The sequence below is a fragment of the Mesoplodon densirostris genome, chromosome 4 (genome assembly GCF_025265405.1).
Source record: "Mesoplodon densirostris isolate mMesDen1 chromosome 4, mMesDen1 primary haplotype, whole genome shotgun sequence".
NCBI lineage: Eukaryota > Metazoa > Chordata > Mammalia > Artiodactyla > Ziphiidae > Mesoplodon > Mesoplodon densirostris.
This window is the reverse complement of record NC_082664.1, coordinates 64,121,512-64,193,600: the sequence shown is the minus strand read 5'-3', so window position 1 is coordinate 64,193,600 and position 72,089 is coordinate 64,121,512. Positions and strand designations below refer to the sequence as shown.

The 72,089-nt window shown below is 42.7% G+C and overlaps 1 protein-coding gene and 1 pseudogene across 1 annotated transcript; both read right to left on the bottom strand.

Moving 5' to 3' along the window:
* Window positions 1-27,920: 27,920 nt before the first annotated feature.
* On the bottom strand, window positions 27,921-30,773 carry NKX2-1 (NK2 homeobox 1). The gene is made up of 3 exons (XM_060098162.1): window positions 30,697-30,773; window positions 29,603-29,988; window positions 27,921-28,648 (listed from the first exon to the last, which is right to left on the bottom strand). The coding sequence occupies exons 1-3, from the start codon at window positions 30,771-30,773 to the stop codon at window positions 27,921-27,923; spliced, it is 1,191 nt and encodes a 396-aa protein (XP_059954145.1).
* Window positions 30,774-47,885: 17,112 nt separating this feature from the next.
* LOC132488077 (phosphorylase b kinase regulatory subunit beta-like) lies at window positions 47,886-48,510 on the bottom strand (annotated as a pseudogene).
* Between the last annotated feature and the right edge of the window lie 23,579 nt (window positions 48,511-72,089).

Genomic DNA, 72,089 nt, shown 5'->3' with positions numbered 1-72,089 from the left:
GACTGAGAACAGCACTTCCTTAGAAGCCTGGCCCAAGTTGGGAAAAAAAGGTTAACCACACACCTGGATAAGAATCTGAGCAGATAAAGAAACTATACTCCAATAAAAAATAATTTAAAAAAAAGAATCTGAGCAGAAAGAGAGGTTGTGCGAGTGTGTGTGTGTGTGTGTGTGTGTGTCACATGGTCCTAATTCTCCTCCATCTCCATTCTCATAATAGCCTGTGGGAATGACTCCTGATCTGCTCTGCAGCCCTCACATTTGCCAGGAAGACTGCTAGCAAGTCATGGTGAAAACTCAGACCCGGTCCTAAACTGAGGCAGCTGTACTTCCCAGCTGGTTCCCTCACCGTCCCAGGGCTGCCCCCATCCAGCCATCGCTGCTACCCTAGCACATAGGCCACAGAAGGGTTCTCTTTCTCCACTAGGCCATCAGAAATCACCCCAGATGCCACTGAACTATGTTAAGCCAAGCCTGAAGAGATAGAATAGCAGGCGGATGTGTCACACACAGAACTCACCTCAGCGCCTGTTGAAATACCTGCCTCTCAATCATAAAGTAAATTGATACAACCTCTTTTGTTGTATCAATAATATGACAGTATCATTCAAAAACTGTAACTGTGTTTTTACCTAGCAATTTCACTTCAAGCAATTAATTCTACAAATACATTTATAAAAGTACACAAAATACATGTTTGTTGCAGTATTATTTGAAAAAGCAAAAAGTCTTAAAAACTCTAAATATTAATCAATATGGGGATCATTATATCCATACTATCTTATTATCTGATACCCTGTGCAGCTGCTAGAAGAATGAAATAGACCCATGTGTAAGGCAATATGTAGCCAAAATATATTGCTAAGTGAATAAAAATAAGTTTCAAATAGTAAGTATATGTGTGATGTTATTTGAGATTTAAAAGAGGATGCACTTGCTTATGAATAAAAATGTCTGTTAAAATATATGAGAGGGAGTTCCCTAGTGGTCCAGTGGTTAGGAATCAGCGCTTTCACTCCTGGGGCCGGGTTCAATCCCTGGTTGCGGAACTAAGATCCCACAAGACGCCAGCGTGGCCAAAAAAATTTATATATATATATGGGATTGAGGGGCTAGGGGAAAAGAAAGGAAGGTTTTTTAACTTTATATCCTGTTTGTATTGCTTTTATAATTAAAAAGTTCACTCACAGCCAATCTATTATTTCTTAGGTTTCTATGGTGTATAGATTATATGGTGTTTAGTGATTATTTTTGACATTTTGGTTATAGTGAATAACCACCACTTTAAAGATCCTCCAAAAGAGTTCCTTATGGCTGAGGGAAGAGCTATGGTTGATCTTGTGGATCACAAATGCTACTGCAACTTTATGGACATACACTCAAAACCCAACTCATGCAGAGAGGTTAATAAAATTTCCTGTGATTATAAAAATCAGTGTGTTGAGCCTTCAGACTGTTGATGAGGTTATCCATAATTTTAATATCACTCTTGACCACCCCCAAACTTACACTTGACACTTACCTGCACACATCTTTCAAGGAATGCATTTTAGTATTTATATTGTATTTGCAGCAAGATTTCCCACGAAGTAGACTTTTAAAATTATGAAAAAAATTGTATCACATTTTACAAGATCAGGGAGAAGTGAAGAAGAAAAGATGCTCCCATATTATGCAAGTGTCCTGTTGCTAAAGAATAGATTGCTCAGGGCAGACTTAAACCAAGTGGTAGATTCTGATTTTAGGTTTTCGAATCCTGATCAGCTGAGCCACTCAGTCAGTTAATGTGTCTGATTCTGAAGAAAGAAAACCTGAGACAAGAAGCAAGGAAAAGAGAAAATGTCAAAGCAAGAAAAAAAATTGGCAATACAATTGGCAGTAGACCGAAGTATAGGTTCCCTTGAGGCAAGGCTTTAATCCAGAAGTTTGAAAGTAGCAAAATTTCATTTGGAACATCAATTTCAGAGTCACCTACCTTTTCCAAGATTTCCTGTTGCTAAAATGATATCTTTGGTTACTAATCTAACCAAGCTTTCCAGTGTCAAAAGTTTTAGCAATGCCTTTCTCTCTGCAACACAGAAAAAAAAAGTTGTGGGGTATACAACATTAATTTTAATGCCTTATATGATTCCTTTTCTCTCTGGAATAGTATTCTGTGTTTGCAAATGTAGAGAAACCTACATTCTCTTGGTACTAAGATGGTAGGTCTAGACTAGAAGCTAATAGACAAACATACCAAGCAAATAGACAATTTATCTTGCTGTAATTATAACCGGGTCTTGTTTATGGAAGTAATCCAAGCCTGAAATTCATAAACAATCTTAAGAGATCTTCAGAACCAAAGCATACTTTTGAGGTTAGCCCCAAAACTTTTGAGAACTTCCATTTTACGACTGAATGATAAAGCACAATAACGCTTGAGATAAGGAAAAGAGAGGTTAAAAGACCAGCAATTGAGGAAGAAATAACAGAAATTAAGAGAAAAATAAAGAAAGCAGTATATGTATGAATAATTGTACCTTTATTTGCCTAATTCACTTATTACCAAGCAATTAATCCTCAATTGCAAAAATGAGTGTAACTGTTTAAGAAATGTTTGCTTCCACAAAGTAAATAGGTTCTAAGCATGTTTGGTAATTTTAAACATATGTTGTTGTATTTTGTGTTTTTAAGGCACTGGCCTCCAATATTTAGATCCAGGAATCTAGAACTGAATTATCTTGTCAACTAATATTAAGTCCAAATGCACATTGCCCCAATTTTTGAAATGATACGGGTGAAAGTATATTTTTGAACTCAATTAGCCGGATAACTTGCACATAAATATCCAACCAAAGTCCACAGAGTTGGGAATGCCTCTCCAAATTCGTTTTGGTATACAGTGTTTTCTCCTTTGAACCACTAATCACGTTTATTATGTGCAGTTTCTATAATACAAGTCTATTTGCCCCAAAGTCTTAGCATCATAGAACCCTCTCATCAGACTATTGGTTAGATTCCCTAGTGTGAATCACTTATCCAGTTGCTTGCCTGATTATTCATATGTTTTTGAGATTTGTGAAATGTGGCAGATAAACAGGTTTATGCTGTGTGCAGCTTGGAGGGCAGCCAATGTCTGTCTGACTATACAGTGTATTGACTCTCCTGCCTCAAATCTCTCTCCCATACAGAAAAGCTGTATTTTAAGACTAAAATCAGTGTAACATGCAATCCAGTAATGTCACTGCAGAAAACAGCAGGTGCTCATCCACTCATTTGTGGTGATTCTTGCAGTGAAGAAAGTTAATCAATGATTCACCCAATGGACAAAGAAACGTCACAGTGAATATTTGAAAAAGTCAAACGCGGGAAAGGAATAGTCTCATCTAAAAATGTGCTCTTATTTTCGAAAAGAAAACCTTCCACAAGAAAATCAGGAATTTTGTTGAAGTGCTCTGATTGTACCTGCAGTAAGCAATAGCATGTTCCCTTCTCCCTGCTTTTCCTGTTTTATTGCTTTTGTGTTGTACTTCTAAAATAAATATCAATAAATCATTGCAGTTAGATACTCTAATATAGAGAGAAATGTACTTGACACCCTACAGTCATTACAATTGGAGGGGACTCTGATTAGGATGCTTTACTTAATTAAGTGATATCGTCTAAAGAGAGTTCTTCCCTCCATTTTCTGTTTAACAGTCTTATAAAACACCAACACAGGAAATTCATTCTGTTGTTTGCTTTCCTTATTGTAAATGGTTTCTTCTCATTCATAGTTTACAGAAGATGTTGCGTTAATGAAATGGCTAATAAGCCAAAGACTGTGGTTCAGCTCTACACACAGCCTTTTTCAAATCAGCCCAAACCACACTAGACTTGAGAACATTTTCTCTCTCTGCCCTAGAAATGTATTTTAAAATTTATTTTTACAACATCTGTAACCTAAAATTAAGATGATCCAAAGGAAAATTTTTTTCTGAGAAATCGTGCTTCATCTAGTTTATGTATGGTTCAGCAGAGACCTTAAAAATCTGTTTCTTTGGAAAAATAGAGAAAATGGGCAGAGAATAAGCAATCCTTATGCATAAGATGCTATTTGTGAGGCACTTTAATTTTACTGAAAGAAGTCATTAAATTTGGATTGCCAATACAAATATGATTATATATGTTTTCTAAATAAAATGTTATTATGTTGCAACTGAACTCATCCATTTATTGTTTGTTTACCTAATGCTCAAACACATGTTTTATTCATAGATGTCTGGGAGAAAAAAATTTTGCTTGATAATCACACCAAGCATATTTAACAAAAGCGATTCTCCTTTTATTAGTGAACAAGTTTAAGCAGAATGATTTCATTTTTTTTTTCCATTTGGTTAATTCAGACTTGCAGAATCCTCGGTATACAGCTTTTGTTTCTCCCCATGCTGCCTTTTATGCCTTTAATGTATGCATGCCTATCCACTGATGGGAAAATATCATTTCCTGCAAGTCTTCCTTTTTCCTTCTTGACTATCCTCTCAGTTGATTTCTGGTTTTGGTTAGTTAGTTTTCACTAGTTAGTTCTGTCAAATCATGTATATGACAGACAAACTGAAGCCAAGTAAATAGTTCACTATCCTGTTGGAGATTTTAAACTCTCTTTCATTAAAGTGAATTTGAGCTCTAAATATATTTACTCATTCCTTTGAAGATAAATATTTTTATTTTAAAATAAATTAAAAATTGATAGAAAGTCAAGAAAGGGAAGATTTATTAATATCTATGGAATTGTTTTCATTAAAAAATAAAACATTTTAACAAATGTTTTTGCATTTAGCAACTTTCCATTAAAAAGCAACATAAGAGTAAACACTCTCTTAAATGAACTCAATCAGTTTACAGTAGATTTTTTTTGCCTTAACACAACATGCAGCTAAAATCATTTAATGATCTTAAATTTTTAAATTCATTTGAGTCTCAAAATATAAATATGAATATTAATGAAGCATATGTAAGGGGCTTTTAATTAACTGCTAACCTATCAAAAGAACTTTAAACCATTGCTAGGAACGTGAAATTCCTGGCTTGGTCATTTTTCAAGCAAAATAATAATAGCAGTAATAATAATCCATAACTGATAAATGAGTTAATTAATGTTATATGACTCTAAGGTTTTTGTTTTTGTTTTTAATTGCATAAAACTAGTCCTTCATAAAACCAGTCCAGCATAAAACAACTACCTGAAAACATTCTGAAGTTACATAGGTTTTCTTAACTCCCAAATTAAATCAGCTCTACCATAGAAAACCATAGAAAAACAGTAAATGTGCCCCGTGGACATGTTACCCAAAATGAACTCCAGAAGTTGCTTGCAATTGCTTTTATTTTTTTAAAGAATGTTCTTTATTAAAGATTAACTTTATATTAGTTCTAAAGTTCATTAGATATTAGTTATTTTCTAATCTGTAATGTAGATAATTTTTATAACCAAAAGCTTAGTTAGCCTACTTTCTATTAAACGAACTTCTTTATAGATTTTCTTTAAGCTCTTCATTTAAAAAGGTGTCTTTGTCCTGAAACTAAACATATGACATTCCTGTCCCCTAGGAAAATGTTTAAAGAATTGAATAACAGCAAGTAAAGAGATTTTATTCCATTCTCCTGCATTTGTTTACTTCTTTAAAAATAATTTTTAAAAATAAAGAACGTGGCTTTTTTCTTAAGACTTCAAGATGAATGAGAATTGCATCTAATGAAGTACCACTGAAGTTAGAGTAGCTGCTGAATCATTATCTGGCAGAAGAATGTGAGTCCCATTTTACGTGAACCAATTATTTTTATCAAATGACTTTTCTATTTAAATTGTTTTCTTTAAAATATAGTGATGTTAGAGATACGCAGAGTTATTTTAATATGAATTTTAGAGCATTATTACTCTAATTCCTATAAACCAAACTAACTGCAACACAGCCCACTTCAGGCTGTTATTTATTGAAACTGCTTTTCATGGAGCAGTGAACATTTGTAGCAACTGCTCCAATCCTGACAGGCAAATGGATCAGATTTTTAAAATGTTACAAATATTACTATGCATTTAATAGGCTCTATAGTCAGAAAAAAAATTTACATCCTAACAGTCTTTTCTGTACTTGTAAGATGAGCATTCTAAAGTATTTGCCATTAAAGCTATTTGTCTCCGTAAAGCAATAGAAAGAGTAAATTTCCTAGAGAGAACCCAGCTAAGAGACACCCTCCTGCAATGAAGTAGATCAAATCTGTGACAAGAAGAGTACAAAGAAAAAAGTTTGGTTCTGAAGAGAAGATAGTTCTTTGAAACTATTATTTTTTTCTTTCTACAGAAATATACAATGAGTGCTCAACAAAGAAAATATTCAGCAGAAAGCTTTTTTGGGGAGCAGAGAGAGAAAAAAACATCTTGTGTGATATGATAGGAGAAAACATAGAGATTAAAACAAAACAAACAAACAAAACCCAAAAATGGTCAAAAGCAGGCTGTATTTGTTTTCTTCTAAAGCACGTCTCTTTTCCGCAAGAGATGACTGCAGTCTGAAGAGTAAATTACTGCCGTCAGCGAGTTGTACTTTATAAATATAGGAGACCGGATCATCTACTCGTTTGGAAGACAATTCTCTTATTAATAGCACCAGTTTCAGAGCTATTTTTGCCTCTAAAAAAGGCACCTGCTAGACATTCACAAATTAACTTTTATAAGGGAGAAAAACTTATAAGCTATTGTCAAGATGTATATATTTCTGATTCAAGTTAAACATTTTTAACAAGCCATCTTATGAATCTGTTTTGAAGCACCTCAGTGGCCCAGAGGGAGCTCTACCTTTAATGTGAGAAGACAACAAAGCATCTGTCTCACTCACACACACACACACACACACACACACACACACACACACAATAACATTAGAAAATAAAATCAAATATAGGATGCAGGGGGCAAAGAAAAGGAAAACAAATGTTGTTTATAATGAACAAACTATGAACTTCATGAAAATATGGCAAAAGCCCTATTTTTGCCCTCGTAGAACAATTCCTGATGTATAATAAATGAAACTAAAGTAAAACTTCTGAGTAGAACCAAGCATTGAATAAACTGTAGAAATATAATAGTGTTAAGTATTGTGTATTCTTTTAAGACATATATGATATAAATGTTAATGCAATTAACTTAGTTCAGTATCCTGTTAATGATGTAGTACTTCATTATTTGCAATTAATCACTTAAAACATAATGGCTCAACAGTCCAGGAAAAGCCCGGTTATCTTTCAAAAGTACAGTAATCATACATAAATCATATAAAAACTCAAATTCATGCTTTAAGTTTTATTTTCAAAATTTGATATTTTTTTTCTCATGTTCAAACACATATAAAATTAAAACCAAAAAAATGTAACTAAGATTATCCCCCTAAAACATATAGAAAAACATGTGGGGATTTTCAAAATCTTACTTTCATAACAATGACCTAAAAATAATTATTGAAAAAAGCAACTGAAATACATCATATATTTTAATGACTCAAATATTTATTTCTAGTCCTTTTTGCATCAAGGCTGTGGGAAATTCGTATTATGAAGATCAGATGGTGCACTGATGTGAGAAATGTTGCAAAGCATCCTGTTGATTGGTTCTAATTAACTGCAATGCTCTTGTGTTCTCAGTTTTAGCCAGCACACACTACACAATGCCTTTTATTTTGCTTTGAATGGATTTTTACTTAAAAACAGCTGATCTCAATATCAAAAGCATTTTGGCTTTTTTTATCTCTTAAAATTTTCTTGCAATATTTTCTTTTCAATTTTAAAAGATAAATTTGAAAATATTTCTAAAGCATAAAGTATAATCAGTTAAATTAACAGCACTCGTGTGGTCTTTCACATGTATTTTGCATGTTCTATAGTACATGATTACATTCTCAAACCACATTTCAATTCCTCTTTAAAAGTTATACATCTGAGTGATGGTTTAAGCAGGAAATTCTGAAAAGCAATTTAGAGCATGCTGCTAATTTTTTTTTTTCGTAATCAGTCTACTAAATAGAACAGAACTAAAACGTGGGATCACAAGGAATGGGAAGGATTCCAGAATTTAAAGTATTAAATAAAATTCTTTACACTCACCTTTCTCTGATGACTTAAACTCAAGCAGCCCTGACAGAGAGAAGTCATGAATTTTCATCAACTTCACACATGTCATACATTTAAAAACATTTTGATTTGCCCCGGGACCCCTGCACGTCTCTGAAGCACAGAAACAGTGCTGTGCTGTTTTGTAGGTACAAACCCTATGAACTCCCAGAGCTCTGGAAGATATATTACTAATGTAAACAGGCCCTTAAGTGAAAAAAAAGAGCAATAACAGAAAGTTTCCAAGGAAATGAGGAATTTAAAATAAGGAATGCAGGGGATACGGGTTCGTGTCCCGGTCTGGGAGGATCCCATGTGCCGCGGAGCGGCTGGGCCCGTGAGCCATGGTCGCTGAGCCTGCGCGTCCGGAGCCTGTGCTCCACAACGGGAGAGGCCACAACAGTGAGAGGCCCGCATACCGCAAAAAAAAAAAAAAATTAAAAAAAAAAATTAATAAAATAAAATAAAATAAGGAAAGTATTATTAGAAGCAGTACATTTTCTATAATTTTAAGGGCCACAATTTTATCCATACATTAGTTTTCTGACAATATACAATTATCTGACCCGAGAAACAAATCATTTTGGAAAGGAAAGTCCACAACCTAAAAATTAGAGCTAAATTATCAACTTAACCTAGTAGACGCTGAAAGTGATTAAATAGTCATCCTTTTGTTCATATGAGGATAAAAAGTGACTCATTGGAGCAGAAAGGCCACAGTTTCAAAACGGCTACCAATATCCCGCTACTTCCAGGAGGAAGGCTAATTGTGTTAAAAGTAGTGCAATAAAAACAGAATTTTGGGGGTTCCCTGGTGGCGCAGTGGTTGAGAGTCCGCCTGCCGATGCAGGAGACACGGGTTCTTGCCCCAGTCCGGGAGGATCCCACGTGCCACGGAGCGGCTGGGCCCATGAGCCATGGCCGCTGAGCCTGCGTGTCCGGAGCCTGTGCTCCGCAACGGGAGAGGCCACAACAGTGAGAGGCACGCATACCGCACAAAAAACAAACAAACAAACAAAAAAACAGAATTTTGCCCTAAATAACACATCTGGAATTATCTTCCAAACATTTCTGTCTCTCTTAAAATTGTGAAAAAACATTCAGATGAAGTAAGAAATAAACATTAGGAGAGGTTAGTAAGTGCAAACAGAGTCACAAGTCATAGAACAATATAAATAAAGTGGCATTACAAACAACTTATGCTGTGCCCCTCACTTTATGACTAAGAAAACTGAGACCCAAAGAGGTAAAGTGACACCCCCAACGTCTTACAAAGACTAGGAGGTAAAGCTAAACTAGAGACACAATTGGTAGCACAATTTCTACAACCCCACCCAGTCTTCCAACACAGTAACAGAAATGGCAGCTCAGATGGATGCCAATCACACAACTAAGTAAAACAATGAGCAACATATCCTTGACCCTAAAAGGTATACACAGGGCATACAAAATTAACCAACGACCTTTACCCAGTGTCAATAGTCATTTTTCTTTAAAAGATGCCTCTTTGGAAGCTATCTTTATGCCTTTATTCTTGCCAGGGTTTGAGGATTTGTATCTATTTAGTGAAAGGTAGTTCTCTTTAGCACTCATACCAAGCAGGCAGGTAAAAACAACCACCATATATTCTCACTGTCGCCAATTTGTCCCCACTTCCAATCCATTGTCCAGTCTGCTGACAACATGGTCTTTCTAAAATGCACATCTGATTATGTTTGAATTTTTTCTATGGCTTTCCATGTGCTACAAGATAAATCTACAGTTCTTAGTCTGGCCTTCAAGGGTCTTCAAAACATTTAGCCAGTACCACCCCTTCAGTTTCACTCCTAACCCTCTCTTTACACTTTCTGCTTCGAGACTACAAACTGAGTATGACTCCCTAAACACAGTATGCTCCTCACTGCCTCCAGACCTTTGCACATGCTGCTTCCTCCACCTGGAATGCCTGACAAACTCTGCTCTTCCTTCAAAAGTCAGGGCATTATTTTTTCTCCTCCTGCCAAATATACACGCTTCTTCCCGTGGGATACTGCTGCATTTTGCACAGAGCTCACATTACTCCACTCATTGCATTGAACTCTGCCTATATACATGACTGTTTCCCCAAACACATTGTTTCTGAGGTCAGAGGCACTGCTTTTTCTCCATGCCTAGTACTTTGCCTGGTGTAAGCACTCAGTGAATGTTTACTGACTGAATGAAAAAAATCAATAAACAGACCACCATATTTTTTTCCTTATCACAAAATCTTTAAGTCTTAGGGTGATATCCCCTAGTTCTTCTATATAATGTCTAAACTGGATGTACACTGACAACAGGATATTTGTGTCAACCTCTGTTTTTGGTTTCTACCAACTGTTTGCTCTAAGCACAATTTTATAATCACCCTCTCACCGTAGAAAGTTGACTTTGGCATGAAGGTGGTGATGAAATTCCAACTCCTATCTAACTGGGAATCAAGAGGAGAATGCTTGGGTAAAGAGTGGGTCACCATTATTCCAGACATGGTATTGAACAGTTGGTAAAGAACGGTTCCTTTTGTGACTCTGTTTCTCATTAGAAACACAAGTTGAAGGATAACCTGTAACCCACTAAAAATGTAAATGATTGTTTGGATATGAACTGGAAGTAATATCAGTATCTTCATGCCAAGTGAGTGCTTTAAAAGAGGATTTTTAGTCTGAAACAAATGGAATTTAGATTTAAGGGTCAGCTTATTTGGGGTTCTATTATGGTTTAACTCCTTCCAGTTTTCCTCATCTTGCTGAGAAAATGCTGCCGACATGCAAGTGTCTTCTAGGACAGCTCAGCTGAAGCGGGGGATGTCCTTGGTACATAAACACACATTTTCCTCTTGAAATAATACCCTCACAGTCATTGATGAAAGGCTCCATACTCAAAATAGAGAAGAATTTGCCAGTACAGTCTTCCCTTAACATGTATATCATCTTGAGCAGGCCCCAAATCAATGAAGAGAAGCTCTAGTAGCTGCTCGGGCCAATAAAAGTCACAGGGCCTCCCAACTCTGAAGCTACTTCCAATCTTTTGATTATCCCTCCCCGAATGACATCACTCCAAGGTTCCACTTTGCCCCAAAGCTACAGTCCCTACACAAATGTGAGGGGTGCTCACTAAAGAAAGAAGTGGGGAATACAGCAATAGTAGCCATGGCACCTGCATCACGGATTCCTCTTGGCCATCAACGACCTTCCATAGAGCAGCCCTCTGCAGCATTATTATTAAAAATCAACACGATTTCTAGTAGGTGAGACCACACTGGCACTTTCCTATCCCCACCCTTTAACGAATGATAGGATTTGTGACCTCCTGGTCCCCTCACCACTTCAGAAGATGGCTACCCTTTAGAATTTTAAAGGTCTTGAATGGTGGGTGTGCCATAGAAAGTTTAAATCTGGAATGTAAAAAAGAGATTAACTCTGTGGATTTTCCAAGTCATTAATTTTTAGGGTTCATTTTGTGCTACATCTAAGCTTTGGGGGGTTTTGTTTATTTTAAACATTACAGCATTACCTAAAACAGTTTTCATTTGAATAGGCAGAGAAATGTGAGTCAGAGATTCCTCTCTTGTTAACTGACATAGAATGGGGACACTTTTCTGTCATTCTGAGTCAAACCCACATAGAACTTTAACAATTTTTTGTTCACATTTTTGAAAAGAAAAATGTTAATAATACTCCTTTATCTTTACATTTTCATATATCAGAAAAAATTACAGTCAGGGAAATAGTGAGTTTCATAAATTTATTCATTCAGCAAACTTACTGAACAACTATTATGCGCCAGTCACTACACAGGTATTGACTAACAGCAGATATACAAAAGGAACATAAAACAATATGGTTGTTTACAGCTCTAAATTTAAGAATGTAAAATGTGACTACTATCAAATCACAGAGGCTTGAAATCTCCTTTTGTCCACTTGATATCTGTTTTCTTGAGAGAAAAACTTCTCTGGCAGGAAGGGTTAGTCAAGATGGAAAATGTTCATCAGCATAAATTCCAACTTTTAACTTAAAAAGCAAGAAAAAATATATCTACGTCTTCAACTTGGGTGGGACCAGTTGAAAGTTCCTCATAAACTTATAAAAGACATAGTCTTTGGTTTTCTTGAGGGTCTGAAATGAATCCATTACATTAAAATGGCTCTTAGTAGCAAGAGCAAGTAATGATTTGCATTATAAGCTAATAAAATGGGGGATTAGGCATATCGGTACAATAAGATCTTTTTTATTCACTTTTATAGAGATTCTCTCCCTATTCCTGCTTAAATGAACTTGGAAGATTGTTCACCATTCAGTATAGTTTAAATTATAAGGCTGGTCTGTCATCTGGTTTTTAAATATTTTTCCCCTTTGGTAATGTAGATGAGTAATGTCTATCTCCACTCTTTAAGAATACGCTAATGTAATGATAGTCTAATTTTGAAAAAAATTAGTTTTTTAAATATCTTACATCTCGAGACCACCTGACATATTAGAAATATAATATTCTTCCAAAAATACACTTTTCTAGCCATCCTGAACACTCATACTTCAATGAATTGTACTTTTCTTTCCTGTTCAAAAAGTGCTATAAGTCCTCTCACACAAACAAATCCCCTGGAGAAGACTTCATTATGAAGTCAGTTTACTTCTCATGGTACCCACTGGCAAAAGTGATGGCTTTATCCTCAGTCATGATAGTTCATTCCAGATCCCAGAGCCACTTCCAGTGTAAGAGTATGAGAAAATGGCCTATCCTGCCTACAAAGGGAACTTAGAAAGTCTTGTTTCACGCTTATGATTCTTTCATGTTATATACTCCTAGATTTTACATCTTCAAGGAAAGAATGCTAATACTAGTGAGAGATGTATTTTGCTTTTGCAATGTTCTTGTATGCCAAATACCTGCTTGTTTCAGTTTAAGATAGGAAAAAGTTATTTTTATATATTTCAATTCCACATTTCCCTGAAAGTTGAGTACCTAAATCTTATCAAATTAGCACCAATTTCTCTATTAAAGCAAATGTGAACAGCCAGAGGTTTGTTCTACGGACAGGAAGTGATAATCCTCCAGATTTCATTAAAAGCTCTTAATTTTTCCCTACTCCTATCTGATAAGGGACACTTTTCCTGATTGTTGCTCCCTGTTAGCAATGAAAATCGTATTTCTGTTTGTGGCAGTTTTCAAAACTGGAGCTATCAAGTAATGCACTTACAACTTACTATCCAAAGAAACTGCTTGAGAGTTCCCGTACCTAAGTCACTTCTTATCATTCCCCTCCCTGACCTTCCTATGAGTGAATTCCCCCGAGTAATTTATTACATATATGAAGTGAAGAATTTAGAAACAGGGCTGATAGGTGGATCCGCCTGCTGCCACTAAAGTTTTCCGGTACCTTCTAGCTACTGCAGGCTTACAGGACTGATTCACCCCTCTCCTTGTCTCCTGGCAGCTAAATGGGAATATTGGAGAGCTGCCAGAAGGGTAGGTAGCCAACCTGCTTGCCCTTGATTGCGCCTGCCAGCTTTTTAATAACAGAAGTAGGGTCAAGTAAGTGAAATCACAAACTGAGGAGAGTATTCTGAGTGCAAAGGCAGTTAATGTCCTTCCTAAGCCTCAGATGGCGGGCAACCCTTGGCAGAGTAATCTATGATTTGTGGCACCTGACCCTTCCGCTGCGACTGTTATCTGTGTATTCACTAGAAACATATTTACAGAATCTCTCCATTAGCAAAGATGCCTTGTGTGTGATTACCCAATTGTCATGGTTGCACTAGGATTTTGATACAGTCCCTATTCACAAATGAAAAACTGCACTAAACTGCACACAGGAGTCATTTAGAGCAGCGATCCTCAATCAATAGATCAAGACTTCTCCTGGTAGATCTCAAAGAGATTATCACAGTCTTGCTCCCCCTTCCTCCCCACCCCCAAGACCACATTCCCACCTCCCCCCATCCAACGGCAAGACAGAATCTCCTTTATTCCTTTGAACCCTTAAGAATTCTTAATAAAGTTAAGAATAATTAGCTATAAGAATTATCCAAAGAGATGAGCCTCTTTAAAATAGACTCCACCGCAGAAAATACTGGAAGAGAACTCCACTTGCTTAAAGCAGCTAGCACTGCTCACATTTATATAAGTAGTGTCAGCAAAGTACTTTCTCCTCATTTAAAATGTTTTAGTTACAAAGGCAGAATTAGGTTGTAGGCTGGCTTCCTTCCTGTGGAATCAAGTACAAAGAACATCTTAATTTTTTTTTCTGCCTGAGACAAGTGACAATGAGAGCACTTGCTATTAAAAAGTTTATTGGGAAGTTTCAAAAGTGGTATCTCCCTCTTCCCCCCGCAAATATATGGCATTGAGGTCCTCCATGCTAGAAATTTTTTGTTTACATCGTTGGCTCGCTCGATAGTGCTAAGAAAGGTGAAGCAGTCAGGGAACCGAATCAGACTCACTGGGAGCAAATAAGTGGTTGTGAATCAAAGTAGAAAAATCCCGATAACCCGGAGTCATTGTCATGTGTCTCCCAAATGAGATGTTCTGAGGAAATAAAGTGACAAAGTCGCATTGGATAAATAAACGAAGGCGATAAAGTCACCACAGATCAAGAAATGCTACGAAGGTGACCTGATTTGACAGTTAGTAACTGCAGGTGACCCTTTGGGAACCGCGGCGGGGTGAAATGCCCTGCGAATCTCTGAGAGCCTGACGGCCCGGCAGGGGGACGCCCGGAGCCCCGCGCTCTGGGCCGGGGCCCGGCGAGGAGAGGCTGGAGGCCGCCCCGGGCGCTTCGGGCCTAGACATTGGCCTCAGCCAGGCCGCGAGGCCCCACGCCCGCCGGGCCGGTAGAGGCGCGGAGGAGACCACCCTCCCTCCCCCCACGTCCTGGCGCCGAGGGACCGCAGTGGGTCCCGGGGGCAGCTCCGGACCCACGCGGCGGTCGCAGTAAGCGCGCCGCCTCGCAGTCGCCGTGCGGCCGAGCGGGCGCCGGGCGCCTTAGAAGCGTCTGCTCCGCCGCGGGAAGCCGGGCCCTCGACCCGACCAGCGCCGGATGCACGGAGCTCACGCGGGGACCAGCCCTCCAGCCAGAGAGGGTGGGCAAGCTCCGCGCTCCAGAGGGACGGAGGAGCCCAGTCGGGGACTTGGGGACGCCGGAGTTTGGGCGCCCCTGGAAGCAGGGAGTCATCTCCAAGCGGTTCTTCCCAGGCGACCTGAATTCAGTCCCCGAGAAGATGCTCCGGTCATTAGCGTGGCCACAGGGGAAGAAAGAAGAGTTATTTAAATGGGGGAGGGGCGGGCGGGAGGACTGGGAGGAAACCGTACCGAAAAGAAATCCCCATCGCCACCAAAACCGTTTCTAAGAAGTCCTGAGGTTTTACGCCTGGAAATTTCACTTTAAAAGCTGGAGGAAAAAATGTATATATATATTCCACTACTTTTAACTGAAGTAAACAATGTGCAACAAATCCTAACTCAAATATGATTGCAGTGAGATTAGGGTCTAATTGCTTAGAGTTCAGGTGGAATCTGCGGGCTAAATCCTACAGGGCCAATCTGAATTTCACAATCATTCTGTCAAAAGGAGAGCGATGAGAGCCCACACGCTTCCTAACAAGTCATTTTTAACAGTTACAAGCTTCGCACAAAGACCACACAGGGCGTCTAAGAGATGCAAATCTAATCCCTGGTCATTCTACAGGCCTTCAACAAAGATGTGCTAAACCCTAATAGAAAAGAAATCAGTTCTCTGTCACCAGCCCCTGGTAAAAATCTATTAGAGAATGGATAGAGCCGCATCTACAGCAGTTGCTGCAAAGGTTAAGGACAAGTACAAATAAGAGGGACCCAGTTTTGTTTTCCGTGTGAAATATCGGGAGAAGCTAACCCCAAATGAGTGACGGGATTCGATCCGTGGCTTCGCATTCATTTGAATGCTAGAAAAAAAAACTAAACACGTACATTAAGACTTTTGAAGACTCCGTTTCTGAATTTAGGAGAGATGAAACGAATTCCCCCCAAACTTGGACATCTTTGCCTCCGAAATTAATGAAGAACATTAACGGGGGAGGGAGGCCGAGCGCGCGGGTCCAGGAGGGAGGACCTGGGAGTCTGGAGCCGGCTTGCCTGCCTTTGCTCTGCGGTGCCTCATCGTTCCCGGAAAAAGCCCCGACGGCGGAGTCGCCGAGGGGCCGGGGACCGAGATGCGGGACGCCTCTGGCCGCTGGGGCCGAGCGGTGGGCGCCAACGGCGGGAAGGCTAGGCGGCCGCCCTCCGCCCCGACGGGCCGCTGCTCGGCCTGGGTCCCTCTCCTCGGCCTCACGGGTGGGGAGGGGAGCCTATGCCTCAATGGCGGGGAAGAGTCTCAAATGTGCCCTTCCGCGGTCACCAACCACATGAGGTCCTCACTAAGAGTGTCATGCTAGGGTATTAAAAGGGTTAATATGTTGCAGCTAAAATATATCACAGTGTGCACGAGACCCTTCAAAAAGGAAGGGCCCCGGGGATTCAGACCCCTGGGAGAAGGCTGCAAGCAGGCTGGGCGAGGGTAGGAGGGGATGAATGGTCGGTCGTTGAAAGTTGGGGGGTGGGGATTTCCTCCCCCTCTTCCCAGGGGCAGAGACCCCGGCGGCGGGGCAAGCCCTGGCCTCCTCCCGGGCCGCGGCTCAGAGGCTGCGAGCGCCCCACAGAGCCGGGCGGGCCCGGGGAGGGCGTGAGGAGCGCGCCCGGCTCTGCGAAGGGATCTCCAGCACCGACGCGGTTCTGCCCGCAGCGCGTCCTCCAGGGTCGCGGGGAACCGGCCGCCCCCTGGGGACCCGCCTTCCACCAGAGGAAGCGGCTCAGGACCCGAAGGTGAGGGCTGCGGGGCGGGCTCGGCTCCGAGTCCCAGCGGAATCGCCCTGCCTTTTTCCCAGGCGGCTGGGACTCCCTCCACGTGGCGCCTCCTTCGAGGCCGCGCCGACAGGGACGAAAGGGGGCGCTGTCCAACAGTCAGGGTCGGCAAAGACCAATCTTTCTAAAGTCCCTTCTCCAACTGCAGAGAGGAGGGCTGGGGCACTTGTGTGAAGGAACGGGTTTTTGTATGTTTCCACGGAAGTTTCCAGAAGCCACTATTTCCTCACCGGGTGGTTCCGCCCTCTACCACCATCCTCCCCCCGCCGCCATCAGGTTCCCAGGAATTCGCTCCTCCCCTCCTCCCCGGGGTAAAAAGCCCGGAGCTGGCCAGGCTGGAATTTGGGAGGCGAACTCCAGTCCCTGGTCCCTCAGCTCCATAACCCTTTAATTGGCTCTGGCATAAAGTCCCTTTTCTTAAGGTCTGGCAGGAGGGGAGGAAGGGGTGGCTAGATTCGCCCCTCAGCTCAAAGACGGACCACCATACACAGACATGTTTCCTCTTCAGCCCGTTCTCTGCCTGCCCAGGCCAGGCGTACGCCTTAGGTCGGGGCTGTACTCCTTCCTTCCCATCTACTGACATTCATTGAATTTCTCTGCGCTGCTGCCCCTCTTTGCTTTCCTCATTTTTCTCGCTAGTCCTCTGATAGGCTGACCTTGGCGGTTCTCTGGTCTTCTTACCCCCCAACTGGCCTCCCACATGGGCCTTGCTGGCTTTCATTCTCTATGGCTTAGCGCATCCACTTTATCTGCTTTTCCTTTTAGTTCTGACATTAGGAAAATCATACCGAATTGCCTACAAAGTAATACTGCAGCTATGAGGCTGGAATTGGACAAGTAAGCAAGTAAAATGTAGGCATTGAAATGAAAAAATAGAAAATGAGGAGGATGAGGAAACAAATGAAAAGGAGATAATGAAGTCACTTCGGGCTATAAATACAAGAATATGATGCTTCTGCAGGTGATCTTTGGGTCCTAATGAGGGTCTCCCCCATCAGCCTTGGGAGTCAGGGACAGAACTTCCTGAGTAAGGCAGGTTGAAGCTTCTTCCCCCAGACTAGGATTGCTGCTGAAGGCGGGCCAGCAATCCTAAACCTGTGAATGCTTGGTCCCCAGAGAGGTCCACGAGGGTGGGAAGGAATCAGCACAATTCAACCGGCACTCCTAGAAATGGTTATGTAGTCACCATATCGCTATGGGGCTGTCAGGTGGCTGAAACTTCCTGCCTGGGAGCCTGCTCTGGCTCTCTGATTCTTTGCGGGACACATTCCTGTGCACCCTCTCTGACTACCCAGACGAGACTAGGCTGGGGCCCTGCCCTCAGGTGGACGAGCTAGCTCCCCTACACCCTAGCAGATTGGGTCCTACTGGTCCAGCCTCACCCTCACCTCCTGTCAGTTGTTGGAGTTCTGTCCTCCAGCTTTGCAGAAATAGGGAGTGTGGAGGCTCCCCGTTGTAGGAGGCCTGACCTGCTCCCACCCCTTGGCTCAGGGTGGACCTGTGCCTCAGGACCACTCTTGCTTATCCACAAAACGGGTCCTAGAGAGGAAAACAAACAAACTAGAGAGTTTACAGCTGGTGTGTGTATGCGTGAAGGATGTCTTTAGATCTTTGTGGTCCCTGTAATTTGACATCTGTTTAAAAGAACACCAGGGCTTTTAGGACGAGTTTTGCAGAAAACTGAGTAAGCCAGCAGGAGCTGTGCAGCATCTCCCCCACTTGCCCCCGCTCCATCTATTGGTTCTCCTGAGATCTTCCCAGAGGCGAAAATGCTTTGCAAGGACGCCCAAAACCACAACACCTGCCTAAGAGGCACTAACTTGAGGAGGTTAATAAAGTATCTCCTTTCGAAATAAAAACGGAATCGACATTAAGCACATGCTATTATTAGATTGAGTTTCAGCCTACTAGAAAGTTCGTTTGATGTTGGTATCTGGGCAGAGACGGAATCTCTTTTCCTTAGGAACACTCATCAGGGAAAACAGCAGCAGTTCGCTGGCTTTGTTTGATTTTATTTGTTCAAAGAAAGGTTGTGTTTTAAGGTCGTTTAAAAAATCCCTTCCGGTTAGGGTTTGGATCATCGTCGTGACCCAGTGAGCTAATATATTCACTATATAATCTGGGGTCAAAATTCACGGGAAATTTCTTCTCAGCCACACACCAGACTTCTTGGGGAGGTTTCCAGAAGGGGCTGGGGGCCGGGTGGGCAGGCAGCTCGGAGCGGAGGTTGCTCCTTTCCCCAGCTAGGAACCGGGTGGAGAGTCACCGCTGGTTTGGGGGTGGTGGGGGGTGAGGCTGGGTGGAAGGAGAAACTGAGGCCTCGGGCTGGGCGCTGGGGGGTGGGGAGGCCGCAGGTGGGCGGGGGGAGGCCTCGGACCCGGGTTGGAGGGGAGGCCGAGGGGGTGGGGAGAGCTGAGGCCGCCGGCGGGAATGGGGAGGTCGCAGACAGTTGCTTCTCTTGATCCTGGAAACCAAAACTTTCTACGAGAGACCTTAAAATAGATCGAGATTTTAAGTGCCCACACTTTAGCTGAGACCCCTGACAGCCATTATGAAACCGCGAGGCCGGGAGGGGGTCTCAGGCCTCTGGCGGTGAGGCTGGAGGCCGCGGAGCAGCCCCCTGGGCTTCGGTGGCAGCTCACCGCCCCCGCCCCGCAGACGCCCCGCTGGCCCCCGCCGCACCCGCACAGGGCTTCGCGGCTCTAACCCTCGAATTTTAGCCCCAGACAACCTCTTCTGGCGGCTCTAACTTTAAAAACAAGCTTGAATTTTTCATCAAATCTTTTATCCGTGTACTCTTCACTAAATAACTGTTAACCAGCACCTGGGAAAAGAACTAACACGGTTTCTCTCACCTTTCTTGCCGGCTTTTTCCCCCTCCAATCATTGAGTCTCGATTTTCTAAGCAATTAAGTTATATATTCAACAGGAATATTCGATTGAAAATACATCAGAACTGAAGGTTGATGCATAAGGTCTGAGGCTAGAAGAAAATATTTAGTGCTTGCCTGCAGATTCTGTCACCCATCATCTGCTCGGAAAACGCTCTGAATCTTTCAGCGTGTCCAGCTCTTATGATTGCAAATGGCCCTGTTTTCAAATGGAAATAAGACTTGCAAACTGATTATGTGTATTGAATCGGAATCACTTGCTAGATCCTCTTGTTTAAAATGTATTGAAAAAAGGATGGTGGCTGCAGACCTCTGTAACCAGCTCCCTCTCTTCTCAGGGAGGTCATCTATTTTGCAACTTTTTGCCATTTGAGCATGTTTAAGCTGGATAATTACATTGCCACTGTGTTACTGGCCCAGCGCAAAGACATGGTACACACGCTTCCTCCCATGCTGCCCCCCAGCCCTACTTACTAGCATCACCCCTAAACACCAGACACCATACACTCACTCATCCACCCGGCCCCAACGCTTCGACCCAAAGACCAGCTCTAACCGGGGAGACTCAGCTGTCACAAACAACAACAGAACCTCACACACTTCCACTGGGCACAGTTGTTCCTCTCCTCTCCCCTCTCCTCCTTTCCACTCTCCTCTCTTTTCCTCTCTTGTCTTACCAGTGAACAGAACCACAAACACACAAACCCCCAGCTTCCACAGACACCCAACCAACAGACTCTAAGTATTCAGCCATGTCGAGAATTTTCAACAACTAATTTGGGGTTGGCGTGGCATTGTAGTTGTTAGAAAACAGTTCACACTGGAAGGTTAATGTCAACTGTTACGGATGCATGATGGTCCTTGTATGGCACCATCCTTGTTAAAGATTTTCTCTTTACCCCCCATCCTGTGCTAGATTATGGCTGTGGGTAAGTTGGCTTTTGTTAAATATTTCCAACGGCTCTCCCATTTGATTTCAACATGAAGCCAAAGTGACATGCAGACAGCTATCTGAGTTTTACCAGCTGCGTGAGTTGTAGGTATGATACACTGCAGCACTTCCAAAATTTACTACACTCTGGCGCCAGCCTCAGCAGTCCTGCCAGGGAGCAGTAACCAACATTTCGGTGACTATTGCAGGTTGGTGAGTAGTAATGAACTGGCTACAACTTCTGTTTGCCCTGGCCAGAGGCAGGGATGTATGCTCTGTGCACACCCGTGGTGCAAGAGTTGCAATTCTATCTGAAGCACACTCACAAGGGAAGGAAGACACCATCACTGGCCAGAACCACCGACCCCCTTAGACTCCACCCAGAAAACAGTGCCTTGCAGACCTCAAGGCACCACTGAGTGGCCAGAAGGGGAGAGAGAGGTTTAATCCTCTAGGCTTCAGAGTCTCCTCTGAAAAAGCCTGTCTGAAAAAGTCTGTTTAGAAACCTGGTGCTCTGCGGGCACCTGAAGGGACCCTAAATTGCGGTGTTCCCTCTATACACATAGCCAGATTTGTTAAACCGTTGACCTGGTCTCCTAGGTTAGAGGAGCCAGCTCTTAGTCGTCTTTGCGTCATTAAGGTAATTCCCAGGTTTACATCTGCGAGGCCCGCACTCAGCCTTGTGTGTGCCTGTGAGATCAGGTAAATCAGTCACACTCAGACCAAATAAACCCTTGTTTTCCTAGAGCTTTGGACACCTTCACACAGCAACATTGGGAGGGAGAATTCTAGGTAAGGTGGAGGCCAGGCCGTTCTGGGTGATTTTCCACAGAATTGCTCCAGGACATAGCAACTGGAAAAGGGTATCCAAGTACACTTTTCAGGCCCCGACATCTTTTGTAGAAATGACATTGTCAACAATCACCAGAAACCCTAGAAATGCAATGTTTAACACTCCACCAACAGCCTGGCGTTACTGACAATTTCATGTAGCAATCAAAGACAGGATTCCGGAAAATGTACAAAATGCGGGGAAGGAAGAGAGAAAGTTTGTCTTTTTCTTGTTGTCAGACTACACTGAGACCTGCCCTTTTATTTCCACTACTCTGTGAAGGCCAGAATAGGGGGGACACTTGCTACAAACAAGGGGCAGCAACACTTCCATTTGTTTTTGTTAGCTGGAAACGGTGTTCATACTAACGAGTTCTACTAGTGGGTAATGTAGGTGCAGCACATGACAATTTTTGTTGTAGATTGCTTCAAGAAGTCTCATCTACAGCTGTGTGTCTCAGGCAACAAGTTCATTTTCTTTAAGGACAAATTTTAATATTTTCCCCAAACATAATTAGTTCTCTAGAGTTTCATATGAAAATAAATTAATATTCCAATTTAAAGTGGGAAAAACTAAAGAAGGTTTTCGTTTACTTGATTTTCTTAAGGAAAACTCGGTTTCATGTGACATCTTACTTGAGGCAGTAAATGCATTCAACTTTCTGGCATCTAACAGGTTCTGTAAGATCCCCTACTAAGAGAATCTCATATTAATTTTTTTTCTTTTTGACTATCTTAATAAAATAGATATATTAGATACATATGTGTATGTATTTCTAGAATACACACACAGACAGGTGTCTGTATGCAACCACTTACACCTACATACACAGTGGGCAGAATCAGATGTGAATATTGTATTGGAAAAAAGAGCCCTCTTTAACAAAGGCTTTTATTGCTTGTGATTTTTTTTATGTTGGTTCTCATTTCAAGCAGAACATTAATGGTGACCAATTTACATTGCAGTGTCCTGCAAATAACTAAAAAAGAAATAAAACAGGAAAGTCAATTTAAATCTCACCCTTTCCAAAACTTTGTTACAACTCAACTAATAACAAACATCTTACATGTTTAGGAAGCAGAGACAAAATGGGAAACATTATCAAATGAGGATCCTGGGGCTGTGCCTAGATGCCCTCCAAGTAGGGCATTAGGTCACTATCAGAGAGAAGTACAGCCAGCCACTTCAGCTGTGGCTTCAGATGAGGCAGAAGCTGTGCTCTCGAGATGCTGAGCCTGTCCCTCCTCCGTTTCTTTGAGAACCATCAAGGAAAGTTTAGAAATACAACTACATGGAGGGGAGGTGACATTCAGACCTTGGCTCTCCCCTTCAATAAAAAATTCTTTCCTCTACTCCCATCAACACCCAATTCCTTCAGCCACTTGGATGGAGAAGCTTGCCACAGAAGGTGATTGGGGGATAGGATGCTTTTTCCTGTAGCTACTGGCCAAAGAGGCACCAGGAAACTTTCTGTGCTCCAAGTTGAGGCATAAGACCAAATTGGGCCCCACAGAGGGTGGCCCGAAGTCACAGAACACAATTGCACAACCACAAGCACACCAGTCAGGAAGGCAGGGAGGGCCAGAGGAAGGTGGTACCCAGCATCTCCTAATAGGAACCGATCAAGGAACACATTCAGGCTCATCGCTCCCAATACTCAAGTCTGTTGCTTTCCATCCATTATAAAAGACAGCAGCATTTGAAACAAACAAGCCAGCAAACCATGCCTAAGAGCCATATCATCTTAGATTCACATTTCCCAACCGGCTTTCCAGTTCTCCGCAAACAATATCCTCCATCACCTGGCTCCCCACTCCACACACACACCAATAATTGGGGGGGGGGGGAGGGAGAGCGATGTCTAGAGAGATTGGGGACGTTAGATCAGAAGTCAAGGCAGCTTCTCACAGCTCTCTTGTTTAAAGAAAATGAATGTCTGCCTGGCTTGCTTTTAGTTCAGGAAAGGGGTCAGTCTTTATCAGCATGGTTCACACAGATCCTGGATTTCCACCCCCCACCCTTATCTTAAATTGACCCGCTTTTAAGATAAAGCCATAATAGAGAAAGCATTGACCTTACCTGGTCCCTAATGAGTTGGAAGTCAGAAAACCCCGCTCTCCTTTCCTCTTATCCCGGGTCGCCTGAGAAGAGACTCGCGCTACCTTTTGTGTACTCGCGCCCGGAGAAAGCCCCTCACCGGCGCCCAAACGCCCGCGAGCGCGCTCGGAGAGTGTGCGGCCTCTAAAGTATGAGAATTCTTCCCTGAGGTCTCAAAATCGGGGACCTCAAGGCCAGACCTAGGCCTACCCCTGCCCCAGGACGATTAAAATCCCCTGGAAGGCTCCCGAGACAGTCTTGCCCTTAGAAAGGCCAAGCCCTAAGCAGTGGGAAGAAGAGCTGCCTCCTGCGAGGCCCTTGGACTGGAGCGCGCGGGGCCGCCCCCGCCTCCAGGAGTAAGTGCCCTGAGCGCTTCTCGCCGAGCCGGCTCCGGCCTGCCTCTGATTTCGCTCGTGGGCCCCCAGCTACTTCCCACCGTGCCGGCCCGGTCCCAGAGCCGGTGCCCTGGCTGGTGACGCATCCCCTGCCCCCACCCACCTCCTGGGCTTGAGGACTGCAGCTGTACCCGCTTCTGTTTCTGTTGTGGGCGGCGGCAGCCCGGGCTCCCTTCTTTCCGGCTCGGAGCATCTCTTTCCCGATCTTGTCGCCTCCCATAAGCCCGGCCCAGTCCCTGGCCCGGCCAGCTGAGAGGGCAGCTTTCCTGCCTCTCCGACCCACAGCTCCGGGTTCCCAGGCTGGGGCGGGGTTGGGGAGCCGCTTTGGGATGCTAAACATCAAACAAGCCAAGCCTGGGGTTTCAGGCCCTGAAGCCACTAGAGCCGCTCTCCAAGGCTCTCGAGAAAGTCCTCGTGTTTACATGGCGGGGTTGGAGGTGGGGAAGAGGAGGAAGGGGGGGGGGTGCTGTCTGCAAAATCTCCCCCACTTCCCGAAGCCATCGGGGCCTAGGGATGGATGGGGTGCTTAGGTGGCGGCGTTCAGCTGCTCCTGGACCTCGGGGCGAACTGCACTGCCCCCGCGCGTGGAGAAGCTTCTGGCTCTTCCAGGCACTTCAGCGTCAGGGACATCACCAGAAGTCTTTCTCCATCAGAGGAGACCAGAACCTCCCTGGGCCAGAGATGCTGAAGACTTAGGGGAGGTCCACTGCTGGAGAAGACAAAGATCGCAGAGGCTGACCGGGATGTGGGGATGAAGTGTGTCTCCGTCTTGGGTCTTTCGCTGCACCCAGCGCGCACCCTTTTCCCTACCAGGACGCTTCAGATTGCCTTCCAGGGCCGCTTCCTGCAGCTACAGCGATGTGCGGCCAGGGACCGGAGCTGGTGGACCCCGTGTGATGGATGGAGAGAAGGGCCCAAGGCCCTGTTTGTCTCGGCCCCATCTGCAGACCCGGCTGAATTCACCTTTTCTCGGGACCAGTAAACAGACTTCAAAATTAAGCCAACTCTAGACGGCAGGGTGAAGAATGTATTTGGTAGAAACTCCAACCAGTGCAAGGGTGATAAGACTGAGGGTACCACAGCTCACTAAAATTGCTACTCTCCGGGGCCGGGGCCGATCCGGGCGAGATGGGTTGGGGGGACAGCCCCCCGGCCATTGTCAGGCACCTCCCGCCCAGCCCCTCCCTTGTGTCGGGCATGGGGGCAGATGGAGCGGAAGCTCCCACCCCACAGAATTCAGACCTTAGCATTAACATCTCCCCTGCCAAGCCGGGCCTGAGCTGGGTGACTTAACTACCTACACACACTGTCCCAGGACCACTGCTGCCCATTCCAGTACAACTGTTCAGACTTCCCGGGTTTTTTCTTGTTTTCCAAAATGTGAGGCCTGCTGAGACTTCCCCCAGCTAGCACACTCTCTAGATCTAACCAACTGCCCTCTCGAAATCTCCGAGTCTCTTTTAGATACTGAAAACAGTATCTCAGCGGTCAGACCCGAGGGAGGAAGTCCGTCCTAGTCCCCAGTCAGGGCGCCACGGAGAAGAGCCCCCAGGAAGTCAACAGAGAGGACTGCTGGTGCCAGCACACACCCACTCCGCGCCCCCTCCCTCATTTTCCTTACACATTTCTGGGGGGTGAGGGTGGAGGTCTGGGAAGAGAGAGATGGAGTCAGAATGAGCTGCAAAGAAGAGGAAGAAAAGGTGGTGACAGGCAAGAAGGGAAAAAAGAAAGTTGAAATTCCAGGCAATAAATGAGTACATGCCAAATACGAATCAATCCTCCACAATCAAACACTTTCAGGCCTAGAGAAAAGTGCTGGGAGGGGCATCTGTCCACAACCCACCCGGCCACTTTTCCTGTAGGTTTGTCAGAGGTGACACGGAAGGGGCAACAGCCCATCAAGGGACGACAATTTCTCTCTGTCCACAACCACTCCTTCTTCCTCGCCTCCCCGGGGCAATTAAGACTTCCCCAACAGCTATATCTGGGTACCAAAGAGACCAAGAAATTCAAGGTAGCGAGAGAGGTCAAAGTTTTTTGTTTGTTTGTTTGTTTTATTTTCTGTTTTTGCTGGGATGGGGGCGGGGGAGCGCGGGGAGAGGTGGGGAGTTGGAGACGGGAGAAAGATTCCTTACTACAAAGATTTAGGAGCCCAGGAGCCCAGAGACGGAAACCTTGGACCAAAGAACAGAAAGGCCAGCTTCCAAAAGTCCTGCCAGGGGTGTCCCCAAGGCCAGCAGCTCAGTCAGACACCTCCCAAGGCCGGAGGAGCCATGAGAAGCCGTCGGCCAGCCTGTGCGGGGATAACTGTTTTAGAGCAGAAACGAAACCCCTAACAACTTCCTCGCTTTTGAAAACAGCCTCCCACTGAATTCTAGTCCCAAGGAGGCTCCGCCGAGGATTAGAAATAAAGAATTAACGTTGAAATCTACAGGCATGATCCATCTAGTAAAAATAATCGTTCATTCAGGGTTATTTAAAATGAATGTCCGAGGCCGGCTGCTTTAAAACACTGGCTCAGCTGTATAAGATCACGGTAGATACTTCTGAGGTTTTAAGAAACAGAAGCCTGGCTTTGAAAACTAGTCTTTTGGTCTCTTTCTCTTCTTTTCTCCCTTTCCTCCTGGTGGAAGGAGTTTAGCTTTTCTACTCTCTATTGCCAAGTCCCAGGACTGCTCAAGGTTTGGTTCTACTTAATTCAGAGGCAGAACAAAACTCCCTCTTCCCGTGGGGCAAAGACTCTGCGCCTGGCCTCCTTAACTGGTTCAGGATCCTTTGAGCCCCCAAACAATTCGAATCTCATCAGGCCAATGTTGAGCCACACCCCCTACCACCAAAAAAGCCAAATCAAAACCAAACAAAAGATGGGTTTTTTAATCAGAAAAAGAATCTTTTTAATTTGTATAATTTATTAGAAGCTTCTTAGGAACTATACTTAAGCCAGATATCTACATAAGTTACAACAGAAAAAGACTGACGCTGCAAATACCAAACTGCCAAATAATATACACAGATTTGTCAAGGCCCATAAAAAATATGATGGGCTGGGGACGGGGACTGGTTTTTTGTTTTTGTTTTTTACAACAAAATGTACAGATTACTAAAACTAAGCATTTAGTCCAACTTTTGACAGCGTTTTACAGCTACAAGTTCACATCAAACATAAAACAATTTTAACCAGGGCCTGTCTCAGCTGAGCCTGGGTGGCCAGAGGGGGCCAGGAGGGGGCATTTCCTTTGTGTCAGTGGCAAGCGGAATCTGTCGAGGAGTCTTTTCCTCTCCCCAGCCCCCGTCGCCCCTTCAAAGAAATCCTGGTATTTACAGGCAAGTCCACTTTGCTGGCACAGTGTACCCAGAGTGAAGTTTTCGATCTTTAGAGTCCAGAGGCATGTCAGCGTAGAGCCCTCTCCAAACTGCGCCCCACCCGAGCGTGGGAAACCCATCGGAATCACCCAAAAGACATCCCCAGAGCGGTTCTTGTTATGTCCTTCTCGGTTTAAGACTCCTTAAAGAATTGGATCGCTTGGTTGTTTTATTTTCTTTTTTTAAAAAAAAATCCTGCAAATTTTAGAAAAAGAAAAGAAAAGAAAAGAAATACGTCCAGCAGTTTGGTCGTTGTGTTTTTTCCCTTGGTCTTATCGGGACAGGTTCTTTAGAAAAGTCGAAGCGCACGGTGTAGTGGGTGGTTGGTGGTGTGTAGCGGGCAGTAGGGGAAGCGATGAGGCAGAGCGCTGGGCTAGGCCCGGCCCGGCGTCCTCTCACCAGGTCCGACCATATAGCAAGGTGGAGCAGGACATGGTGCCGTAGTCCGAGCCCGAGGAGTTCAGGTGGGACAGGCTGGAGACCTGGCCCTGCAGCGCCGCGGGACTGGTGGCGTGGTGCGCCAGGTCCGGAGACTGGCCCGCGCTGCCCGGCTGGTGGCCCGGGTGCGCGCCGAGGCCGGGGCCGCCGCTGCCCACTGAGATAGCTGCTGCCGCCGCCTGAGCGGCCTGCGCTTGCTGCTGCGCCTGCTGCTGCGAGTGGCCTTGCAGGCTGGCGGCGCCCGGCGCAGGGGCGCCCGCCTGGCAGGGTTTGCCGTCTTTCACGAGGACCGGCACAGCCACGCGGCGCGGTGACTGCTGCTGAGCTTGCTGCTGCTGGCACCCGGCGCCCCCGCCGCCGCTATCCTGCTGCAGTTGCTGCTGTGCCGCCTTGTCCTTGGCTTGGCGCTTCATCTTGTAGCGGTGGTTCTGGAACCAGATCTTGACCTGCGTGGGCGTCAGGTGGATCATGCTGGCCAGGTGCTCGCGCTCGGGCGCGGACAGGTACTTCTGTTGTTTGAAGCGTCGCTCCAGCTCGTACACCTGCGCCTGGGAGAAGAGCACCCGGCGCTTCCGGCGCGGTGCGCTTGGTAGTGGGGCCATGTTCTTGCTCACGTCCCCCAGAGAGCCCAGGCCGCCCATGCCGCTCATGTTCATGCCGCTCGCCGGGCCCATGAAGCGGGAGACTGTAAGCGACAAACGCACAGCGTCGGCAGGGGCCGGGCCAGACCACCTCTGCGTTCTGCGCGCTTGGCCGGCCCGGCCCCTGCCCCGACGGCGCACTCCTCACCTAGGCCGCCTCCACCCTGAGAGGCCCAGCCGCGGGATCGCCAGCGCCTGCCCCAGGCCGTGCCGTCGAGGGGTTTACTGCAGAGCTCCCCGCCTCAACCCCGGCTACCTCCCTCAGTCTCGGTGCTTCACCCAAAAAGCAGAGCGGAGAAAGACTGTTCCTCCTGTTCCTTTCGTGCCCAGCCCACCAGATTCGTTCGGTTAGTGGGCCACGGGCAGCAAACTGGGCCCAGGCCAGGAACTGGGGTCTAGCTGTAGGCTCCAGCTTTGGGAGCTTAGGAGAGGGAGGTGTTCGCTTTCGAAAAGCTAGAGACCCCGAGACCCCAGACTCTTTGCCTCTTGGCCGCTCTCTCCGGTCAGCCCCAATGAGGGCACTTGTTCGGCCCATTTAGAACCCCCTCTGGAGCCACAAGCCCTCCCTCCAGCCTAGACTGGAGAGTGGGCCAGGCCAGGGGCCTGAGCGCATCATCCCAGCAGGGCAACCTCCCTCCCGGCCAGGCCGCGCCTCTCCGCGCTCTGCTCATCCCGGCTCTCTTAGTTAGGGGGCCACCTCCCTCCGCATTCCGAGGTCTCCCGCGCGGAGCAGAGCGGCCACTTGGCCGCATCTGGCAGACGCCAAATACCAGCTCCTGCCCTCAGGACCCCAGAGCTCCCAAGTGCCTCTTCTTGGACCCCTCAGCTCAACAAGGGAAGACTCCCCAGCTCCTGCGCCCGACTCGTTGGCGCCACTGCCCGGCCGCCCACCCTGATGATGCCCAGCGCGCAGCCGGCAGGCGCCGCGCCTTCCCGGCGGCTCTCCCCGCGCCTCCGGCGCTCAACCCGCGGCCCTGCAGTGGGGCGGCCTCACTTACTGGCCGGGAAGCGCGGGTCCGGGTTGGCGCCGTACCATCCGGGGCCCGAGGTGCTGTTCCGCATGGTGTCCTGGTACGGCGGCAGCTCGCTCATGTTGCCCAGGTTGCCGTTGCAGTAGCCCCCCACGGCGGAGTGCGAGAGCTGGGGCACCCCCGCAGCCGTCATGTGGTAGGCGGCAGTGACGGCGCCGTGGTGCCCCACGGCGTGCTGCTGCATGGCGGCGGCCGGCGGTGCCGCCTGGCCCTGCCTGTAAGCCGCCAGCGGAGCCCCGAGGCCGCCGCCCTCCATGCCCACTTTCTTGTAGCTTTCCTCCAGGGGACTCAAGATGTCAGACACTGAGAACGGAGTCGTGTGCTTTGGACTCATCGACATGATTCGGCGGCGGCTGGAGGAGGAAGGAAGAGGAGGAAAAAAAAGGGAGAGGGGGAAGGCGAAGCCTCGCTGCTTTTTTTTTTCTCCCTTTGCCAAATATTCTGGTGTTACCTTAACGCCGATCTTGTTGGATGTACACGTAACCGAGTGGACCGAGTCCGCCTTAATTGGCTTGAGTGGAGGCTCGGGGGCTGCCTCGCGTTTGTTTTAGCCCGGCGCCAGGTTTTAGGCAGCCACCAGAGGCGGGGCGTAAGCGCTAAAGCAACAAGACAATAGAAGCCTACATCTTGCCCGAGATAATTAGCTTACATGCTGATGACAAGGTAAACACCTTTAAGTTTCACTTGTCAGGATTTTTAGGTCTCAAAGAGGGAGAGAGAGAGAGAGAGACAGAGAGAGAGACAGAGAGAGAGAGGCAGAGACGCGACCCAAAGCATTTCTTTCCCCCTCCCCCGGAACCCCTACCCCCATTTTTGTGGGGTGCGGTGGCGCGCGGAGTGGGGGGGGAGGCGGGGGGGGAGAGAAAGGAGGAGGGAACCGAGAGAGGGGAGGGCAAGAGGTGGGATGGGGAGTAGCCGAGGAGGAGGGATGCTGGGGAGGAAGGAAGGTGAACGCCGCTTTGCAACCAACTTGCGGAGTTACAAAGTGAACCACTTTCCAGTTCGGTCGGGGTTCCCCGGGCGGGGACGGGGAGTGGGCCAAGGGGCGGGTGGGTTTTCACCTGAGCCTGCCGGGGCTGGTCCTCCCTCCCGCCGCGGCCTCCCAGCCCCGCGCCTTCCCACCGCCTCCGGACCACATCTGGCTTCGCAGCGCCGAGCCCCAGTCGCCACCAAAGGAGCTCGGGAGTCAGGGGACGAACCCTGGGGCTCCACTGTTGGTCTGCGTGTCTGTCAGTCTGTCTGCCTCTTCTGCCGCCGTCAGAAGGACACCTCTGCTCCCCGCCCCCTTTCCCCCTTCCCGAGAGAGAATCCCAGCGGGCGGAGGAGGCGCTGAGCAGGGGATCGGCTGCCGCCGAGAGGCTGTCCCAGATCCCCGCGCCGCCCTCCCCCCAGCTCAGGGTCTTCCCAGAGGGCTAGGGCCCCCTGCTTTACGCCCCCCCCAACCCACACTCGGCTACCCTTCCCCACCCCCATCCCCTGCTAAGGCAAGGACACCGCTGGCCGCCCGAGCTGAGAAGCTGGGGGGATTAACGCGAAGGGCCATCGCTGAAGTTGCTCCACCTCGAACAAACCTGGTGTCCCCGACCCTCGCCCATCGCCCGGACACGCGGGGTTCTGGGACTGGAGCTGACTTTCCGAGGACATCACAGCCCCAGCACCCGAGCCCAGGGTCACGCTGTTTTCCCCCCTGATGCTTCAGGGAGGGCTCGGGCAGGGAGCGTCGTGAGTGCCCGCCCGCCTGTTGCCGGGTGGAACTGAGCCTGAACCCCGGCGGGACGAGCTGGCCGGGAGGGGGCGAGTCCCCGGGCGTGAGCAGCCGAGCGGGCAGGAGGCTGGGTTGAGGCTTGCCTCCACCCGGAGCTCAGCCATGCAAAAGTGCACTTGCTCCCCCGGCAGTAACCAAATATCTTTGTTTAAAGCGCCGGCATAAATGGCCAGTCGCTTTGTGGCCACTCTGGATACTAGTAGGTGAGGATCATTCTGCTTCAGTTGGGCGCCTCTCATCCGGGTGGCAAGAAACTGCTTAGGAGGAAGTGGGTTTCCTGTCTGCGCGTTCTCAGGCTTCAAGTGTGAGCCCCGCGTCTTGAGGGTCCTTGGGCGCCTGGAGAGGAGAAACTGTGGGCTGTGCTCCCCAGCCCGGCCGGAGGCATCCGCTGCGCTGCTCCGGCCAGGCCCGGGCCTCCAGCAGAGTGGACTACGGAGCCGAGCCCTGTGCGGTGCAGATACGGAGACCCACTCCGACTTTTCCCCTTGGATATTAAACGTTTTGTTGTTGTTTTGTTTTCTCTTTAGCTGTTTTAGCCTCCTCTCCGCGCCGGGGGCTGGGAGGGAGGAGTGCTCTTAGGTCGGGCAGGGGCCTCCAAGACACTGCAGGGGCCGGTTAAGGAGGCTTCTCGATTTTGGTTTTGTTTTCACATTTTCTTTCCCCTCCTTGTAGAGGAGCTCCCGATGATGAACGGGCTCTTTCGAAAGATTTAATTCAGCAGGTTAGGCGCCTTTTCCATTAATAGCAATCGTTGTAGGGAAAGTTGTTTTGTTCATTGGCTTTTTATTTCAAGATTTCAATCCTCCCCTTGAGAAGTGCTCGGCACTCCCTCAATACAAAGCCAACTTACATAATACATTCAGTTTCCTCACCACCTATGCCCCTTAAGAGGGGAGAGAAAGCTCAGGGCACGCCCATCTCCTGCCTACCGCACGGGCCCATGTTTCTGGGCCCGCTTGTTGGCTTTCGGGCAGGCAAACCTGTGTATGAGCGCCGAGATGCACTCATCGGTCGTGCTTCGAAAGACGGGCGCCAGGTCGCTCATTGCCTTCCTTCCAAGGGACTTCTCTGGGGGGCGCTCTCAGGAAGGACTCAGACCCCCATCAACTGCGCCTTGGTCAATGCGATGCCTAAGTCCTGGGAGCGAGGAGGGAAGAGGACGACGCTGGGCTCAAGTGAACGGACAAAGGACAAAACTGAGGAGAGCGGACAAAACTGAATATAGATCTTGTTTGCAGTTGGGCCCCCAGCCCGGGGCCTGCGTCTCATCTGGGGTCTTAATGCCAAGGCGGGATGGGTCTCCCAATCTCCCATCTTCTTTCTCTCTCTCCCTCTCCATTATTTTGTATTATTAGTAAATGTAAGAAACACTCAGTGTAGAATGTTGTACGTCTCTCCCAGTCTCAGTGCCATTTAGAAATAGAGGTAATTCTTCACACGGTTTTTGCAAGATTCAAATAAAATCGGGCACATGAAAGTGCTTTGAAAGCTTTGGAAATACTTAAAGTTCGGTGCCAGCGCTCGAGATTTCTGTATTGTTATTATTAGCAAATCCCTCTTCCTCGCGTTAAAGCCCTGAATCTGAGTGAAGGAAAGAGTTGGGTGAATCTTCCGCAGTCCTTGAGCCATGCCTCCTCGGCCTTGGTCCCTCGGAAGCTTTCAGCTCCGAAGCAGGCACGTGGCTGGCAGCTCCCCGCCCCCAGCCCAGGCTTGCGGACGGGACGAGGACCCGGAGCCACGCAGGCAGCTGGCAGGCGTTGGGTTGGGGCCCTGAGCAGCAGCGGGAGCTCGAAGTAGGGGGAGTGGAGGGCAAGGGCTCCTGCTGCACGCCCCCTCCCCTCCGCAACCAAGATTGTGCTCCATGCTCCCCCAGCACGGCACGCGCCAGCACCTGCTCTCCTCTGGACCTCGTCTGGGCCACTGTTGCACCTTGAGGCCCCTGCCCCTTCGCCTCTTCCGCTTCTGCCCCTTCACACACGCACCGCTCCGCACCTTTTCCCAGATGCACTGCATTGCCAAGAATAAGCCCGAAGACCAAAGCACCTTTTGGGGAAAAGGTGGCTACCCGTATCTCCGGGCTGGTCCAAGCAAAGGCCTTGAGAGTCCCTCTCCTGGGTCCAACACCTCTTCCGGACCAAAGTGTCCTTTCTTCTAGCCACCCCCTCCCCACCCACCCACCGCCGACTCATCTTAAATGGGGCAGACCCCAGTTAAACCAGTAGTTTCTCCATGATCGCAGGGGATTCTTGGGAAACCCAAGTCCACCCTATGGGGCCAGCGCATCTTCCCTTAGCTGTCAGCCAGCTCGCTCCCGGGCGAGGTGGCGCGGTGGGGCGGCCGCAGAGCGAGGTCCAGCTCAGGCCTCTCAAGGAGTTTTCCCGGGCACGGTCTCCCACACCCGCCTCAATCTCGGCCACGCTCTGCTTTGCTGGCTGTGGCTTGGCACGGAATCTAGGAGCCCGGGAGGTGCAGGCCCAGGCCGGGTCCGAGACACGCGGAGCTGTCATCAGCCTTTGCTCACCACCCTCCCGGCCAAAGGGAAATGACCTTCTTTCCCTTCTGGACCACTTCTTTGAGAACTTAGAAGGCTCATACGGAAGGCTAATTCGGGGCTATAGCTCGGACCAGGTGGGGGATGATGAAATGGGAAAGCCTATCTTCTCCCCTCCCCCCATTTTTCTAATTCCCTTTATGGTCCTTCACACTCTCTAGGGAAGGGAGCGACCTGTTTCCTGGTGGTGTTATTTTGCTGAGTTATTGCAATTTGTGATTCATTCAACAAATATTTATTAAGTGTGGGATCTGTGCCAGGCGCCGAGCTAAGCTTGAAAATTCAGCCTTAAATAAGCTAGATGAGGCTCCTACCTACGTGAAGCTTACAAATTAGCAACAAATCCCTCAGATAATATGTAGCTTGTGACAAATGTTAACTTCAGGCTTCAACCGAGATAGAGAGGGTCGTAATGAAGGTTTGTGTGTTTATGCACCATTTCCTGATCTTCAAGAGGTCAGGGGTTGTGGGCAAGGCTCTTGAATGTAAGTCAGAAGTCCCGGTTCCAGCCCCAGCTTTGCCACTTTTCAGCCACGTCGTACAGCTCTTGTGGACGCCTGTCACAGTCTGGAGCCGCTACCCTTATGGCCAGAGTAAACTAGGGTGTTATTTTCAGCCCTCCCTACCCCCTCCTCCAAGAGCTAGTCCTTGCTTTATTTATCCTCGAATCCTCCATTGCCTCAAGAAATGTTGAATTAAGGAAACAAAGTCTCTTAGCACCTGTTTCCTGGGCTGCAAAAATGATCCTAACCTGTCCGGTGTACCTCCCAGGTTGTGCTAGGGATGTACATGAGTTTGTAAATCATAAAATTCGCTAGCACATGGAAGGGGTTATTACTTCTGGCTCTGTATCTTGGGTTTATAGAAACTGTGAATCCAGGCCTCTTACTCTGCATGAAGCTCTTTGCCCCCTCGGAGGCTCCCGCGCCCAGGCCAGAGGCAGGCGAGTCTTCCTCAGCCAGGCGCAGACTCCCGAGCCAGGCTGAGCTGGGTTTCCGGGTGCCTTCGAGGCAACCCCGCCCAGGGAGCAGAAAGCAGGAACGCAGCTGGGCGCTGGGGGTCGCTGGTCTCCAATCCCGAGATGCAAGGAACTGAGAGAGTACCCGGAGCCCCCTCTGGAGGGCGTCTTCCTCTCCCTGAAGGATCTCACAGGACCCCTCTGTGCCCTTTTCCCAGGCACCAAAATTGAGAACCTCTCGAGAAGCGAAGCCCCAGGGAATACAGTCTGGCAGCTTTCCGGAGGAGGATTTCGCAGACGCGGGGCAAAGAAGAGATTTGGAGATTCCTCTAACTGCTCTCCATCTCACCTTGATCATCTAGGGTCTTTGAGGGTGGCCTTTCTTTGGGGGATGCTCTCCTCAAACCGTGGCCTCTGGGCAGGTCCTGAGAGCAGGACCGAGGAGAGGGATGACACTAGGACGTTCCGACGCAGCTCCTGTGCAGCCCTCTCCCTGCACTCCACTCGGGACTCTGGGGTTGGAATGAGAGGCGAGATTGCACATGTGAAGGCCAGCATCCTCCAGGAAAAGAGGAGACTCCCACCCTCAGCTCTTTGGTGTCAAAGAAACGTGTCCTGTCAGGTCAAGCCCTCCAGAAGTCGACACCTGTGGTCTTGAAACCCTCCTATTTTCATGTCACACAGCCTAGATTCAACTCATCCCAAGTTATAGTCAGAACCCTTACCCTCTCCACTAACTCCAGAGGCGCCCCCTGGCAGGAAGGGGCTTAGGGTAAGGAGAGAATTTGGGGACTGGGTTACAAAGCAGAGAGAAGGGGGACTCGGCGCTAGCAGCACCCTTTGAAATGGGGAAAACCGAGATCTGGTGGGTGGGAAGCGGGGGACGCGGGCCTGCAGCTGCTCGGAGACTCAGCAAGGCCGATGTGGGGCGACGCAGGAGACAGATGCAGGATCCGAGCCTGAGCTTCACAGCGAATCGGCTTCTGTTTCTTCCCAGTTCTTCATTACTGTTAAAATTAAGAGCCTCTAAACAGGCGAGAGACTGCATAGTGGCGATTCCACCATGCTCAGGACAGATACGGGAAGCCCCCATGCTAAGGAGTAGCGGCACCCGCGCAGGCGCCCTGGGGCGCGGGCAGCTCGCAGGAAAGTTTTGTAGCTGCTGCTGAGACCTGAGGCCTAAAAGACAGATTCGGGAAGGATCCTTGTGGCGGCACCGCTGTTTCGCCCCAGGGTCCGTATGCGGCCGCATTCAGCTTTAGACCGCCGAAACCCGCAGCTCTTTCTACCTTCTATCTTTCAGCAAACCACAGCCCCAGCAGTGTGCTCCCATGGGTTTTCAGCGTTCGCGTTTCCCGCGGAGTCAGCAACAGCGCTGGGCTTTCTTCCTCTGCTCCTTTCTCCTCTCCAACCTCCCACCATTCCCCCGCCCCCAACACTTGGCCCGGGCAGTTTCAGGTAGCCGCAGTTCCAACCCCAGGAGCTCTATGGGAGATGTCTGCAGCTCTGGGGTTTCCGGGACGTGACCACGGCTAGCTTCCCCTTCGCGGCCCAGGACTCTGTCGCTGACAGCTGCAGATCGAGACTATCCGCAGCGCCCTCTTCCGGCCATCTGGAGAACTGCACCCTCAGGGCGGTCCTGGAGAAGCTTTAATTAGTTCCCCGGGCGACGGGTCCTGTCCATAGTGGTTCGTCCGCCACGAATTTGTCCATCTAACTATTCACCGTATTATCCATCCGGCCACATATCTACTTGCCAAACCCATTGCAATATTGGTTATAATGGACTCTTGGGATCACCCAGCCTCACACACCCACTATTTGAAAGGGCCACGGAAGGTGCTGTGATACCTAAAGCCCTCTTCTAACTATGCTTCGCCTTGGAATCTAGTTATGAAAGTTCTCCCCACATGCATGACGGCAATTGTACTCGTATTTGGTAGCCAGTGAAGCAGCTTGTACTTTCTGCATATCCGAAACCTGCAGAAAGCAGTGGCCCTACTTGCTCGACATGAGAAGGCTCTACTCGATGTTGCAGCTGTAGGTGCTGGAGCAAGAATACTTCTGAGACTAGCTATACTAGGGTGGGCACCCCACAGTCTTCTAATCTCTGGCACCAACTCACCCATCCAGGCTTTCTCCCCAATTATTCTCCCCTCCTTGGACTCCTGTCAAGACTGGATCCTCTCCATCTCGTCCCATATACCTAAATTACTCTGCTTTTGTTCTTTTCCACTTCACCAGAATATCATTATTTGCATCCCCATAATTCAGTCACACCCTTTTTTATTTTTTTTTATTTTTTATTTTTTAATTTTTTTTCACACCCTTCTTTTTAAAAAGCCCAAGTGGAATATTACTCAGCCATAAAAAGAAACAAAATGGAGTTATTTGTAGTGAGGTGGATGGACCTAGAGTCTGTCATACAGAGTGAAGTAAGTCAGAAAGAGAAAGACAAATACCGTATGCTAACACATATATATGGAATCTAAGAAAAAAAAGAAACGGTCATGAAGAACCTAGCGGCAAGATGGGAATAAAGACACAGACCTACTAGAGGACGGACTTGAGGATATGGGGAGGGGGAAGGGTAAGCTGTGACAAAGTGAGAGAGTGGCATGGACACATATACACTACCAAACGTAAAACAGATAGCTAGTGGGAAACAACCGCATAGCATAGGGAGATCAGCTTGGTGCTTTGTGACCACCTAGAGGGGTGGGATAGGGAGGGTGGGAGGGAGGGAGATGCAAGAGGGAAGAGATATGGGAACATATGTATATGTATAACTGATTCACTTTGTTATAAAGTGAATATCTCCAGATATCTCCAGATATCTCCTTATCTCCAGATACAGAAACTAACACACCATTGTAAAGCAGTTATACTCCAATAAAGATGTTAAAAAATAATAATAAAGAAATAAATAAAAAGCCCAAGTGCCTCATCCAGCAACTAAACATCAGATACACAGTAGGAGCTCAACACATTTGTAGAATGAATGGACAAATCTTTACTGCACTTCTCTGTCACACTAATAAGACAATTTACCCTAGCTGAATGATTTCCTAATTGTTTCATATGCATTTGTATTCTCTTTTCATCTAGACTGTAGGGTCCTTGATGCCAAACACTTAACATGTCCCTAGAAACATGTCCCTAGATACATGTCCCCGTGTGCTGCAGCATTTGATACTGTTAATCAACTCTTTTCAAAATTCTCTCATTGGTTTCAGAATCATCACTCAGTAATGGTTCTTCTCCTCTGTCTCTGGCCATTTCTTCTCCATTGCTGGACTTTCCTCCCTAACTATATGCCCATCTCCATGGTTTCAACTGCCACTGATTGCTGATGGTTCCCAAATATGTGCCTCCAGCCAATCTCTCTCCAGAGCTTCAGACCTATGCTTCTAATTGTTTACGTCCTCATGTGAATGTCCACCAAACATAACATATCCCAGTCTGAACTCATAACACTGCTGCGACTTGCTTCACCTTCTGTGTTCTTGATCTAGGTGAGTGGCATGAACATATCCACACCCCTCCCCCGACCCAACTACCCCCAAAAGCTTGTGTTAGTCTTCTTAGGCTGCCATAACAAATACCACAGACTGAGTGGCTTAAACAACAGAAATTAATTTTCTCACAGTTCTGGAAGCTGCAAAGTCCAAGATCAAGGTCCTGCAGGGCTCAGTTTCAGGGGAAGATGATTTCTGGCTTGCACACAGTTCCTCCTCACCATGTCTTCACATGATAAAGAGAGATTTCTATTTCTTCCTCATCTCATAAGCCTACAGTCCTATTGGGTTAGCGCCCACCTGTACAACCTCATTAACATACTTAACATTAATTACCTCCTAAATACCCTATCTCCAGATACAGTCACATTGAAGGTTAGGGGTTCAACATATGAATTTGGGGGAGCAAAATTCAGTCTAAAGCAGCTTCCAAGCCAGATATCTGAGTATCAGATATCTGATAAGACCAGCTGGTCATAAAGCCATATCAATTCCACATCTTAGATGTCTCCCAGATCCAGCCCCACTTCTTCATAACCAGTTCTTCTCTCCTTTCACTGCCTTCGTCAATGCGGTATATCACCTATTGCCTAATCACTTAGTTCTTGTTTCTACCATTAGGCTTTCTCTAGTCTAGTCCGTGATCCTGTCCACAGGACAGACTCCCACCTATCTCTTCAAACTAATTTCTCCCTGCCTTCCTACCTTCCCCTTTACACTCTAGCCCCCCTAAACTTCTCACAAGTTTATTCATTTTATATAGATTTATTGAAGTATAACTGACATACAATAAACTGCACATGTATTCAGCATTAAATTAAATGTTCTGATGCATGTATACACCCATGAAACCATAATCACAATCGAGATAATAAACACGTATAACACCCCAAAAGTTTCTCATGACGCTTAGGGTAAGCCCTCTCTCTTATTCCTCTCTGTACTCATCCTGATTACTAGGCAATCAGACTAGTGGCTTTCAGTCCCTATAGACTAGTTATCATTCTCTAGAATTACACATAAATGGAATCAAACAGTATGCACTCTATGAGATTCATCAATGTTGTCACATGCATCTATATATATTCATTGCTGAATAGTACTCAATCGTATGGATATACCAAATGTGCTTTATCCATTCACCTGTGGATGAACATTTGGGTTATTTCCAGTTTGGGGCTATTACAAATAAAGATGCTATAAACATTTATGTTATACATAATGCTTTCATTTGTCTTGGGTAAATACCTAGGAGCAGAATAGCTGGGTGAGATGTTACATGTATGGCTATCAAAGCATTCAATCTTTTGTCTTAAGCATGATGTTAGCCATAGGCTTTATGTAGATGGCCATTTAACAGTTTGAAGGAGTTCCCTTCTATTCCTGTTTACTGGAGAGTTTATGTCAGGAATAGATGTTGGATTTTGTCCAGTGCTTTTACTGCATCTCTTGAGACATGACCACTTGATTTTTCAATTTTGGTCTGTTAATTTGTTGCATTACATTAATTGATTTTTAAAAATTTATTTATTTTATTTATTATTATGTTGGGTCTTCGCTGCGGCGTGCGGGCTTTTCTCTAGTTGCGGCGAGCGGGGGCTACTCTTCATTGTGGTGCACCAGCTTCTCACTGCGGTGGCTTCTCTTGTTGCGGAGCATGGGCTCTAGGCATGTGGGCTTCAGTAGTTGTGGCACACAGGCTCAGTAGTTGTGGCTCACGGGATCTAGAGTGCAGGCTCAGTAGTTGTGGCACACGAGCTTAGTTGCTCCGCGGCATGTAGGATTTCCCGGACCAGGGCTCAAACCCATGTCCCCTGCATTGGCAGGCGGATTTGCAACCACTGAGCCACCAGGGAAGCCCACATTAATTGATTTTTGAATGTTAAACCAATCTGGCCTTTCTGAGATAAACTCTACTTGGTCATCATTTGTTACTCATTTTATATACATTGTTGTATTTAATTTGTTAAAGGTTACTTAAGAACTTTTGTATCTATGTTCATGAGCACGTTAATCTGTAATTTTCTTTCTTGTAATGGCTTTGTCTATTTCTGGTATCAGAGCCTGGCTATACAGAACGAGTTGAGAAATATTCCTACCTCTTCAGTTTTCTGGAAGAGTTTGTGAAAAATTTGTACGTCTTCGACAAATGCTTGAATGTCTGGTAGACTTTGCCAGTGAAGCCATCTGGCCTGGAGTTTCCTTTCTGGAAAGATTATATATTTATGAATATAGATATTCAGATTATCTATTTTTTCCTGAGTGAGCTTTGGTAGTTTGTGTCTTTCAATGAATTTGTCCATTTCATCTTAGTTGTTGAAATAAAAGTATTCATATAAGCTATATCCTTATTATCCTTTTAATACCTGTAGGGTCTAGAGTTATGGCATCAACTCTTCTATTGTTGATATCAGTAACTTGTATCTTCCCTCTGACTCTCTTTTTTGAGAAGTCTAGCTAGAGATTTATCAATTTTATTGATCTCTTCAAAGACTCAACTTTTGGTTTCATTGATTTTCTTGTATTGATTTTTTGCTTTCCACTTCAATGATTTCTCTTCCCATCTTTATTATTTCTTTTATTCTGCTAACAGTGTGCTTAATTTGCACTTCTTTTTTAAGTTTTTTTAACATGGAAAATGAGGTCACTGATTTGAGACTATATGAGTTTCCTGTGGTTGCTGTAACAAATCACTAAAAACTTGGAGGCTTAACACAGAAACTTATACTCTCACAGTCCTGGAGGCCCGAAGTTGGAAATCAAGGTGTCAGCAGGTTTGTATTCTTTCCGGGTCTCTAGGGGAGATTCCGTTCCTTGCCTCTTCCAGCTTCTGATAGCCGTTGGCATTCCTTGGCTTGTCAATACATTACTCCAATCTCTGTCTCCGTTTCACATGGTCTTTCCTTCCGTGTGTGTTTCTCTTTGCCACTCTCTTATAAAGATGCTTGTGATGGCATGTACAGCTTACCTGGATAATGACGATATCCTCATCTCAAGATCCTTAATGATAACTGCAAAGACTCTTTTTCCAAATAAGGTAACATTCACACGGTCTTGGGGCTAGGATGTGGACATATCTTTCTGGAAGTCACAATTCAGCACACTATAGCGAACTTCTTTTCTAAATAGGCATTTAGTGCTACAAATTTCCCTTATAAGCACTGCTTTAGCTGTATCCTGTACATTTTGATAGGTTGTGTTTTCACTTTTATTTGCAAATCAGTTAAAATATTTTCTAATTTGTTTTGAATTCTTTTTGACTCTTGGGTTACACAGATTTATGTTTTTTTTTTTTTTCTTTTTGCGGTATGTGGGCCTCTCACTGTTGTGGCCTCTCCCGTTGCGGAGCACAGGCTCCGGATGCGCAGGCCCAGCGGCCATGGCTCACGGGCCCAGCTGCTCCGCGGCATATGGGATCCTCCCAGACCGGGGCACGAACCCGTATCCCCTGCATCGGCAGGCGGACTCTTAACCACTGCGCCACCAGGGAGGCCCAGATTTATGTTTTTTAATTTCCAGAAGTTTGGGGATTTCCCAGACATCTTGCCATTATTGATTTCTCTTGTGATGTATTGTGATTCTGTCGTACTCTTGATTCTACTGTGATCAGAGTACTTACTGTACTTACTTTGTGCGACTCAAATATTTTTATTGAGACTTGTTTAATAGCTCAGAATATGGTTTCTCTTGGTAAATCTATGAGTACATTTGAAAAGAATTTTTACTCTGCTAAAGCTGAGTGGAGTGTTCTATAAATGTCAATTAGGGCAACTTTCTTCATAGTGTTATTCAAGTCTTCTGTGCTCTTATTGTTATTCTGTCTACTTGTTCTACCAAATGTCGAGAGAGAGATATTGAAATCTTCAACTATAATTGTAGGTTTCTCTATTTCTTCTTACAGGTATATCAGCTTTTGCTTCATGTATTTTGAAGCTCTGTTACTAGGTTCATAAACATTTTGGATTGTTATGTCCTCTTGAATTCAACACTTTACCCTTATGAAATGACTCCTTTTATTTCTGGTATTATTCCATGTTCTGATCTCTTCTTTTTCTGATATTAATATTGCTTTACTTTGATTAGTATTAGCATCATATATCTATTTTCTTTCTTTTACTTTTAGCCTATTTGTGTCTTTATAGTTAATGTGGTTTCTTGCAAGCAGCATATAGTTGGGTCTTGCTTTTAGTCCAACTCTACAATTTTTGCCTTTAATTGGGATATTCAGAGCAGTTGCATTTAATGTGATTATTGCTATTGTTGGGGCTAAATTGACCATCTTACTATTTGTATTCTATTTGAGACTGTTCCTTTGTTCCCCTTTCCCTCTTTTTTGGTCTTCTTTTGTATTAAATGAGTATTCTCTATGATTCCATTTTACCTCCTTCTTTTGGCTTATTAGCTATATTTTTTTGTTCTGTTATTTCAGTAGTGGCTTTAAGATTTAATTTAACTTATTGCAGTTTACCTTCAAATGATGTACCACTTTATGTGTAGTATAAGAACCTCACAAATGCATACTTCCAACTCTTTGCCTTCTGTCCTTTGTACTATTGTTGTCATACATTTTATTTCTAAATATATTATAACCTCCACAGTAAATGTTTAGTACCTTTGTTTTACACAGTCAGTTATTTTTTAATGAAATTTAAATACTAAGGGAAAAAGACTTTTCTATTTCACACATAGTTACTATTTCCAGTGCTCTTCAGTAGATCCATATTTCCACCTGGTATTACTTTCCTTCTGCCTAAAGAATTTATTTTAAATATTTTTTTGTAGTGCAGATCTGATTGTGATAAATTCTTTCAGCTTTTGCATATCTGAAAGTCTTTATTTTAATCTCCATTTTCCAAAGATAGTTTCATTGGGTACAGAATTATAGGTGTTCAGTATTTTTTTTTCTTGCAATATTTTAAAGATGTTGTTCCACTGTCTTCTGGCTTACATTGTTACCAGGGACAGCAGAAAGTGAGAAGCACTGAGACGGCTTCACCTCTTCCCCAACAAACTCTAAAAATTCCTTCCAGCCTCTGATATGGAAAGTTTATTTTTATTACCTTGTGTAAGTACAGTTTCAAGGCCCTGCTTACCATCTGCCTAAAGGCACACAAGATTGTCACCTCTCACTGTATCCTATATGAAAATTATAGAACTACCACTGATTGCTCCCAGAACAGCAGGCAGTATATTTATAAATGGAGATATCAGAGTTAGACATTCTATAATCATTAGTTTAAGCCCTTTCCGGGACGTAATCGTCATTATCATGGTTATTCTTCTCTTGACTAAGCCTCTTATAAATTATCCATCAAGTTGCATTCTTTTGGGAAAATGAGCAGGAAACTATAAGTTTTCAAAAGGTTCCCTTGTGTTTAAGTTGAAGTTGTTCATTGAAACCTTGCCCCCTTTAAAAACAAGGTATTGGGAGAAGATAGATTGAATCCAAACCAATCATCAGAAATGAATTTGCCTGGGTCTTTTGAGAACAAAGCTTGGGGAATACTCTTAGATAAAGGGAAAGTCTGGGACCCTCCCTTCTGACATGTCCTAGGAAATGTTCCAGGCATTTTCACATTCATATTACAAAAGAAGGGTTCCCAATTTTTATAGATGAGGAAACCAAGACTCAGAAAGGTTAAGCAAATTGCTGAAGATTACATAGCTACTAAGTAGTAGAACTAAGTTTTGATTGTCAGCATGGCCTATTCCAAAACACAAGAGAAGTCATAGCCTAGAAAAACAGGAAGGTTTTGTGTTTTTTTTTAATATCTTTATTGGAGTATAATTGCTTTACAATGGTGTGTTAGTTTCTGCTTTATAACAAAGTGAATCAGCTATACATATATATATATATATATATATATATATATATATTCCCATATATCCTCCCTCTTGCATCTCCCTCCCACCCTCCCTATCCCACCCCTCTAGGTGGTCACAAAGCACTGAGCTGATCTCCCTGTGCTATGTGGCTGCTTCCCACTAGCTATCTATTTTACGTTTGGTAGTGTATATATGTCCATGCCACTCTCTCACTTTGTCCCAGCTTACCCTCCCCCCTCCCCGTGTCCTCAAGTACATTCTCTACGTCTGTATCTTTATTCCTGTCCTGCCCCTAGATTCATCAGAACCATTTTTTATTTTTAGATTCCATATATATGTGTTAGCATATGGTATTTGTTTTTCTCTTTCTGACTTACTTCACTCTGTATGACAGACTCTAGGTCCATCCACCTCACTACAAATAACTCCATTTCATTTCTTTTTATGGCTGAGTAATATTCCATTGTATATATGTGCCACATCTTCTTTATCCATTCATCTGTCAATGGACACTAGGTTGCTTCCAAGTCCTGGCTGTTGTAAATAGAGCTGCAATGAACATTGTGGTACATGACTCTTTGAATTATGGTTTGCTCAGGGTATATACCCAGTAGTGGGATTGCTGGGTCGTATGGTAGTTCTACTTTTAGTTTTTTAAGGAACCTCCATACTGTTCTTCATAGTGGCTGTATCAATTTACATTCCCACCAACAGCGTAAGAGGGTTCCCTTTTCTCCACACCCTCTCCAGCACTTATTGTTTGTAGACCTTTTATTTTTTTCATTTGTCCTTTTTTTCTTTGCGGTACGCAGGTCTCTCACTGTTGTGGCCTCTCCCGTTGCGGAGCACAGGCTCTGGACGCGCAGGCTCAGCGGCCATGGCTCACAGGCCCAGCCGCTCTGCAGCATGTGGGATCTTCCCGGACTGGGGCACGAACCCGTGTCCCCTGCATTGGCAGGCGGACTCTCAACCACTGCGCCACCAAGGAAGCCCTTGTAGACCTTTTGATGATGGCCATTCTGACCAGTGTGAGGTGATATCTCATTGTAGTTTTGATTTGCATTTCTCTAATGATTAGTGATGTTGAGCATCCTTTCATGTGTTTGTTGGCAATCTCTATATCTTCTTTGGAGAAAGGTCTATTTAGGACTTCTGTCCATTTTTGGATTGGGTTGACAAACAGGGAGTTTTAAGAATTCTCTACCTGCTCCCCATTCACATCTTCTAATTTTGTAGTAATTTTGACAGCAGGATAGTTTGAATGTCCACTCACTGCTTAGAGAGTTTCTCTGTATTACCATTTTTGTCTAGTTCAGTAGTTCTCAAATTTTAATGCACAAAAACATTACTGTATCAAATTATACACACAAATTTTGTCACCATTTTATAGGATTTTCTAGGGTAATTTTGATATTATTGGACCTTTACTTTAAGTATTATCACATTTAAAACCTAACAACCGAGTACCACACTGTATTCTTTCCACTCTACTACAATGTTCTCTGATTTTTAACAGACAGGTTCCAGTCCCTTTAGGAAACTGTAGTAACAAGGAACACATTGTGGGGAAGAGTATAGTTATCATGTTTTGCAGGACTTTACTTTCACGGTTAAAAGGAGTGTGACTAATGTACCTAAAGAGTTTAAATTCTTTTTTGCAGTGAAGATGACTTTTAAAGGATAAAGTTAAGAACAACAGTTTATCTAAGACAGCAGCTCTAAAACTTTAGAGTATAAAAGAATCATCTTAAAAGCTTGTTTAAGTGTGTATTCTTTTTTCTTTTTTTTTCTTTTTTTTTTTTGCGGTATGCGGGCCTCACTGTTGTGGCCTCTCCCGTTGTGGAGCACAGGCTCCGGACGTGCAGGCTCAGCGGCCATGGCTCATGGGCCCAGCCACTCCACAGCATGTGGGATCTTCCCAGACCAGGGCACGAACCCGTGTCCCCTGCATTGGCAGGCTGACTCTCAACCACTACACCACCAGAGAAGCCCTAAGTGTGTATTCTTGAATGAGAGCTCTGATTCTGGTCATGGAAAGTAGCTTATAGCAGACTAAATCTTTCTCAGACAACAGTCAACTCTGGACAGTGCACACACACACAGACACACACACACACACACACACAATTATTTGAAGGCTTTGGAAAATGATCAAAAGCAGGCAGAAACTGAAGGGGGTTCTAGTCTTTAATGGAACCATTCACTGGGTGAGAACTAAGTTTACCAGGCTATTTCACTGAGGGCACTACTCAGACCACACAAAAGTCAGATAGAAGATGAACAGAAAAGACTAGTGTTTTCAGCTTGAGGTATCATAGCATGAAGTTAGAGGCTGCAAAAATATCTGAAAAATTACGTTAGGGAAATCCCAGAACAGAGGAACCCTGTAGAGGGTTTGAGGTTGAGAGAGGGAAGACCCTAAATTTGCATTTAAATGCTATTCAAATCACAATCCAACTCTCAAAATGCTTATGCACAAGAGAGATTCCAAGGAGCTCAGCAGAAAACTGTACCTGGAAGAATGTAAAAGCAGGAGAGTTTGGAGTTTGATTCTCACCAAGTTAAATGGATTCAGTGAACACCTCTGGCTTTCCATCAAAAGAAAGTTTGCCTTGGAAAAAAAGGCAATGTCACAGGACTAAAAGATTGGCCTCCAAGGTAAGGGGCAAATATTTCAATAAATATGCCTAGTAACGTGTAAAACCAATGCTCTGCAAGTTCCAGGGGGATCAGCTAGTAACTTAACTTCCTGGTAGAACAAAAACAAGTACTCTTCAAAGAAGATTAGCAGAAGATAAAGGAATCCAGAATCCAAAGACCCTAAAATGTATTATTCATAATGGCCAGATTATAATAAAAAATTGCTAGGCATGTGAAGACACAGGAGATAGTTCCCAAGGTCAAAAGAGAAAGCAGTTAATAGAAACAGAATTCTACATGACCAAAATGTTGGAATTACCAGAAAAGTACATTTAAAGAGGTAAATATATATAATAATATATATGTATATATTCAAAGACAAATTAAAATATTATATTGAAAATAGCTAAACAAAATGGGGAACTTTAGGGAAATAAATGCTATTTTATAAATCAAATGGAAATTCTGAAACTAAAGAGCTACAACATACGAAATGGGAAAAACAGTCACTGGATGAGCTGAAGAGAAGATTGGAGACAGAAGAAGAAAGGGACAAAGAACTTGAACACAGATCGATAGAAATTATCCAATCTGAAAAGCAGAGGAAAAAAGATTTTTTAAAAACACAGAGCTTCAGTGACCTGTGAGACAATATCAAGTGATAAAAAAAAAACATAAAGCACAGATTCATTTTCATGCTCTATTAGATCATTAAACAAGCAGAGGTCAATTTTCCATTTTAAAAGTATTCTCTCATTCAGTGAAGATTATTATTGCTATTGGCATGATCATCAAAATTTTTACTCTTGAATAACGGTATTTCTTACCATTAGATTGGTTATAGCATTCAAGAGGTCCAATAACTCTGCCAACAGTATGGCAAGCACCTCACCAGCATAATCAGTCCATTAATTTATGGATGCCTTGATTAAGCTTCAACAAAACAACACACTTCTGAACAAAGTGTCTCAACAGAGTTTCTTCTACCTGTCTCACCAGCTAACCAAACACAGGTCATTATTGCTTGGCTTGACTTCTCCCTCCAGCAGAATATTTATAAGAGCCTTTGTTAAATAGCTGTATGTTCCTCTTTTTTCCAGGGGATTGGAGAGAGTGTTGTAAAAGAAAACCATATCGTCTTTTTTTTCAACTTCCTTTAGTTGAATCTCATATTTTTGAAATTAATGAAATGCTTCTTTTACTAGTTTGTCTAGATCTACTTTTTGTCTTGAAAGTCTGGCTGAAGATTTCTTTCAAGTATGATGGGTACAGCCATTAATAACTCCACGATGATCTCTCTGTTCTTTGGCTAGTTGCTCTTTTCCAATATGTCTTCAAGAAGGAGAAAGAAATTCCTCTCATATATGATCATGTCTGACAAATTGGTTGCTATGGCAAATGCCTCTTAGGTGCAATGATACCATTTAGTGTCTTTTGCAGGGTCTGCAATGCTTGGTCAGAGAACCCAGTTGAAGTTCTATTCAAAGATTCATTGATCTGATGCCTGCTTAGTCAACGTCTTCCATGCTGTTGAGGCTGCAAAACATCCAACAGAAGTTGCTTAACTTCACTAGGCATGGGTTGAGTCTTGTTTAAACTGCTGAACTTTAACATCATGGTGCATGTAGCAGTAGAAAATACCTCTCATACATTTTTTAGCCAAGCTCATAGATCTTTCTTTTGTCACAATCAGTGTGACTACATGTAAGGGTTAAAGGCCCAAGCTTCAGAAGCATAGTGTAGGCTATACCAGATCTTGGTATTCTAGTCATCATTACACCTTTTAGTGAAAAAGAGACCCATTGTTGGACCTTGAAACAGCAGCAACATTAACTTGACAATTCTGTAATAATGATTTGATTTATCCCACAGGGCTTAATTATCAGATCTTAGAATATTAATACTTTTAAGAGGTTCATAAACTGAGAGGAACCTTAAGAAATTGGATGAAAAGGACAGGACTGCATCAGGTGAACTTGCAATTGCAAATTATTGATTCTAATTATAAGCATCACAAGCCAAACTTAATACTTGGCCTGGACTTTCTCTGCTCCAGCGCTTTCCAGCTCACTTTGTCCATGAGCCCACAACCTTACCATGTGCTCAAGCTGCTGCCTTGTCATTTGGCTCTTATTTATAGTTTCTATTTGTTCATTTATTATAAGCATATTAATTTATTACGAGCATATATCCTTGAGCATAGCTATAATAGTTGCATTAAAATCCTTGCCTGCTAATTTCAACATTTGGGTCATCCTAGGGTTGGTATCCACTGATTATCTTTTGTGTATGAGTCTCATTTTCTTTTTTCTTCATAGTAATGTTGGATTTTGTCCACTGTGAATGATTCATTGTAGAGGCTCTGTAGGCTTCTGAGTTTTATTTTCCACTGTGGACTCTCTCTAAGAAAAAAGCCATAAAAGTCTGAAACTCCTCCAACGATGTCCTCTTCATCCAAATGTTAACTCCCTTCTAGATTCTGCCTGCTTTTGTTACTCTCTGGGACTTTTAGGTAGTTGTTTTTATATTTTGTCTAGAATTTATAGTTATCTGTTGAACATTCAGTTAAATAGAAGCTATGTTGCCATTACAAGAAGCAGAGCCCCATTTTTTTTACTTTTGATCTATTTGTGACTTTATATAACTCTTTTTCTTGTAGACAGCATGTAGTTGGATCTTGCTTTTTTATCCAGACTGATGATTTCTGCCTTTTTTTTTTTTTTTTTTTTTTTTGCGGTACGCCTCTCACTGTTGTGGCCTCTCCCATTGCAGAGCACAGGCTCCGGACGCGCAGGCTCAGCGGCCATGGCTCACGGGCCCAGCCGCTCCGCGGCATGTGGGATCTTCCCGGACCGGGGCATGAACCTGTGTCCCCTGCATCGGCAGGCAGACTCACAACCACTGCGCCACCAGGGAAGCCCTGATTTCTGCCTTTTTATTGGGATGTTTAGACCATATCTGGCTGAAGTAATTTTTAATATGTTTGGTTTAATTTTACCATACTGCTATTAGTCTAATACTTGTTCTCTCTATTCTTTGTTCTTTTTCCCCCCTCTTTTTTCAGCCTTCTTTTGGTAGTTGAGTGTGTTTTAGTATTTCATTTTAAAATCACAATTGTTTTATCTATTTTAATTCTTTAAAAAATGGTTTCCCTAGAGTTCATAACTTATAAATAAGTTATAATGCATACTTAATTTACCATAGTTTACTTTCACATATTATAACACATCATACATAGGGTAAAGAACTTACAGCAACATAATTCAATTTTTTCTTTATGTTATTTCTGCGATTGTCATACATTTTACTTCCATATATTGTAAACAGTGTATTATTTAAAATATAAAATTTAAAACCAAGGAAATTATCTTTTATATATACTCATATGATTACCATTTCTGGAACTCTCTATCCTTTTGTGTAGGTCCTATTTTCCATCTAGTATTATTTTCCTTCAATGTGAAGAACTTCCTTTAACATTTTTTTGTAGTGTTAAGTCTGCTGGCAATGAGTCTGTCATTTTTTTATTGGTCTGAAAATGTTTTATTTTGCTTTCTTTTTTGAAGAAATTTTTGATATGGAATTATAGGTTGATAATCTCTTTTTAAACCATTTTATTGAGTTATAATTGTCATTACAAAAAAACTGTACATATTTAATGTATCCATTTAATGAAACAATTTCTTTCCTTTCAGCATTTAAAAGATGTTATTCCATTGTTTTTTGCCTTGCATTAATTTTAATGAGAAGTCTCCTACTTAAGTGAGTTTATCTGATACATAGATTTTTTTTTCCTTTGTTTAAAAAAGGTGACCACAATTCCATCATCACACCTAATAAGACGAATACCTCCTTAGTACATCTAATACCCAGACCATATTCAAATTTCCTCAATTGTCTCAACAATTATTTCTTCAAGTACTTGTCTTATCTAGTCAGAAACCAAACCAGATCCACACATTGCCTTTAAGTAATATGTCCATAATGAACTGAACCAACCCCAAAGGAAACCAAATTAGTAATATGGAGAAAATATTTGAGAAGCTTGCTAAAATTACAAAGAAAAGGATTTAGAGATGAAAATGACAAGCAAGAAGCTAGTAATAGTGGAAGACAGAGCAGAGAGAGCCTACATGTGGATGGTGCACTTGGAATGGAGGCAATAAAGCTATAACAATGAAAAATAATTTTAATAAGCTAAATAAAGAACTGTATCTGCAGATGGAGAGGGTAAACTGAAAGTTAATGAAAATATACCAATACTCAAGCCAGGGAGTCTTAACTTGATGTTCTCCATGGATGAGTTTCTGGTTGTTAATGAAATTTTTAAATCAGAGCAAAAAAATGTGTGATCATATTTAATCTACCACATCTTGACACTAAAAATTTTATTGGGATATATTAAGATCAGGGGTTCTTAATCTTTTTTGTAGGCCTTATATCCTTATAAGGATTTAAGTAAAATTATTCATTCTCTCCCCAGGAAACTGTACATATATTTACTATTTACCAAATGCCATATGATTTTGTTACAACAGCACCCCACTTCCAGGTATCAATTTTTCTTTTAGTTAAATATCACTGTATAAGAACTGAACAAAAATTTTTAAGATTTATATGGAAACACAAAAGACCCTGAATAGCCAAAACAATCTTGAGAAAGAAGAATGGAGCTGGAGGAATCACGCTCCCTGATCTCAGACTATACTACAAAGCTACAGTAGTTAAAACAGAATGGTACTGGCACAAAAACAGACACATAGATCAATGGAACAGGATAGAAAGTCCAGAAATAAACCCATGAACTTATGGTCAATTAAACTACAACAAAGGAGGCAAGAGTATACAATGGAGAAAAGACAGTCTCTTCAATAAGTAGTACTGGGAAAACTGGACAGCTACATGTAAACGAATGAAATTAGAACATTCTCTAACACCATATACAAAAATAAATTCAAAATGGATTAAAGACCTAAATAGTAAGACTGGATACTATAAACCTCCTAGAGGAAAACTTAGGCAAAACACTCTTTGACATAAATCACAGCAATATTTTCTTGGATCCGACTCCTAAAGCAATGCAAACAGAAGTAAAAATAAACAAATGGGACCTAATTAAACTTAAAAGCTTTTGTACAGCAAAGGAAACCATAAACAAACCAAAAAGACAACCTACAGAACGGGAGAAAATATTTGCAAACGATGTGACCTACCAGGGATTAATTTCCCAAAATATACAAACAGCTTATACAGCTCAATATCAAAAAACCAAACAACACAATCAAAAAATGGGCAGAAGACCTAAATAGACATTTCTCCAAGGAAGACATCCAGATGGCCAACAGGCACATGAAAAGATGCTCAACATCGTGAATTTTTAGAGAAATGCAAACCAAAACTACAAGGAGGTATCACTTCATACCAACGAGAATGGCCATCATCAAAAAGTTTAGTCTACAGATAACAAATGCTGGAGAGAAGGTGGAGACAAAGGAACCCTCTTACCCTGTTGGTGGGAATGTAAATTGGTGCAGCCACTATGGAGACAGTATGGAGGTTACTTACAAAACTAAAAATAGAACTATCATATGACCCAGCAATCCCACTCCTGGGCATATATCCAGAAGAGACAAAAACTATAATTCAAAAGGATACATGCACCCCAATATTCATAGCAGCACTGTTTACAATAGCCAAGATATGGAAGCAACCCAAATGCCCATCAACATATGAATAAATAAAGAAGATGTGATATATATATATATATATATGAATATTACTCAGCCATAGAAGAGAACGAAATAATGCCATTTGCAGCAACATGAATGGACCTAGAGATTATCACACTACGTGAAGTAAGTCAGACAGAAAAAGAAAAATATCATATGATATCATTTATATGTGGAATCTAAAAAAATGATACAAAGGAACTTATTTACAAAACAGAAATAGAGTCACAGAGGTAGAAAACAAACTTATAGTTACCAAAGGGTAAAGGAGGGGGAGGGATAAATTAGGGATTTGGAATTAACAGATACACACTATTATATATAAAATAGATAAACAACAAGGACCTACTGTAGATCACAGGGAACAATATTTAATACCTTATAATAACCTATAATGGAAAAGAATCTGAAAAAGTATATATATATATATATATATATATATATATTCCAGTTTTATTGGAATGTAAAAAAAATATATTACTGTGTAATGAAATGTCCAAAACTTAGTGGATTAAAAAAACAGCAATTAATTATTTATCATGATTTTGTGGGTTGGCTGGGAAGTTCCTTGTTGGTTTCATGTGGGCTAAGTCAGTAAGAGGGCTGGCTGGACTGAAAGGGCACAAATCATCTCACTCTTATGTCAGACAGTTGGTTTAGATTGTTGGCTGGGGTACCTCAGTTTTCCTCTGTGGGGCCTCTCATCCTCTAATTCAGGGGTGGGCAAACTGTGACCCATGGGCTAAAGCCATTCCATAGCCTGTTTTTGTAAATACCACACTTACTGGAACACAGCCACACTCATCGTATACATGTTATCTATGGCTACTTTCACACTACAACGACAGAACTGAATAGTTACAACAGAGGCTAAATGGCCAACAAAGCCAAAAATATTTACTAAGGGGATCTTTACAGAAATCGTTTTTGGATTTCTGTTTTAGTTCACTAATCTTTAGATCATGGGTCGCCATATGGGAGGAACCTTATCCATATCTGAACTAGATGCAGATAATGAAATATTGCATCTGATGCTATAGTTCTATCAAATTTTTCGAGGTCTTAGGAGGAGATAAGTGTCTTATGCATGGGGGAGGAATGTAAATAATTATGTGGCTAGAGGGTAAATATAGCCACAAATTCTTGGAAGCATCTTCCATCAAGAAGTGTCGTCTATTTCCCTACCCCTTCAATCTGGGTGTGTCTTATAATGACCAATAGAACATGACGGAAGTGATGCTCTGTGAGTTCTGGAGCCTAGGCCTTAAGAGGGAACCCAGCCATGAAAAGAATCCAGTCTAATCTAATGGGGGAATGAGAGGCCACATGGAGGAAAACTGAGACTCCACAACTGACAGACAGGACCAACTGCCAGACACAGGAGTAATGTCATTGTGCATCTTTCAGTCCAGCTGCCCATCCAGATGAATGCAGTTGTGCAACAGTGCCACATGAAACCAGCAGAGAAACTGCCTAGCTCCCCTTATAGAATCATGACGAATAATAATTGGTTGCATCTTTAAGCTACTACATTTAACCAATAATAATTTGTTGCATCTTTAAGCTAAATATAAAATATTTGCTAAATATAAAACATAAACAAAAATTCTAGAAGTATCTAGATAGAATAATTAAGTTGTCTTTACAGAAATAAAAATCATGTTATTCCCAGATATAAAATATCAGAGTGATAGCTCCACAATTTAGTGGAAAATAGTAAATGTTAAAATGTAAAAAAATTTAAGAATGTATCTTAGAATCAATGAAACACAGCAAGTCTGTGAAAAGCAGGATCCACTCAGCTCTGAGAATATAAGAAGTAAATGTTTAAGGACTTTCTCCCTGGGGTCTTGTAATTTGAATATCAGGATATTCTTGTTGTCTAAGAGAAACATACATGCCCCTGTTAACTTAGGGACATATAAGATAAAAAATAAAAATGTATTCTTTAAGGATGATGAACAGCTTCAAAGCAGTATGGTGCATGCTGGCAAGATTTAACGTTAAAGAAAATAAAAAAGGAAGTTTCACTGTGAATATATTCTTCCTACATGCTTTATACAGTATATAATATTCTAAAAGCTAGTGATATTTTTAAAAGATGGCAATGAAATCTAACAGTTCTAATGGTTTTAATATTTTGCTTTTCGTTTTTGGACATTTAAGAATGTTTCTGTTTTCATTTTTTAAATGCCTCCAACACATCAAACAGATTATAAGTGATAAAGTAATAGTTAATATCAAGATTAATAAAGTTAAGAAAACTTGTTTTAGTCAATATAAAAGGTTTATTTGTAAACCCACTGAGTTTTTCTTAAAGGAGCATTGTATTAGAGACATATAATAAAAGCTTAATTAACCTGATGGTTTTGAGATAAACAATTAATTTTATTATCTTCCTACTTTAATAGTATTTTATTAAGGTAATTCTTGACAGCTCATTTTTAGACAGTCTCAAACACGGTGCCATATTTTTGTTTTGAGAAATTTTATATCATACTGGTACATAGCTCTGTGAGAACATTCCTTGTTTGAACCAGAAATATAGCCCATCAATTATTAATTCTTAGCCTGCAAAAGTATCAAAAACTGAAAACATTATACAAAACCATAAAGGTATTGTATCAGTCAAAATACATTATGCAGTGGTAACAAGCAACCCTCATAACTCAGGGGCTTAAAACATGATCAGCAGGGGGCTCTGCTCATTGTAATCACTCAGGGATCCAGGCTATGAGCAGGCATGTCCCTGACATAGCCCATCTCCATGCCAGAGGACAATTAAGTACTGGGCTGAGAAGTATCACAATTCGTTTCAGCTCACATTTCACAGGCCAGAACTAGACACATGACCACACCAAACCAGAAAGGGGCCAGGATGGACATTCCTAACATATTTCAAGAAGTGTGGAAATATTTGATGAACAGCATTAATGAGTACAACAGACATTCTTTCCTGTAGGCTTGGGATAGAACTTCAACTTAAAAACACAGCTCTTATTTCATTCAGGCCCAGTTCTACTCCATCAGGGACAGATGAATAGTAGAGACTGTGGAACCCCAATAGAGTTGCCTGGAAGACTGTAGCGAAAAGCAACTCAGATCTGTACATGGCAGACAAAACATTCAGTCACAAAGCTTACTCATCACTTTGACTCCTACGTTTCTCCTGGAATAAAACTGGGGATAAAACTTAAGGCTATAGAGGATGAGCTTTAAAGACTTTGGCCTGGATGTTAATTCACCAGATTGATTAACCAGAGACCTAGCTTTTCCGATGGTAAGCAGACTCTGAAAGCTTAACACAATGAATGCATAAGACAAAGCAATGAGAGTTTCCTGGTGGTTCATTGTTTTATTTCATTGCCCTTATCCTTCTCACTTCCTTAAGTTTTTTATCCTTTGCTTCTGCCATCCTGCCTCCCCAGACTCCAGACAATTTCTCCCTCTCCCAGATATACCAGCTAAAACTCTCATCAGTGAAGCCAGAAGGAAAGTAGGCTACAGGGGATGAGGGTGGTCTGTAGAGAGAGGCACCATGACCATTTACATGGGAGGGCAGTCAGAGCCAATAAAAGACTCCAGGTCCACTATTTGCCTGTATAGCACTTTTGTACAAATTGGAAAAAGACACTTACTTCCTCCTTCTTCCAGAATAGATGTAGCTTCATATTCAAGGTACAGAAAATTCTTGTGACTCTGCAATGGGAAAGAAAGGGTTAATAACAAGTCTATGAGTCAACTCTCTGTGTTCAAATAAGGTGGGATACATTTAAGCACAGAGTTGTCTAAGTTCATTCTCAGTGGATTACTTAATCATTTTGAGCCTCAGTGTCCATATGTGTAAAACGGGAATAATAATATCTTGGTTTGGAAAGCTGCTGTGATGATAAAATGAGATAATATGTGTGAAACTTCTTATCTTCATATCCTTCAGGCACCATAGTAAGAATTCAATAAAATATTAGTTTTTCCTTTCTTTTTTTCCCAGAGAAGCCCTAATGCTAATGCTGCAGCAGCTGGGCCCATTGTCTTTAGGAATGCAAGAGATCCTTAAGAGGGAGGAGACACCACTTAAATGACCTTCAAACCGATTTCTCCAGGCACTTTAAACCCGTTAAAGTGGTTGTTTTTCAGGGTCATCCTTGTGGGAACCATGACTCAACAAAATGTATCCAGTTGGTTTGCTATTGCCTGAAACATCTTTAACAAGAGATATTTGTTTTATGAATAGCAGGGTAAAGGTAGAAAGATGTAGAGATAGAACTACTCAATATTGGAAACAATGCCAGACTAGTCTAATGACCTTGAGCAAGTCACTTATTCTTTTCTTTTACGTAGAGTAAAACCCACTCTTTTTGGCACACAGTTCTATAAGTTTTGACAAAGTATGTATAGTCATGTAACCACCACTAGAACCAAGATGTGGTACAGTTTTGTTGTCTCAAAGACTCCCTTGTGCTGCTCTTTTGCAGTCAACCCTTGTCACCCCTGGCCTCTGGCAACAAAGGATCTGTTTTCTGTCCCTATAACTTTACCTTTTCCAGAATTCCATATAAATGGAATCATATAATATATAGCCTTTTGAGTGTGGCTTCATTTACTTAGCATAGTGTGTTTGAAATTTATCAATTTCGTTGCATGTATCAGTAGTTCCTTTCTATTGTTGAGGAGCAGTCCACTGTATGAATGCACCATGATTTGTTTATTCATTCACCAGTTGAAAAGCATGTTGTTCTATGTCTGGGGGCTTTTGTTTTTGTTTTTGCAATTAGGAATAAAGCTACTAAATGCATGCAAATAGACTTTTTGTGTATGAACATGTGTTCATTTCTCTTAGGTAAATCTCTAGGTGTGGGATTGCATGCTGAATCATATGATAGGTTTATGTTTAGCTCCATAAGAAATTGCCAAGTTGTTTTCCAGAGTGCCTGTACCATCTTGGATTCCCACCATCAGCATGTGAGAGTTCCATTTGCTCTGTAACCTTGCCAACAACTCTTCAAACCTCAGTTTCTAATCTTTGCAATGGAAAGAATAAATAAAAGAATATAGTGACAATAAAAGTGAAGAGTAGTGGGACTTCCCTAGTGGCACAGTGGTTAAGAATCCACCTGCCAATGCAGGGGACAAGGGCTCGAGCCCTAGTCCAGGAAGATTCCACATGCCACGGAGCAACTAAGCCTGTGCCCCACAACCACTGAGCTTGTGCTCTAGAGCCTGCGAGCTACAACTACTAAGCCCGTGTGCCACTACTGAAGCCCGCACGCCTAGAGCCTGTGATCTGCAACAAGAGAAGCCACCACAGTGAGAAGCCCACACACCACAACAAACAGTAGCCCCTGCTCGCCACAACTAGAGAAAGCCCACGTGCAGCAATGAAGACCCAAATGCAGCCAAAAATAAATAAATAAAATAAATAAATTTATTTAAAAAAAAGTGAAGAGTAGTGGTAAAATGTTTTGAAACTTATAAAAGCACTATATATATGGAATCTAGAAAAATGGTACAGATGAACTGGTTTACAAGGCAGAAATAGAGACACAGATGTAGAGAACAAACATATGGACACCAAAGCGAGAACGGGGGCGAGTGTAGGATTAATTGGGAGATTGGGATTGACATATATACACTAATATTTATAAAATAGATAACTAATAAGAACCTGCTGTATACCACAGAGAACTCTACTTCGCTGTACAGTAGAAACTAACACAGCATTGTAAAACAAATATATCCCAATATAAAAAAAGTACTATATAAATACGTATAGATGTATGGTGATTTTTTAAGGTAAGTAATTGGATGAATATATAAATATATGAATCAATTCCTACATAATTTTTTAATTTTAATAATTACAATCCAAAAAAGGTTAAAAGTAGTCAGTAGAAGATAAAAATCATCTATAATTCCATCACTCAAATTCAATTATTGATAGCACTTGAAAGTAAATTTTTTAGTCTTTTATTCTTATAAATATTTTTACTTGATAGTAACTATAACTGACAAAGAATTTTATGTCTTTATCTTTCCAATTTACATTAAATCATAAGCATTTCAGAATGTTATTTCATGATATTAAAAACAATGACTGGGACTTCCCTGGTGGCACAGTGGTTAAGAATCTGCCTGTCAATGCCGGGGACACGGGTTCGAGCCCTGGTCCAGGAAGATCCCACATGCCGTGGAGCAACTAAGCCCATGCGCCACAACTATTGAGACTGTGCTCTAGAGCCCGTGCTCAGCAACAAGAGAAGCAGCCGCAATGAGAAGCCCTCGCACCACAATAAAGAGTAGCCCCCGCTTGCCGCAACTAGAGAAAGCCTACACGCAGCAACAAAGACCCAACACAGAAAAACACTAGATAAATAAATAAATAAATAAATAAAAACAATGACTGTATAATATTCTGTAAAGGAAATAAACCTCTATTTAACCACTCCTTTCTGGATATTATTTTCCCATTCTCCTCAATTTTTTACTATTATAAAAAGTGTTGTAATAATCACATCCATGCCTACAGATTTTGGGTTTTGTTTTTTATAGTTTTTTTCCTTAGGATAGATTCTTAGAGGCAGGATTACTGGTTTTAAAGGATTTTTAATATTTTAGTGGATTCTAATGCATATTTGTAGATTGCTTTCCAAAACGTATCAATTTACGTTTGCTCCCAATAAAGCATGTTTCATCATACCTTGGCAATTGCTGGATGTTATAATTTTAAAACTTTAATAATATAAACAATTTAAATGATACTTTGTTATTTTAGTTTGTGTTTCTTTGATTATTAGTGAGGTTGGATATTGTGGTAGGCAGCCTGTAAGGTGGTCCCCAATGATCTCCACCTTCTGATAGTACTCATTCCCTTGTATAAGCTCCTCCTCATGAGGGTTGGCTGGACTTACTGACTTACTTAGTCTAATGAGAGAATATGGCAGATATGACGTGGTAGATATCTACCACAGAACAGGCTTCTTTCAGTTCAGGATAATTTGAATCGGCCCTTTTTTAACAAAAAATATATAAATTAAACTTTTTACCAAATTTTAGATAAAACTGTGAGTTTTCTAAAAGTCTGACTGCAGAAGCTGCCTACCTTTGGTGGATTGCTCCCTTGAGAAGCTGGAGAATTATTTGCTTGTGTTCTAAGTAAAAATTTAAAATAGACTGACTAACTCATAATTCAAATTATTGGAGGCCTGGTTTTAGCCATGGAAGCCTGACTACACGGTATTCATCAGACCACAAAGTTTGGTTCAGGTTCAAGGATGGGCAAGAACAGTAACTTAGACTTGGTTCAGGTTTGCTTCTACTTTAAGTTACTCCTAAAGCAGTCGATAAGCATATGAAGTTTACGCACATGATAGAGATGCAAGTAGATAGATGTGGCTTCCCACTGTCTCCCTCACATCTCGGCAGGGGGACGCTCAAGCGTAATGCATCTTGTCAGCCTGCCCAGAGTCAGGTATTCCACCCACCACACCCCCGCTGGAGAAGCGAGGACCTTTACACCTCCAGCCACACCAGCACACTGTTTTCCACCACATAGAGGGATAGCTCAGCTACATCCACCATGCCTAATGTCTAAGTTCCAGGCCTTGAAGTTCTTTTTACGAGGACACTGGGGGCAATCCCCTTATTAATCCTTGTTCTTCTGTCCATCAAGTCTGTTGGGCAAATCTAGCCCTAGGCTACCCCATTCACCCTGTCCCACCCTGTCTGTCTCCCCCAGCTGACAGTGAGCAGCTTAAAGTGACCACAGATCAAGTCTTTTTCTGGACTCTCTTGGGATACTTCTACCCATTTAATGTATATGAGAGTGCTTTTTAATTAAAAAAAAAAAATTCAGCAAGCATGTAGTGCTGTTGTTGTTGTTATACATAGTTATTTTAAGTTATCCTAGTTCTGATACTGATTTGGATAAATCTCTTCTTTGTACCTCAGCCTCTTCTGAAGGACTGGGAAAATCCGACTAGATTTTAATATTATGTGTAATTCTTAATCATTTGGAAAATAAATTGAAACCAGTCTATGAACATTACTTGTTTTGAATTTCCTGTACATGAAGGATTATTGCAGTCGTTTCCTTTATAATCCAGTCCAATGGCACAGATTTTAATGGCCTCATCACATCCTAGATTCAGCAGAGTTAAGTGTTACTGAGTTTATTTTTGCAGCCAAAAACCCTGTTAGTTTGAATGACAGTCTTTCCTCAAATCACATCCCTAAGTTCAGAAGCTCATTTCATTCACTGATCTTTTTATTTTTTTGTAACATTATTTAAATTTAACAAATTGCTGCATGTGATTTATTTTGAATTTAATTACAGAGCCAAACTGCCACATATAATTATGGATATAAGTAGCAGTCAATTCTTTACCCTGATGGCTTGAGAAAGGCTGAAAAGTGTAGCATAGTCTTTCTACATAATCTCCTATGAGGCTTCTCTCTCTGCCATTGAATCAGTGCTGACAAATAAAGTATCAGAATAGCAACTAATAAGATGTCATGCTTTTGTGCTGAGCCCACCCCTCACTCCTCATTCATGATGATGCTAATGGGATGCTATTTAACACAGCTCAGGAAAATTCATAAAATCAGACTGCTTGGGAAGAACCTTTGATCCAACATGGACACATCGCAGCACTCCAGGGGTTAGTTTAAACTAAGGTGTAATATGACACACTTCCCTTTCTCATGGGTTAAACCTCTATCGTGCATTTTTATACTTTGGGGAAGAGGCTCAGCAATTTGGAAAAGAACAGGCAAATATGAAGAAAACAACTGCCTCATTGATGATAAAACCAGTCTCAATTCTATACCATACAACTGTGGCTTCCAAAATGGACAAGTAATTTTCTGGGGTTCTTTACTCCATGAAAGGTCTGATATCTTCTTAACATTACATATATGGAGATTAGTTTATAGCTCTGAGACCTTGGGCAGGTTATATAACTTCTCTGAGTCTCAGTTTCTCTTTTTGTATTTTAGAAATAGGATTGTTGTGTGGATTAATTGAATGTGTGTAAAGCACTTAGCACAGTGCCTGGTGCATAGTGATGGCCAGTAACGGCAGTTGTTATTATTAATTTACATTTGGCTTTCCTCTACTGCTTCTGTTTCACTTCAGATCCTGCAGGCAGACAAATAATATATGTTTAGGGACTGCTTATGTAGCCAAAATTTTGATATTGGCAGCAACTTTGTCCCAGTGGCTGTGGACCCTGGGGAACTCTGGCTCTGCTGACCCTAGTACTCCCACTCAGCAGCTGTCTGAGTTCAGGCTGCTATAACCAATACACCATAGGCTGGGTGGCTTAAACAACAGGTATTCGCTTCTCAGCCTCAGTTCTGGAGGCTGCAGTGTCCAACATCAAAGTGCTGACAGATCTGGCATCCAGTGAGGTCTGCTTCCTGGTCTGCAGATAGCCATCTTAGCATATATCCTCACATGGCAGAGAGAGAGGAAGCAAGCTCTCTTGTGACCCATCTTATAAGGGCACTAATCCCATTCATGAATGCTCCACCCTCATGACCTAATTACCTCCCAAAGGCCCCACCTCCTAATACTATCACATTAGGGATTAGGGTTCAACGTATGAATTTAGGGAGGACACATTCAGTCCACAACAGCAGCCCTATTTTGGGACAGCTCCTTCTCTAACCCTGCCTAGGTATTTTCCATAAAACAAGTAAACTTTCATAAGAGCTTAAATAAACATTTCATACATATAGGCATATTTAAAATTTATTAGGCAAATTTGCCAATTTAAAGAAACTAGGGAAGATTTCATAAAACAAATCAAAATTTTATACTTTAATAATTGTCTCTGCTCAGATTTTTTATGTATTTAATGCATATCTTTTAAAAGAAAATTTGAGATGTTCTTGGTTCTAAAGTAACAGGATATGTTTTAGAAGGCTACTCTAGAATGAATAAAAATAGAAAGTGAGTAATAAAAAATTAAAATTAAAAAAATAGAAAGTGACAAAAAGAGATGTGAAAAAGACAGGAAACTGGAATTAAGATGTATATGTTCAACAGAGGATCATATCTGTTGATTTTATTTTGTAAAACCACTTGAGATATAATTTTCATACCATAAATTTCTCATTGTAAATTATAACTCAATAGTTTTAGAATATTTACAGAGTTGTACAGCCATCACAACAATGCAATTTAGAACATTTTCATCAGCTCAGAAAGAAACCTCCTGTCCATTAGTAGTAACACCCCATTCCTCATCCTCATCAATCATTAATCTACTTTCTGTCTCTATAGATTTGTCTATTCTGGACATTTCATATGAATCGAACCATACAATATGTGATCTTTTGTATCTAGCTTCTTTCACGTATCATAATGTTTTTGACCTTTGTCAAAAGGTCAAAATGATACATGTTGGAACATGTATCATTGATTTTTTAAAAGAACAGTTTATAATTTTATTTTATTTTTTTTATTTTATTTTATTTTTTTCTTTTTGCGGTATGCGGGCCTCTCACTGTTGTGGCCTCTCCCGTTGCGGAGCACAGGCTCCGGATGCGCAGGCTCCGGATGCGCAGGCTCAGCGGCCATGGCTCACGGGCCCAGCCGCTCTGCGGCATATGGGATCCTCCCAGACCGGGGCACGAACCCGTATCCCCTGCATCGGCAGGCGGACTCTCAACCACTGCGCCACCAGGGAGGCCCTATAATTTTATTTTATATTCAGGTGAAACTTCTGATTTTAGTCTCTGCTGAGAAATGTAAGACATAAGATACAGTTACTTATAAAAGAATAACTTATAAAATCTGCACACTAGTGCATTTCAATCAAGCCCTAGTGACTTGTATAAAAAGGAGAAATAGTTTCAAACAGACAGGAGAATTACCATTAAAGGGTAAATAGGGTTGTTTGGCACTAACATTAGTTGAGAAAAAATACCCTGGAGAGAGGAATCAGAAAAGGTAAAGGACAGAGAATCTTTCATTGGAGAGTTAAAACAGAGCTTAGGGAAACGAAGTCCTCCTTGTGCATGCTACATAGTGAAATCAATGCTGAGAGTTTCCAAGGACTCTTGAAAGAAATACGATGAATCAACAACTAATATAAGATGTAGCTACAATCTACCCAAGGAAGAATGATGGGCAAATATGTCAAGGGGACAACCCAATGTTCCTTTAAAAAAAATAAACTTTACCTTTTAGAGCAGTTTTAGATTCACAGCAAAATTGAGGGTAAGATCCAGAGATTTCCCATACATCCCCTGCCTCTACACTTAGTGCTTAGCCTTCCCCATTATCAACACCCCCCCATATGAGTGGTACATTTGTTAGAATTGATAAACCTACACTGATACAATGACACATCATTAGCACCCAGAGTCCATAGCTTATATTAGGGTTCACAGTTGGTGCCCACTCATTCTATGTGTCTGAACAAATTTATTATGACATATATCTACCATTATTCTATCATACACAGTAGTTTCATTGTGTCCAAATTCATCTGTACTCTGCCTATTCATCTTTACCACCCCCCAACATCTGGCAACCACTAATCTTTTTAGTATCTCCATAGTTTTACCTTTTCCAGGAGGTCATAGAGTTGGAACCCTACAGTAGGTAGCCTTTTCAGATCGGCTTCTTTCACTTTGTAATATGCATTTAAGTTTTCTCCATATCTTTTCATGGCTTGATAGCTCATTTCTTTTTAACACTGAATTTTATTCCATTGTCTAGGCGTACCACAGTTTATCCACTGACCTACTGAAGGACAGACATCTTGATTGCTTCCCAGTTTTGGCAATTATGAATAAAGCTGCTATCAACATCTACATGCAGGTTTTGTGTGAACATAAGTTTTCAACTCCTTTGGGTAAACACCAAGAAGCTTGATTGCTGAATCATATGGTAAAACAATTTAATTTTGTCATGTTTTACATTTAGTACCTTTAGTGGCACTGTTTTCCTGCTTTTGGAATGAAGTGTCCAGCATTTTTGCACTGGGCCCTGCAAATTACGTAGCTGCCCTGCCAGGAACTCACTTAAGGGGCAAGGAACTGGGCTGGTGGCTAGGAGCCATACCTTGGTTGGAAGGGAACAAAAAGCTAAATAAAGGCCAGGCTTGGAAGTCATGATGCCTAAATGATGGATGTAGGAAGCAAAACTTGTGGGAGGTGAGCTGATGTGTGGACATGAACTTACAGGAGGGTTAATATTCCTGGGAACACAGCATCACATGGGTGGGGAGTCCTTTCTTTACTTTGAGGGTGTATTTTATTTCACTTTACTTTTTGCAACTAAAAGATTTTTTAAAAAGTTAACAAAGGTACACAAGGATAAATTATTCCCATTTTACAGATGAGGAAACTGAAAGTCACAGTTATTAAGTATGTATTTCTAGGTCAAGGTTAGAGAGTGACAAGTTTGGCCTTAATTCAAATATTGATGCCTGATTCAGTGGTATTTCTAACTGCCTCTTAGCACCATCCATTTTGTTTGCCACTGTTAATCATGATGTGTAACATTATTAGTTCCTGATAATCTTCCACTTGCCAGGTGGTTTGTCTACGATGTCATTTGATTCTCAGGCAATTCATTCAGATGGTTGGTTTTATACACATTTTATAAAGGAAGAAACTAGAATCAGAAAAGCTAAGTAATTTACCGAAGATCACACAACCAGTAAATCTGTCTGACTCCAAAATGCAAACTCTTTTTACTCCACCACAGCTGGGCTTCAATTTGATGATTCAAAGGGAGAAGGAATCTGTTTTAAAGTCTATGATAATGTATATGAATTTTTCAGATTTTTAAGAACAAACCTTCTCATAATTTTTTACTTACATTAATACTATTTAATATATGTTATCAAAAATTAAGTAGATAAAAACAGTAGAGACAGAAAATGGAATTTTTTTTAACTCAAGGTAAAGATTTGGCATAGATTGATCTATCACTCAACTAGCTAGTTAGCTAGTTACCTTCTAGCTAGTTGACAGCTAATGTGCACAGAGATGGGAAAATCAATGAACAAATATACTAAACTTGGTTATTGATCAGATAATTATCATTTGTTTTATATCTTCGCCTGTCACATATCCCTGTCAGTTAAGATGGCAATTTCATGCATATACTTTACTGATTTTTCTCTACAGGGACCCAGACTCAATATTTCACACAGTGCTGCCTATAATTAAAAGTATTAGAAATTCCTCAAGATGATAATGCTTCTTCATATTAAAGGCCTCTTCAAAGTTATGGCTCAATAATTTCACCTTTGTTTTTTTACTATTACTGCTATAGTTTGTCATAGCTTATAAAAGAGAAGATCTTTTGCAGGATGACCAACTGTCCAGTTGCCCAGGACTAAGGGATTCCCTGACATTCAGGACTTTTCAGTGCTAAAACCAGACAGGAGGAAATTTTAAAACAATAAAGTGTTGCATAATTGAGTATTGAATTTTTAAAATCTGGGCTCTAGACTCATTTTTGTCCGCAATTATCCATGTTATTTAGAATAAGATAATTTAACAATTCACCTAAAAAGTGAGAATATTAGTGTCTTTTATATCTTTTTTATAAGATATAAATATTTATTTTTTAAGGGAAAGAGAGGTTTCAACTAGCAACCTTATACAGAAGATTCTCCTAGCCCTGACCTCTCTTGCTACAATCTATACATTAAAAAGCGAAACACTGAAATTGGGGATTCCCAGTGATTACTGAGAATTAGTAAAAATAACCCTAGACAAATTTGAAAAATTTTTGCAGGGTGTGTGATAAAGACCTAACTTCATTTTCTTCTACATGGGAGATGATTTTTGCTGGGACCATATATTAAACTACTCTTTTCTCACTGAATTGAAATGACACATTTATCATATGAACTTAGATCCATGGTTAACTTTCTAATGAGTTCTTTGCCTATTCTAGCTATGCATCATTATCATACTGTTTCCATTCAAGAAAGCAGGAGTCTTAGGATTGAAGCCAAGCAAAGATGGAATGTGGGAAGAGGTAAGAATGGCCAGAAAAAGGAAAGGGAGCCCTCAATTCCCTGCAGAGTGAACAGATAAGGACTGTGGTTTGGGTAATTACGGCTTTTGATGGCTAAAGAGGAAAACAAGCAGTATAAGGGCAGGGGGATCAGAAAGGAACCAAATATATCAGTAAACTCCATTTTAGGGAGCACGATTTAAGAGAGGTTAAAAAGGCCAACATCTCTCCTTTTTAATCTAATATAAAGATGCCAGGTTACCTAAACTTTATGGAGGCAGCTGTGTGTGGTTGTGTGTCAGCAAAGGGGCGGAGGGAGAATCAGCATTTCTCTTCTAGTCAAGAAAAGACTTGTCTTGACTTTAGTGCAGATGTTGGCCAAGCTGTATCATCTCTTAATAGACATAATACAACTTGAGACCATCATCCTTCCTGAAGAATGCTTCCTGCCCTGCCTAGGGACCTAGGATATTCCGTTACTCATGTCAGACAACAAAAGTGTAGTGTTTTAAACCACTTTCACCGTCCTGTCAGTGTCCTGCTAAATAACATAAAACACTTGATATCAGTGAACTGTGAACATCAATCAATATAATAATTAGTCCCTGAATTCTATATTATTCCATCCTGTAACACCTAGAGAATTTGCATGTTACTTTAAGTGGTCGTGTTAGCATCAAAATATGTGTAGAATCCTGAAATAGCTACACCATAGGGGGAAAAAAAACCCACCCACCTTACTAATAAGTTGTGCTCTGTGTCCTGCAGATGACAGCCCCCTCCACCAGGGGTCTCTAGCTCACTGACATTATCTGAATCTAACTCTTCTTTGGGATGTACAATACTACAATACTACAATACTAAACCCGTGCTGTCCAATATTATAGCCAAGAATAAATAATGAATAAATAAAATATAAAATTTTAAATTCAGCTCCTCAGTTGCACTAACAACATTTTTAGTGCTCAATATCCACACGTGGCTAGTGATTTCCATATGGGACAATACAGATAGCTAACACTGCAGAAAGTTCTAGTGGACAGTACTGTATGAAATCCTGTATGTATAATTCATCAATGTAGAAATACAAGTTCAGGATCACACTGTTAAAAGGACAAAGAGGCAGCCCCTCTCCTGACAGCCCCAGCTAAGTCTTCAGTATGTTGTTTGAATCGTCCCTTTATCCAAGTGGGGTCCTGGGTGGATGATGAAAATATTCTTCATGTTCACATTCAACTTACTCTCCCTGCACAGCCAGCATATTCTATCTCTTTAATAATTCATAGATATCACTCCATTTTTTTCTCTTACGGAGAAGATCAGGGCCAGCAAATTGTAAGAAACAGTTGTGGCTAAAAAAAAAAAAAAAAAAAAAAAGTCCCCACCTCTGCCCTTAACAGCTAAACAGAGTTGCTGAACTTCTCTGGGCCTGCATATGCTCCTGCATAAAATGAGTGGGGTGACCAGATGTTCTCTAAGACCTAAGACACTCAAGTGCAGCAGGATTATAATGTGTAAAACTAATCTCTGGCCCATACAAGAGATTTCAATATGCTTAGACTGTGTGAGCAGCTTCTGCCACATGTCACAGATGAATTTTAAAGTCACAGAATGGTGTGGCTTCAGAACCGTTTTGGTAAATAGCATTAGCTAAATGTTTAGACCATAGAAGGATAACTATTACTTTTAGTACAAATAGCATTTTTCCTTTTATTTAAGATGAGATTGTGACTTTAAGATAACTGTGACCTCAAGAGATAATGTTTATTCCATTCTTTATTGTGAATGTATCATGAGTACATTGCTAGTCAGTGAGAATACAGTATTTCAAAATAATCATGTACTTTATTCCAAGGATCTCAATGATAGACTTAATCTAATGTTGTGGTCATTAAAGAAATAATCGTTCCTAGGTGGCTCCCTGAATTATTCCTCTCTGTAAGATGCCACTCTTTTAATAGATAAAAGATATCACTCTTTTAATAGAAACATATACACAGGCTCTATTCTTTGTTCTATACACTCACATTTTGAACAAGCGGTTCAAAAATTTTTTTATTTTAAAGAAAAAAATGAGCTTCTTTTCAGGTTTAATGTTGCCACTTCTCTCAAACTCGAGATGAAAATATGTTCGTACCTGGAGTTTCTCTTGCAGGTGGCATTCAGCCTTCAGTGCATGGGCCAAACCCTCACCCATTTGTATGTAGTTCATTGCTTATCATGTCTATAATTCATAGTGGGTTGAATATGGGGAAAATCAGTGATAAAATGGAGTTTAAGGAGAGAAAATTGTGGGCAGGAGGAAGCAGTGATTAAAATGGAAATGGTGGTCAGGAGCTTCAGTTGTTTTCTCCAGGTGCTTTGTTGCCAGAAATTAAAAAAAAAAAACTTTTCTATCAAACTCCACCTGAATTCTTTCAACTACAATGATGCAAAGAAAATACACGCTAATTATGAGCAGGAACATTATCTATTAATATGTTAATGAAGCAGGTTTGCTAATGGTGAAAGACCTGAATTTTAATAAAATTTTAAGAGCTTCTTGATTACGTGTTTGTTAGTCGATATGATCATTTAAAATTATCTCTAGGTGGCTTTACATGGAATAAAACCTACATTAGAACTGTATTCTAAACAGGCCTTAATGAAGCAGGTGAGGATACCATCTGTGACATAAACACTGTCAGCCAGAAATTCACTTCAAAAGAAATGTAAACTAGTTAACAAGAAACATGTTATCATACCTGCCAGTAACAGCTTTCAATGTAGGTAATTTATTTATGCATTTACTTGCTAATTTTTTCAAACATATTTGCTTATGAAAATAATGGTCGATTGAATTAATGGATACTGCCTTTTAATACTGGAAGGGTTATTTTTAATTAAAAAAAAACAATTCTAGTGTCCTGTTTTGACAACATCCCATACATAGATGAAAACTGTTTTAGCCACCCGAAACCAGACATTGAGAAAAAAACGGAGTCACCCAAAATCCAAAGTCAAACCAGAATCAGTATAGAAACCTCACTGACGTGTCTTTATGAATAGGAGAAATTGCGTTACCTGTTATCCAAGACGATTCTGGCATCAAAATGGCGGCTAATCCCCATCTGCCTCTCCAGAACGCAGGTGAAGGTGCTTGGCATCAATCTCCATTCGGCACATTGGAAGCCTGAGGACCCTGATTAGAGGTTGGGCCTGGATTACAAGCCAGGGCTTCTGAAGAGGGCGCGCCCGAGGAGGCCGCGTGGAGCCCAAGATGCACAGCCCCAGTTCGATTCGCCGGGGCGGAGCCGCCGGGAGTGTCTGAAGGGTGTGGGCCGTGGGCCTGGTTATATCGCTGGGGGGGTTGTGGTCTGGGTGTGGGCGGGGCCTGCGTCTTCCCACTGTGTCTGAGGCAGTGATGAAGCTATCAGTGAGGGAAGGCGAAAGTTAATCCTAGAATCCTCGGAAGGGCGGCTAAGAACCGCGTCTCAAGTGCTTGAAGCGCCCTTAACGCTGCATGGGCCAAGAATGAAGGAAAGCAAAGAGATTAGGTGGGTGGGATGAGGGAGAGCAGAGACCCCTTACTCTCCCCTTGTCCCTCGGAGACACTTTGAAGAGAGAATGCAGCGGAGAGGTTATTACAGGAAATCACTTCCTAAGAAGCAACCCCGTCTTAGAAACTGGAGGTGCTTCCTCCCGAGCAGAGTTCCTTTAGTAAATGTGGCGGGGATTCAACCACATTTCTTAATTTCCCAGGGTCTGTATTGTGATGGTGTCAATGGAACATATTTCTGTGGTAGTTATTGGAAATTGATAATACTCTCCTAAGTTCTTGATAGGGTTTCTAATGAGATTTTCAAGGGTCTCTTTTAAGGTTGATAAGAAACAATTCAAGAAGGCAATTGGCCATTTCCAGGGCTTCTAATTGGGCCCTGGGTGAGTTTCTTTGAGTGCATGCTGCCCTCTAGGGGTTGAAGCACTTGGCATAGAGGAGGATTTCAGAGTTTTAAGAGCCTTATTTGTTTGAGGGAATGAAGTGCTTTCCTAGAGTTTTGATAAAAATGATTCACCCTTTTCATCCAATTGTATTTAACCTCTAGAAATATTTTATTTCACAGAAAGTATCACCTATTCTAAAGGCTATTCTAAATAAAGCAGTATTAGATTCAATATAGTACTTTCTCTTTTTTCAAGAGTCGGTATTTGCCATGATGTGGGGTACGTGGGGACAAAGAGAAAATGTATAGGCATTTTAAAACCATAATACTCCAATTCCTGATTATTCAGTGCAAAAGTCTCTTAGCCTTTACAGGTGGCTCCTCTCAGTAGGGCCTTCCACGTGCAGCCACATTAAACTCAGACTTCAATTTTACTGAGTTGTTAATGGCCAGAAGTCAAGAAACAGCAGAAACTCTATTTGAACCCAAGTTTTCCAATTCCAAAATCAGTGCATTTCTCATTTTGCCACCAGAGAAAATACAACTGGCTATTGCTTAACTTTTAAACAACTTGTAATATGACACTTTTCTTTTTATGCTCCTCTGATCTTGTACAATAATCATGGCTTTCGTTTTAAATGAAAGGATTTACAGATAGGTGAGTAAATATGTGACAACCATACATTTTATCATTTGGCAATACATTCATCCAAAACCTCAGTGTTGCTAACATAGCCTAGAAAGAAAACCAAATATGAAAATTAGTATTGTGGTATAGGCCAGGGGCCAGAGAGAAAGCCAGGTCCTAAAGACTTAGGGAGTGGGCCAGAGAAACTTAAAATAACAATAGAAAACAAAACTAGAGGCACAGGGTAAATGATAAGAAAAATGGCATAAAATAGTTAAACAGTAGAATTCTGACCTCCTATAGCTGGGGTGCTTCATACATCACAGGAGGACCACTCAGAGAATCACAGGCCTTTCCAGGTGGGATATGCGCTCCCTCTCTGGGGGTTGCTCCCAACTGGACACTTCTCTCCCTTTCCCCTGCCTCACCATGCCTCCCACACTAAACACCACCAACAACAAAAAGGTCAGGGCAGGCTGTAAAACCATTCTTGCTGCTACAGATTCTGTGTTAGCGGAGGGGGAGTTTGTGGAGTGGAAAGCCACAGCACAGAGAAGGGTAATTCTCAGAGTTATAAACAGCTGCAGATGGCACTTTACACACAGTATGCCCTGTATACACACACACACACACGAATAAATAATAGCATCACATCATAAATTTGAAAAGGACTTTACCAATTGGTTTTCTAACCCAATTACCTAAAATGCACAAATCATCATCTGAGCTTCCCTACTAATCCTCTAAGTTTTAGCAGGTCCTTTTTTTTTTTTTTTTTTTTTTTGCGATATGCGGGCCTCTCACTGTTGTGGCCCCTCCCGCTGCGGAGCACAGGCTCTGGACGCGCAGGCTCAGCAGCCATGGCTCATGGGCCCAGCCACTCTGCGACATGTGAGATCTTTCCAGACCGGGACATGAACCCGTGTCCC

Bases quoted from the DNA above. Each gene is read 5' to 3' on its own strand.
- NKX2-1 (XM_060098162.1), bottom strand. From the start codon at position 30,773: ATGTGGTCCGGAGGCGGTGGGAAGGCGCGGGGCTGGGAGGCCGCGGCG. The intron at 29,989-30,696 runs GTGAAAACCCAC...TTCCTCCTCCAG, and splicing joins ACCAGCCCCGGCAGGCTCAG to CCGCCGCCGAATCATGTCGA. The intron at 28,649-29,602 runs GTAAGTGAGGCC...TGTCGCTTACAG, and splicing joins GGACCCGCGCTTCCCGGCCA to TCTCCCGCTTCATGGGCCCG.